A 62,708-nucleotide genomic window follows, 5' to 3' on the forward strand; every position below is an offset into this window, starting at 1 on the left:
TGGGTCGGAAGTGTTTTCACATAACCTCAGGAGTCCCGCAAGGTTCCATCCTGGGTCCGGTGTTATGGAATGTCATGTATGACGAGGTGTTGAGGTTAGAGTACCCAGTGGGAGTGGTGATTGTCGGATTTGCCGACGACATTACGCTCGAAGTCTACGGTGAAACGATCGAGGAGGTGAAGTTGACTACCGACCACTCGATCAAGGTTGTGGAGGCGTGGATGCGGTCCAGGAAACTGGAGCTGGCTCACCACAAGACAGAGGTGACGGTTGTTAACAACCGGAAGTCGGAGCAGCAGACGGAGATCAGTGTAGGAGAGTGCACTATCCTGTCAAAGCGCTCCGTCAAACACTTGGGCGTGATGATTGACGATAAGCTTACCTTCGGTAGCCACGTCGATTATGCCGGTAAAAGAGCCTCCACAGCTATTGCGGCACTGCCCCGGATGATGTCCAATAGCTCTGCGGTGTACGCCAGTAAGCGCAAGCTTCTGGCTAGTGTTGCTACGTCCATACTTAGGTATGGCGGCCCGGCGTGGGGCACCGCGCTAAGTACTGAATGCTACCGACGGAAGCTGAAAAGTACTTACAGGCTTAGTCACACGACGCTCTCTGCGTCATTACTGGTGTAGTGCCTATCAGCATTCTTATCAGTGAGGACATGGAGTGCTTCGAAATGCGCGGCACAAGAGGCATACGCAGGACTGCCAGGAAGGTGGACCCATAGGTTGATACCGAGGGTAGATAGTTGGATTAATAGGCGCCATGGGGGAGTTACATTCCACCTGACACAGGTCCTTACAGGTCATGGTTGCTTCCGATAGTATCTACACCGTTTCGAGCATGCGGATTCTCCCGAATGCCCAGTGTGCAATGGTTTAGAGGAAACGGCGGAACACGTTTTGTTCGTGTGCCCGCGTTTTCGCACAATGTGTGACCGCATGCTTGCCACATGCGGGAAGGACACAACTCCGGACAATTTGGTCCAGAGGATGTGTAGGGATGAGGTTAGCTGGAACCCATATCGTCTGGGAGCTACAGAGGAGGTGGCACGTGGAATCGGAGAATGGCTAGTTAGATGCAGTACAAGAGGTGGTCCAGGGGTTCGGAGTCGGCTTCGTAGGTCATACCGGTGCCCTGCGGTCGAGATCGACCCTTACAGCGATTAAGTGGCCGCGGAGAGGAAGTCCCGGCAGCGGTGCTGTCGTGGCGTCGGTCTACTGGGTTGGATCCGAGCCCGCGATTGGTAAGGGGTCCCCGGCAAGGGTCGGGGCAGGTGGAGACCCTGCTGTCAGCAACCTTCTGGTGCAGCTGATAGGGCCTGAAGGGTAGTGATACCTTTGGTTTTAGCAGGTCAGATCGAGTTGCACGTGGGCATCAGTTTTTGATGTCTGCAAAGCAGTTTGGCGCGGGCGGGGTTGACCCTGCCCGCCTTCCGAGGACAAAGGGAGTGGCGAGGACCACTCGGGAAACTGGCTAAGCGCCATCATGTTACCGTGATGGACTCTCCAGAGCGAGTCATCGATGTTCGTTGCTGCTAGGCTACGCAGCTAACCTTGAGGGTGCGATGTGCACTAGCCCCTCTCTGAAGCAATACCTTCTTGGTGGTTCCGGAGAGACGTAGGGTTTGGCGACCATAAGAATGTGTTCCAGTGGGTCGAGGAGAGATTAGTCCTGTCTTTTACTAGTGTTGCAGAAGACGGCCTTATCCCCACACTACCCTGACCTTCCTGTTAGGGTGTCTGTTGAGCAGATTTTTCTCCCTATGGTTTAGAAGGAAAAAAAAAGACTGACTGCATATATGTATTTATGGTTGTCAGTCCGCGATTGACCCAAACCAATGACAGTGGCACAATGAATCCACCAAATGGTTGACTGAGAGCAAGACTGAGAGTGATCATAATCATTCTGTGCAGTGTCCGTGCATAAATGTGGTCCACACTTACATGAAAAACAAAAATTTCGAAAAATGCCAAGTCTAACCTTCTCAATCAGTTATTTTGGACTCCCAGAAGCTACGTTCGAAATTTGAGCAAAATCGATTAAGCCTAAGGGGCACTCAACAAGGTTGAAGTTTTGTATGGGAAAACTTGGCCAAATGTATGCAGAAATAAAAAGACACACACACCGTCTTCAGCCAGAGGTTGTACAGACTGAACGAAATTTAACACTAGACAACGGACACGGCACACATTACGAGCACCAGTGGATACGAGGAAGAAACATTTCTCGCGAAAATTTCATCACTCGGAGCGGGATTCGAACCCTCACCCCGTGGCATGGTACGGTCGGTCATACGCTTGGTGACGCAACCGCACGGCCACGAGGCTCCACTCAAATATCAAGTTTTTGAATTTTGACGCTAGGTGTCGCTGTAAGCGTGCAATTATTGTAGGTGACTATATGCAAAACAACTTTGTCAAAGACCGCAATGTGATCCAAAGGCATTTGCGTAGCTAACTTTTTCTTTTTTCTTACTCATTCTCCTAAATAAACGCGAGAAAGAGCGGGATGCAAGAGAACGCCTGTGCCCCTTCTTTAGTCCTTCTCTTTCTCGTGTTTGTTTAGGAGAGTGAGCGAGAAAAAGAAAAAGCTAGCTACGCCAATGTCCAAAGGCTATGAAAAAATGTATGTATACCCTAGGCAAAGTGACGCGAAGTAGTGAGATTTCATTATTGATATTATTCCTTTACATGTACTGGAAAAACATAATGTTTCACCTCACTTTACCTAGGGTATAACTTTTTTCACAGACGTCGGATCACTTTGCGGTCTTCGACAAAGATGTTTGACAATAATATCACAATAATACCAAAATTATTGTTAAACGCTTACAGCGCCACCTTGCGGCAAAACTCGAAAACTTAAGATGTCTGCATACATTTGGCCAAGTTTTCCCATACAAACTTCAAGCCTGTTGAGCGCCCCCTTAGGCTTAATCGATTTTGCTTAAATTTTGAACGTAGCTTCTGAGAGTCCAACACGACTGACTGAAGAGGTAAGATTTGACATTTTTGGATTTTTTTTGTTTTTCATATAAGTGTGGGCAAGGATGTTTTCGATCACCTGGCAATCATTTAACTTATTTGTCTATAACTCAGTACAGAAGCCCAATATTACAATGTGATGTTTGACAAACTTGTAGATTAATGTTTTTCCTACAATTGGTAATGGACGCCATATTCTAACTCTGATATTCAGTAGGTGGTACTAGGGCTCTCACACCGTAAATATTAGAGTTAGAATATGGCGTCCTTGGGGATAATTGTAGGAAAAACATTAATCTACAAGTTTGCCAAACACATAATATTTGCTGAACATTGACTTATGGGTCCGGATGGAGACTACTCTTTGTCAAATGTCATATTCATGTCTGTGACTGTGGTCGAGCTTGAGTATCCTGTATCAATAGGTATTGTCGTATTGTTAAATATTAATAGGGAAGGTCAGTTTTGCCCTAATGTTCTTAATGTGGTTATAAAAAGTTAATATATTCCTTCTATAATCAGATTTATCGTCATCAGACTAACGAAATAATTATTCTTCTGTTTTCCAGGTAAACTTGGTACTTACAATCACAATGTCGGCAGACTAGGCAAGTAAAAATAGCGGAACAAATCTACAGCTGAACTAAAACAAAAAAAAAAAATGGGCAGAAGTGTTCATGTGTTAGGGTGCTATTACACTCTTGGCCCAGACGCCAAATATTTGACTACTTTTGACAGATAAATTTTGGCAGGTTGTTTGGCTCTGTTTGTCTCTATTCGTTTTCCGAGAGTGACAAATATTTTTGTTTGCCAGGTACACCTTGGTCAAAATTTAACTGTCAAAAGTGGTCAAATTTTTGGCATTGGTCAAAGAGTGTCATACTAGCTTTATTATTGCTAAATGAATAATTAAAAATTAGGGTGTCGAAAGATGCAAACTTCAACCATATTATCACAACATAAAATCATAAATAATATAAAAATAATAAAAAAAAATATTGGGGTTTATTCAGTTATTTTGCTGCCCACTTTAGTTAAAGCGTCGATTCTACTTATTTGTAGTAGAAGCATATTAATAGACGCTGTATCTTCGGTAGGCTGAAGCTGAACTTCACCACCAGAGGTGACTCAAATGGGTGACGATTGACAATATATCTAATTCTTCCAGACATAATTGCGGCATGACAAAACTTCTCACACAATTTTCTTCGATTTCAATTGCGCGCAATCATGGACCACAGCACCGTGAGTTGTCCAACTGAAATCGGTTCTCATGGCTTTTGACGTGCCCTTCTTTCGGTCCAGGGTGAACAAAAAATAAACGACCAATGACCGGTCGTTTTTCTTTTATTCTTGTTCGTCTTCCGCGGTGGGCACCCGATGGTCAATCCCGCCGAACCGACAGCCATCGCTAGCTGTGCTCTATCAATCCGACGTGATCTCTCTTCTGCCATTGCGCATGATAACTTTGTTTTGAATTAGCAAAACCTGCGAGTAATCAATCAAACGGGCTGATTGTTCGAAACCTGCTCCACCGTGGCGGCGTGGCGTTGTTGTTGGCAAGCTCCCATGACCGGGCCAGACCCGTAGGCTGCTAGCCCCAGGTCCCAAGCCTCACCGACCAGGAAGTATTTAGAGCTTAATGTACACACTTGATGTAATCTAACACTCTAAAGCTCAGATCTCGCTCAAGGGCCCCTCCGTCCACGTAGGAGTGCTCAGCGCGGTGCGGTGTGTACACGATCAACAATCCATCAGCCCCGAACATGTTAAGATAGATTTTGAATAGCTCTACGCGTTGCCGACTTGCCCCAAGTGACACATATGGGGGAGCCTTATAAATTATTCATCATCGATTAGGGAGAAGCTGGCGCGGGCTATGCGATGGAGCGATGGATGGCGGGTGGGATGGGGAGCAAAAATTAACTGTTCGCCAAAATCAAACCCAGCGGACCGACTCGACTTTACTGCCCCGTCCACTTATCAACGACGACGATGGCACTTGTTGGTTTTTGAGATCTCTCCAAAGTTTGTCGGAAACCGGTCCGAATCCACTCATGTACGGAGTTTTCGGTCTGCTGGAGCCCATTAGACTGGCTGGGCTTCAGAAAGATGATGATAAGATTGGCGTAGCGAGGACATTTTTCCTAGAGGGGGTTCAGAGCTTCAGAAACTATCCCTAAAAGGTATTTAGTACCTCTTTTTTTCTCTTCTTGGCGTGATGTCCTCCTGACAAAGCTTGCTTCTCAGTTTAGTATTCTATGAGCACTATCAGATAGATTCAGGCAGATTTTGAGAGGAGGCTTGCCCCCAACTCTAGCTACGTCCACGATGACGATGCCCGTTGGGTCAAATGAGCGTGGGGGCACAGAGTGGGTTCTAGGAGATTTTTAGCACTTGAGCTTGAAAACATAGCGTTCAGTGGATATTTGTTAGCATCCTGGTACGAAGCTGCGTAAAACTATGCCATCATACTCGACATCTTCAATGAGAAAGCAGTCTGTCTGTCTCGGTCTAGACCTGTAGCTACTTCCCAGCTCAGTTGTTGCGGCCCTGGTCTCCGTTTGTCACATTCTGTTTGTTCATTCATTTTGTTCGCATGTGGCAAAAAGCTTTCATTTATCAGTTGACAGTTTTTGCGCAGTTGGATTAGTACTAATCCTAGTATGAATAAATAGCGTCATCCGGTCTCACGATCCGCGGTGTGCCACGCGAGACACGGTGTCTCCGGCTTCAGTCCAGCAGTGTCCATTTGCGCAGAATCGCCCAACCATCATCGCGTTAGACAGAAAACCGATCCGATTGTGTAACGTTTCCACAAATGGTCCTCGCGTATCTCTTCGCAGGGCATGGGGCAACAGCCGTCGTAGATTAGTAATTAACTGGTTCTACTCCGGGGGATTGAATATATTTCTCAATCAAACGCTTGTAGCCCAGATGACAAATCTGTCAATGGGAATGAGATATGATGGTTCTCCTCTTGGCCCTGGTGGACCCAGCAACAGCAGAAGTGGGTTCCTACCCACACAAAAAGTGGAAAAATGGCGGAGAACTTGGGGCGATTGATTTCGCCAAAACGAGTTCTGAACCCGATGCAACAGCGCTCCATAGGTGCACTTCTGATATTGGTCTTTTTCTTATGAATTTTAATGTGTTGTTATTAAAGGACCCCTCGCCGATAAACGCGTAGTCGTTTCCGCCAACAAAGTGTTGCCTACCGAGTGTGCTAATGAAGTTTCGCTTTTTCATCGGCCGCGTTCCGATGACGTTAGAACATTTTGCAACAGGTTCTAACTAATTGTTTGCACTTATGCAAAGTCGCCACCGCGGCTGATCTAATCGATTTAGAATGGAACCGTCTCCCACTCCGAAGAAACTTGCGGTGACACCGTGTCTCGTAGGTACGGTTCACATCGAGATTGCCACAGTTGCTCTCGTTGAACGGATGACTTCATATTGCTAGAATGTAGATCAGTGGTTATCAAATGTGCGGTTCGAAGTGCAACTTATAAGTTGGATAATAAAGCGTCTTAAAATGAAACTTAATGCTCTTTTGAGTACTACTTTTACAAGTACTCCATAATAATGGGAGTAATTCAACCCGATGTGGTTCATTTGTAGGAATTGCGGATTTGGCTACCAAGATATTGGAAGCTACCAACATTATCTTGATAAGGCTATAAGGATGGTGTTTTGGGAGGCGCAACTTTCTCGAAAACGAAGAAACCTCTCGATAGCAGCTTACGATTACAGCAGCTTCGAGACTGCAACGAATTTCAATTTATTTCGCTGGTTCATTAGGATTATTCATGAAACTTACATCATAGTCTCATAACTAGGTTTTTCGAGACGCGACTCTCCTAACGGTTGAAATCGGTAATTACAATCACTAGCTACATCTGATCATGCAGCGGAAAAAATCTGACTGCTTACAAATTGAATGCTATTAAAAACTAAGGAGAACTCGGAATTCACCAGACTTTACACTGAAGGAAATTACACAAGCTTTAATTTCCAACATACCCCTACCCGTGTAGTTCCGATTTCTGCAGAGTATTTTTATATTCATATTAGAAATCCTTATCAATCATTTGTAGACTAACTTGTCGAAGTAAATCAATTGCCAAACTCATAATATGTGAATCCTCGCTCAATTTTCTTTGGAAATTCGATTCAATTTCTAGTATTCTAGTATTAGGGTAATTGATCCGATCATGGAGGAGTTAAGCGCTGGGTTCTTGTTTAAACCACAATTGTATCGCCCCAAGCAAACTTTTTACATGGATTGAATTGAAAATAATAAAATCCATCCTTAATCTACGGGAAAATAACGAAATATTGCCACTTTGATGTTGTTATGAGCATTTTATTCGTTTTTATCTGAAAGATCATTGTGTTCCTAATGTTGCGGTATGTGTTCCTAATGTTGCGGTATTTTGTTCCTATTGTTGCGGTATCCCATTGAAATCATATGGGATACCGCAACATTAGGAACACTACCGCAACAATAGGAACACAGCAGCAAACACATTTATGAAAATATTTTTTTAAAATAGGTTTTTGGGCAAATCTTAAGCAAACAAATGGTGCAATCTCATAATTTAAGCACCATACATCTATTAAAAATACCTTTTGGTAACATTTCAGTCGAAAAAGTGCTCAATTGCCATTACCGCAACAATAGGTACTACCGCAACGATGGGAACAATTACCCTATTCACTCCCTATCTAATTCAAACTCCCGAAAAATGTTCATCTCTGAACGCAGATTTTCAGGACAGATACATGCAAATAAAATCGATCATTCAATTTCGACGTGCAATACAATCACTTGTTGTTAATGCATCCATTGATACTTTGTCATTCAAGACAAACAATTGCGATATTCCTACAAAAACTACTGTTATGATGATCGGCGTATACACTCTGCACCGTGTTTCGATCTGGCGACGTTAAAGCGATGTGACTGTTTAGCAAATCGTTAACACTAATTCCTTTGCTGGTAATAACAATCCACGCAGACAACCAATACTCAGCTCCACCAGGATCAAACTCCGTATCATTCTTCCTGTTTTGTGGATGTGAATAATTGTTGAACGAAGCAAAGTCCACGGATGATTGGTCGATTGTATGTGCTATTCCAACTGCAGCATTTCTGGACGAACTACATGTCGGTGGGGCCGAAAGTGGGATAGAGACTACTTGGTTTGGTTCTTCCTTGTAGGTATAGGTATACGAAGTGGAGCACCCTTGCACATAGTGGTGCTGAGGGAGCTCTATCTGAGAGTAATCGTATTTCGATTTAGCTTCCGTATGAGTGACTGTTCGGGTATTGGTTTTGCAAATCACTTTTTCGACTTTCGCGAGTGAGTCGTGAGAATCTACTACATTCTCATCAGCTAATACTTTGATCTTTGAATACAAATCCAACTGAACAACATTTGTATTCGTTGTATCCAAAATTTCGATCGGGCCCATACTACGGGAACTGTTGAACTGAGACGAACGGCGAACTTCAGCAACTCCACCAACTTCATCATTCTGGACACTGGTAAAACTCGGTCTGAAGTTGGCTGCGCAGAACTGCGCTACCTGCAACGCTGGCTGTTCCGTACCATGGAAACTCTCGTCTAGTTCGCAAGTAACTATTTCCAGTTTTTCACCATCGACGACTGCTGATTTATAGTGAGATGGAATTGTTGACTGGGCCATTTGATGAGAAAGGCAATGGTGATCCTGGTATATGCCATCGAACTGCACAGGCAAACTGCAGGTGAACTCAATCGAATTTTGCTTGTCCGGTATTGAATCGTCGACTGCTTCCCGGTCACACTTGAGCACTTTCGCATCCATCTTTGTTTTATAACGTACGTCGATTTGCTCTCGATGCCGTTCATACTCCTGCCGTATCCGATGACTCTCCTCTTCATACTGTGCTATTCGAAGAAGATACTGTTCCTCCAATGTTTTAAGACGCTGTTGTAGCCTGTCCTTACGGGTATTACTTCTACCGGATGCCATATCTACCTCGACTCAGGTATGATATGATTCTCGAAGTTTGTTAGGGGGTGCAACCTTCTCGAAAACGAAGAAACCTCTCGATAGCAGCTTACGATTACAACAGCTTCGAGACTGCAACGAATTTCAATTTATTTCGCTGGTTCATTAGGATTATTCATGAAACTTACATCATAGTCTCATAACTAGGTTTTTCGAGACGCGACTCTCCTAACGGTTAAAATCGGTAATTACAATCACTAGCTACATCTGATCATGCAGCGGAAAAAATCTGACTGCTTACAAATTGAATGCTATTAAAAACTAAGGAGAACTCGGAACTCACCAGACTTTACACTGAAGGAAATTACACAAGTTTTAATTTCCAACAGATGGTAAGATCTGCCGCCGAGGAGCGATCGCCAAGATCATCCAACTTGCTCTGCCTATCACAGCGCCTTTGAACTACGAGAGCCGTGAGCAACGTTATCAGCCATGGCAATGGGTTTTCAAAGCATCGAAATTGCCTCGTACAGTGTATCAATGAGGCCGACGATTTTCTCAAGGACACTCTTGCGCGTGACTAAGTGCTACCCACATATTTTCTTGATTGAGAAAGTTTTTTTGTAATCAGTCAGAGAGGTTCTTGGAATTCATGGATTTGCTCCAAGATTATAGGAGCGCGATAATATGATCCACCCGGACAGCCCAGCCAGCAATTTGGTTGCTATATCGAAATTGCAACTAAAATAGTCACACATATATAGCACCAAAGAAATCGTATTCAATGCGCGAAACCGACATATACATATTAAAGGTGAGGCCATATCGAAACATATATACGATTACTGCGATTCCAGCCAACATAACTTACGATTTCTCGAAAAATTTCTACGATTTCGCCGATTTTATTCGTCTAAATATACGATTATGCATGATCTTATTACGATTGAGAGTACCAATATACGACTCAAGATTTTCAAATAAAAAAAAAACCAATTGGTGTTCAGTGGGAATCGAACTTAGGTCCTTTGATTGAGAACTGCGCGTTATCTCTATTGGCTATATTGCCAAGTTGAAAATAGAGAATTCAAAGTGAATGGCATGAAACGAATAACCGAGGCGAACCAGCCTAGGGCTGAAAGCCTCGTAAATAAAGCTAATAATAATAATAATGAAACGAATAAAAATTATCATGACGGTGCGAGACTTGTGGTGGGAGCGTTGTTGTTGTGCATTGAGTGGCACCAAAAGTGGTGCCCTGCAAGAGGCCCGGAATTCACATCGTTGTTGGAATCTATACATCACTTATTGTAAGTCATCTGCTTGTATGAAAACCTATATATTTGGTTGAAATTACTGCTGCCATGGTTGGAATGTGTCAACAACAACAAAAATACAAATTTACGACGCAAGTGTGACGCAAACGATCAATATACAACATTGTTATAGTTGTATACGATTTCATCGATTTTCATCATACCTTTAGGTAGCAAGCTCGATTTAGCAGATTCATATACGATGTGAAGCGACGATTTCCATGATTCAAAGAAATCATATATACGATGCTAACGAACTTGCAGTTTGACACTAAGAATGTATGTTTTTTCACGATTCTATCCGATTATGTGCGATCCTACCGATAGTATCTCACACCTTTTATGATCGGAGACGACTATATGAAACAAAATCGCAATTGAAATTTAATTTGGCATGAAATACGATTTTACGCAATCATTGTCAACAAATATGCATATTATTATACAATTCCGATTCAATATATAAAAATATACGATTTTTTCCACACAATAATTTACGATATATGGTTGGCTGGGAGGATTATCCGGCGTGGCACGCATTCCTGCCTGCTGCTGGTAGAGAGTTGGGACAATCTTCTCCTGTTTCCGGTTAAGAATCACATCCTCTGCTGTTAAGAACGATCCACAGTAATATGATGTCCCACCAATTACCGCATCCAGCTAGATCACCCTTTTTGGGCACCTAAGACACCTTGCATCCCGTCGACCGGAAAAGTTGTGGTTTCCTATGTGTTGCAGAATAACTGACGCAGCAGTTGTGCAGATACTACGGCGTAAACTTTGAGCATCTCGGCAGATATACGATCGTCGGGGCTCTGTCAGACTTCATACTACGGATGCCTGTTTCTACCTACTACAATGATGGAGTTTTGCTGTTGACACGGGTTATGCTTCGAATCCTTGACGGATCTTGCCGAGGTTTTGGTAGTGGGGCCGACACTTGAAAAAGGTTCCCAAAATACTCGAACTGAAACGCAGGTTCAGTAAATAACTGACGTGTCTTTCACGGACATTGTAGTATCCATCTTAGTCCCATTAAGACGACGTTGGATATCGTAGAAGAGACGAGTGTCGCCGGTATATGCAGCTTTCTTGCCTAGGTCAGCTAGAGCGTCTACCCACGCACTTTTGTCCCGTCTTCATGAGAGTTTGAATTCCTTTTCGAGAACTAAATAGCGCTCACGGGCTACGACTTTGGCTTCTCGTGTTTTTGCTCGCTCTATCGCTGCTTTGGCGTTTCTTCGCTCCTGTATCTCTCTGTGTGCACAGCACACCCACCAAATTAGTGATTCAGCTTGGATTTTTTCCCTTTTTTACCGAATTTTCAACAACAGATTTAACACGATACACCCGCAAATCGATATTTACCGTTTATCAGTAACTCTTGACAATTAATTTACTGAACTCGTTAACTCGTTTACATAATTTCGGCAATGGAGACAACCGACCGTATCGAGATAAATCTGCTGTTGAGAACTCAGTAAAAAGATGGAGAAAATACCAAATCAAGCTTAGTGTGTAGATTCCTAGTGCACAATAGAGTTTTAATTTAGGTTACGTGTTAAGAATATTAAGAAATTAAAGCTCCTTGCATTGTTTACATTGGGAAACGCTGCTAAACTTGTTGAATTCGAACTGTGATGACACCGTACTTATTAGCCAATGGGTAATGCTGATGTTTTTATGTTATTTCGTATAGGCCATATCCTATCCTATATTGTACACCCTCTAATCAACTCGATCAGACGAGTACGGTTAATGAAGCTGGTCTTTTCGATCCTGCAGCAGTTGATCGTCGTCGGATCTCTCAGCTCTAGTATAATGGCATTCCACCTGTACCTGTTCTGCCGCCGCGGCAGTAGAGATACCCGCACCGCACATATCACACCGCATACACTAATTTATTGTGTGTTTTTATCGTCTCTGCACTTCTCCGTGCGAAGATTTGTTCCAGTGTGCTGCACGGTTCGGTTGTTAGCTCGCGGTGTACATTTGATCCCGCGAGTCGAAAACACGTTAGCCTTGTTTGGAGAATTTTTCAAATAAATTATAATACGCTCATTACTGGCGAAGTGTGCTGTGTACGATTGGCACGTTTTCCCTGCTCGGTATGGAAACCACACCAACCAGCCAGCACCAAACAACCCCAATAGAGGCCAACCTTACTACTTGTACCTCCAGTCAGTGTCATGTATGCTTCAAAATGTAGATCAAATGGTAGGTATCGCTTGCGCGGGTGAACAACATGAGCCAATCCTACGTCTCACTTGGACAAAATATTAGTTCCGCTGCGGGAGGAACAATTACTGCGAATTATTTCGCCCTTTGTCCCAGCCGATTGCGATTGTCCCACTATTCACCTCTTTCCACTTGGCGCGGTTGATGCTGAACGTTTCGGATTACCAATAGCGAGGGTAACAACTGCTCTGAGACTCAGAACACAAGACCCTAAAAGTGAAACCGCCACCACCGCGCTGCGCCGCGCGTTCGAAAACATTAGCGTCCATTCCCGTCCAGTCCACCGACCACTCCGCGTGTCATGGACTCTGTGATGGGTGGCTTTTGCTCTCGATGTGGACCATTTTGCAGGTCATAAAAATTCTTCTTATTCCGCTATGTCTCCGCCTGGACCGTTTATCCACCAACCACCGTGTGGCTTGGCGGTACAAAATCAATTGACCAACGAGCTGCCGATGCTGAGAGTATGCACGTATTGGTTGGTAATTGTTAGATGAGATAAGTCAAGTGATTGAAGGCGTATACTTTCTGATTTATTCTTCTAGCTAGGTGTATGGTGCGCAATAGTCTTGCATATTGGGTCGCTGAAAGCCGGAGGGGTGCAATTGTGAAATTTACGGTGAAATGATCAAGAATAGCATTCCTCTCAATATTTCTATTAAATTGCTCTTGCAAACCCCTGACATTGCCAATCAAATGTGAACTGACAATAGTTTGTCCAAAGTTGGACAGATGATCAGGTCTGAGTTAAGGAGTGGGCGAATTGGACAAATGCCTTGGGCCCTCCGATCAGAGGATCTAAATGATATAGCATCGGCTCTGATGATCATTATCTGGTGATGGTCAAACTGCAGCAGAAGAAATGACTACATCAGCACGGCAGATGGTGGGAACTATCCAACTTCATCACCGAGTGATGTTTTAGATGCCTTTCGACCGCTCAAAAATGACAAGACTGCTGGTAACGATTTTATGGCAGCCGATCTTGTCAAGATAAGCCCGGATTTGTTGGTCATGTTAGTCTATACCGGCTGATCACCATATTTTTTTACAAATTATCAAAAAAATACTTTCTCAAGTCAGTTTTCCGTCCTTTATAAAGAATACGTTTGTGGGAAGTGATCATACCAGCTTTGTCGGTTGACAATGGACCAGATCTTTACCGTACCTGCAAACCATCCAGAAACACCGTATACATCAGATCACCGCGCATTACTTGTTATCACGATAGTTCCCATAGTATAGAGCTATACGTAATCATGGTCGACAACAGCCTTCCCGGGAAGAGACCACTAGAGGTTCCAACCCGGGATATCCCGGGACAGAAAATCCCAGGATCTTGAAAAGTTCGGGATTTCCCGAATCCCGGGATCAATTTTTTCACCGTCCCGAAAATCCCGGGATTCCTGGGGTACACATTTCTTACATATTTGTTCGCTTTGATTTAGATTTGGAGAGTCTCTGAAACGTATTCGTAAACGTATTGTCGTGAAAATTTTTCGAAACGCCTTCAATAAAAATCACGAAAATGTTACATAAACCACTTCAACTGTGTGTGGACGTCAAACTCGTTGGAATTCGACTGAAACGATGCTGGAGCACTTCAATAGGCCTTTTAGGTCTTATGCAGGACAGTGATTTCGAGGTAGCAATAAACCTTCAGGAAGCTCTTCAGCTAATCAAACCTGCTTCGGAAGTATTGGGAAGACGAGTTGCTACATTACTGTCTGCATTACTGAAGGCAGCTCGAGTTTCTTGAATTCGAAAATTCAAAAAAGTAACTCCAAAATTGGAAACAACCTCTTCGATGCAATCATGAAAAGAATCAACGAACGGCGCCAAAAATAAATAATAACAGCGCTGAAGCTCTCTCAAGGTTTTCCGTTGTCAACGCAAGTGCCAGCAGAACTGGAAAGCTTGTCAAAAAGGTAAATGATTAAGTTCATCAAGGAACTGGGAGTTCGATTGTTGCAAGACTGCCAAAGACAACCGATAATAGTGCTGCCGAGTTGAATGCTGGATTATCCTGTATGCATGACACCATCGAGCCTGCAAGAAGAACTGGAATCGGCTATAAAGGAATATGCCAACCGTCCCAGATTGATTCGGAAACAATTGATTTTTCAAAAGTAATTGCGAAAGAGCTGTCACTTTATGTGCTATATGGTGAGTTGGACCGACAATTAAACCAGCGAGCGCATATTTTCGAACTCCAGAAATACCTGTTCTAAAAAGTGAACCAAACTGACCGATGAAATCATAATTAACAATTGCTTCGTTCTTGAAGTCGTATTTCCAGAGAACGAATATAAATTGATAAAACCAGTTGGCAGTTAATTTGAACCATTGGTTATATTTTATTGATAAATAAAACATATTCCTATCCACAAAATTGCGTTTTTAAGCACGTTTAAAAATTTCCCGGGATCCCGGGATTTCCCGGGACAAGCAACAAATTTTATCCCGAATCCCGGGACAAGCAAATTGGTCGAGAAATGGAACCTCTAGAGACCACCCATTCTATGGCTTCTTCTCCTCAATGCTCTCGGTTATATCGGTATTGATTTCTTTGAATGTATTCTATGTATCCGCCTCCAAAGGGACCTAGCCCTGCTCGCCTTTGTACGGTAACACTTCCTCGAGATTCTGCACGTATGCAATGACTATCTGGGAGCTTCTGTCATAATAGGTTGTATCAAGGCGGCCATAGGTAACAACATAGCGTACGAACTGGTGTCGAATCATGGCCACCTGCATCGCTTATAGATACTTCCGCAGCCGAATGGCCGCTGTGGCCACCTGAACTTCGCACAGCTCTTGAAACCTTCAGGAACGCCTGTCTGGAGCCCGACTCACGGGCTTTGTAGCCCTTTTGTTGCTACACCGGGAAGCACCTGCAAACTGCTTCTGGTTTGCATTCGCATCCGGCGTCTTTGTCGGGCTGGCTGCGAATGTGAAGGTCTCCGTCTGGGCGAAGTTGGACAGATGGTCAGGTCTGCGTCAAGGAGTGGGCGAATTGGACAAATGCCTTGGGCCATCCGATCAGAGGATCGAAATTTTATAGCATCGACCCTGAAGATCATCATCTGGTGAAGGTCAAGCTGCAGCAGAAGAAATGACTACTACATCAGCACGGCAGATGGTGGTAACCACCCAACTCCATTACCGGGTGAAGTTATAGATGCCTTTTAGCCGTAAATGCCGCTTAGAAAATTTTCTCAGGTCAGTTTTTCGTTGTCAATTATCAATAAAGAATAAGTTTGTGGAAAGGCCAGCTGTGTCAACGGTCGGTTGACAATGAACCAGATCTTTACCGTACTTGCAAACCATCCAGATACATCGTATACATTAGAAACCCACACATCACCTGTTCATTGATTTCAAGGCGACGCACGAATCAGGATAATTCCGAAAGAGCTATGCACATGGATGACAACAGCCTTCCTGGGAAGTGACCAACTATGCTGGTTTCTGCTCCTCAATACTCTATGAAGTATGCGATAATGATTGCTTTGAATGTATTCTATCAACCTTCCCTACCCTGCTCGCCTATGTACGGTAACACTTCTTCGAGATTCTGCGCGTATGCAATGACCATCCGGTATCCGGTACAATGTGTAGGTCGTACCAAGGAGGTCATCGGCAGCGTACATAGTACGCAGTACACATTAGCCACATAGCATACGAATTATGACCATCTGCATCACTTATAGACAATTCCACAGCCGAATGGCTGCTGTGGCAAATTGAACTTCGCACAGCCCTTGGGACCTTCTGGGACACCTCGCGGGCTTTGTCGCCCTTCTTATGCCAAATCGGGAAGCACCTGCGAGCTGCTTCGTGTTTGCATTTGCATCCAACGTTTTTGTGGAGCTGCCCCTGAATGTGAAGGTGTCCTCCTCCTCTTCTTGGCGTAACGTCCTCACTGGGACAAAGCCTGCTTCTCAGCTTAGTGTTCTATGAGCACTTCCACAGTTATTAACTGAGAGCTTCCTCTGCCAATGACCATTTTGCATGCGTATATCGTGTGGCAGGCACGAAGATACTCTCTGCCCAAGGAAGTCAAGGAAATTTCCTTTACGAAAAGATCCTGGACCGACCGGGAATCGAACCCGTCACCATCAGCATGGTCATGCTGAATACCCGTGCGTTTACAGACTCGGCTATATGGGCCCTATGTGAAGGTGTTTGTCTGGGTATACTTAGGGATCCTTCGGTTGTCACGAGCTGATCATAATCTTATCGCGCCTCTGTCCTCGACTTCCAGTAGGCATTACTTAAGGTCTTTGCTGATGCTGCATTTTGAGGACGTGAAATCAACGACCACGTCCATCTGTTAAACCCCTTTAATAGTAGGGAGCCCTTCTCCCCTCTTGTTGACAGACCTCGCCAACCAAACCAACATTACTTTACCCGGCGTGACGGCGAGGGTTCCTCTAGTATCTGCTCTACCTACTACTACTACCCCACTACTTTCCAAACTATTAGTTGAACTTAAGTTTAAACTCCCTCGACAATGCATCCCTCGTCACGGGTCTCATGATACTTTGAATTAGGGCTCCCTGTTTGATGAACTTTTACCCCCAGAACAGGTGATTCAGTTCCGTAGTGGTATTCCAAGCGGACAATTACGCCGTCGAACTTTCGAGATCCTACATACGTCGATCTGATAAGCCAAGCAGAGATGCCACGTCTCGACACTCAAATGAACTTCTTCGCAGTTGTTGCAAAACTTTTCCTAATACATTTAGGGCGCCTCGCCTGTAAGGGGCGTAAAGCCACATAAACCTACCAGGTTGCAAATTCAGAAGCGAGCATTTCCGCGTGAATTTGAAAAATTGATCTGAGCAAAGTTTGTGCTGGCACATGCTGTTCTGAAAAAGTTCTGAATAGTGACCTCAATGGCTGCTTAAGGGTTCCCAAACACTTAACTTGTAGTTAATGGGCACAAACGTGATTGTGTTGTGGATTGGCATCTAAGCCGGAAGAGAGATGGTTTGTGAAAAAAGGAATGTTCACGATGTGGGCTTAGTTTAGCTTTTTATTCCGCAGAATCATTACCTGTTGCTCGGTTGATTAAAGCGCCAGTCTAGCGAATGCGGGGTCGTGTGTTCAAATCCCATTAAAACGTGATTTTTTCACAAATTTTTCTCTCAATTTTTCAATTAGTAACATTATGTGTCTTCTAATTAAAAAACTCCCTTGAAAATAGGTCTTCGAATTTAGCAGCGTAACGAATCATTGAAGTCTACTTTTCTAGCAGTTGCTGCATCAAAACAAAGGATCCACCGTATATGAGTTTTAGCATTGTGACCGTAGTCGAGCTTTGTCAAACACACAAGGCTATGGTGGCGCTATCTGTTTATTTCATAGCGACCGTATCTGTTATTCAAGAGATCCCCTGTAATGAATGCTCACATTATAAACAAAATTATCACCCTAGACACCCTGAAACGTCTTTGCAACCCCGTCAAAACCCCTCTGAATCTCTCAGAAATTCCCTGAAACCCCCTTGAAATTTCAATTGAGTAATAAATTGTTTCCATTTATCTACAATACATGTACTACATATATTCCGGGTATAAATCCATCAACCTAGAGTGAGTGTGGTCAAATGTCGCGTAGGCGAATGATAAGACGCTTCGATATAGGCAGTTTTTTATAGCTTGTAGTTTCCACTGGCTATTTACGATAAAACGTCAAGTATCAGTAATGTATTTAAGTCAAACCCGTGCACAAGGGAGGGGTTTTGGGGGTTAAACCTCTCACATTGCCGATGTTCTATACACTAGGCGCCCCTCCGCCCTGTACCAAATTAGGAAAACCCTCTTCCTTGACGCCTTTTCTATGCACGGGCCTGACCTAAGTGAATCATGCTTCTCTTTGCCGAATGCTGAACAGTTAGTATATACTGGAATCTTCCTTTTTATTTGTTTTTCCACGCATAATTCCCCGGTAGTAGAAAAATATTCAGTGATCACCTATATCGACTCATTTCTGACACTCCATTAATTTTATTTCCCTTACATTCCGTTTTCTATAAGAGATGAAAAAAGTCGGGAAGTCGGGAACCCAACTGTTGAACGCATTCTTATGCTAGCTCATGTCAATGTAGACCGATTTTCGCTAATTGTTGAACAGTTCACACTGGTAGTTGAAAATCTAATTAATCTACATATCTCAAATATGTCAAATTTTCATTTCTAAGTTTTGGAGGCGTTCCCGGGGGTCTACGAGCTTACTAGGGAGCTACCAAGGGCTGTTCAGGTATGTTTTTGAAGCGTATCAGAGCTTTTTAAGCCATTTCAGGACGTTCCAATGGGATTTTCGTTGATTTGAGAGGAAGCATCCCAAGTATCCATGACGCTGCATATAGAGCATTAATTTCGCTTTATAGTGTATTATATGACATGCGATGTAAAGTTGTTTTGTCATATAGGTACCATTAAAGTAGGTTTAAAGTCGAAAGTGGCGCGACTATTGTTGATTTAAAGCAAGCTTTACTGTGGTGATTGCTAAAGCATATAAAATGCTTGCACCATATAGCTAATGCAATGAAATAGTATGGAATGTATAATTATGGCATCATGTCAACAAAAGAAAAAAAGATTTTTTTCATTTTTCTGTCTATTTTTATCTTCTCATACCTCCGATACTCTCACTCTGATGTTTTTTTATTCTAATTCGGGAATTGAACCTAGACTGCTGAAACTGGACTGCGATGAAACTCGGACGTGCTAACGCTGTACTACGACTACCATGCATTTTGCACCCGGAAAAATGTGCAACATAAGTAACGTTTACTTAGCTCGTGCTTTATTGATTTGTGTTTTCAGCAGCTCTAAAAAGTTGTGCTAGGGTCTGAATGCCATCAGTTATCATACTCTCCCAAATTCATTCGAAAACAAGCGATTTCAGAATCAATGGATTCCCCAAACGAAGATAATATAAAGATATAAATTAGTCTGTGTTGATTCTGCTCTTATTGTTTTCATACGTGCTCACTTCTACCATTTATTTTATGAAATCGGGGCACTATATGTTAAATAGGGAATCCAATACCTCAACCCCACATAATTTTTGTTCCCTCAGCATCTGATTGTCTTTATGTCCCAAGCAGAATAAAAAAAACCATGCACAATATAAATTTTCAGCAACATCTGAGCATGATAATCCAAGTTCTACGCAGCAATCCATGAAAATTTGAGTTTGTTTTTCTTTTCTTTTAAATGGTTGTGTTTCTAAAAAGGTTGTACAGATTTTTTTTCGAACTGATGTTTTTTTCTGTTTACAACTATGAAAGCATTAGTAAAGGCATGTATAAAGTAATAAATGCTTGCATTATTGATTGCCATAAAGCTTTAAACATGGTAATGCAATGAAGCATTAAACAACGTCCCTATAGAACTATACCGAACTGTCAAAATCCCATAATGCTTCAATGCTTTCATAATGTAGATTAAACGCTTTATTACTTGACAGGTGTAGAATAAAAGTTATCTCGCATTAGCTAAACTATAATACGATTGAATAAATGTTATAATATAATGCTTGTGGTTACTTGGGATATCTCCTATTCAAGGAAGTTTCGGGATGTTTTCAGATGAGTTCCATAGCGTTCCAGTTGGTTTAAGGGGTTTCAGAAGTCAACGGAGTTTCAGGGCCTTTCAGGTGGTTTTAGTGGATTTGGGCGTTTTTTAACGATTTTCTGTCGAATGCAGGGTGATTCTGATGGATTTGAAAGACGTTAACCATTGTTCCATGAGGTCATGAAGTTCTTGAGGAAGTCCAAAGTTTGTTTCAGGATTGTTTTGAAGCGGTTTCCGATGGTTCGAGTAAGCTTTTAAGGAGTTTAAGGGATGTATCATCACAATTTGAAGATGAATCGGGGGATTTCAGGAAACTCTCAAGAGAGTTTTATCTCCAGAGGGATTTCAAAGCTTTTCAAGGCAATTCAGGTGGTTTCAGGGGTTTTCTGATTGAACCTAATACCTGTAAACCCCTGAAACCCCATGAAGCCCTCTGTAGTAGCTCCTAAAGGCACACGAAACCCTCGAAAACCAACAGGAGCCTGTTAGAATCCCCCTGAAGCGTACCTGAAACGTCTATTCCCGGAGGCTTCAGGGCTCCTGGAACCCCCTGAAAAAACATTGAAACACCCTAAAATCTGAAATCCCCTAAAATCCTCTGAAATGCCCTTGAATTTATCTGGCTCGTCCATAAAACGTCTTTGAAACTCCTTGGAAAGCCCTTAAACCCTTCTGAATCGTTCAGAGACCATCTGAAATCCCCTGTAGTGCCCATGAAGCCACCTAGGAACGCCCATAAAAATCCTCTGGAACGTTCCTGAAAGCTCTCCCCCCGGAATTCTCCTGGAACATACCTGGAACGGCCCAACCCCTTGAAAACCCGTAGAACGTCTCTGAAACCTCCTGGAACGTTCCACAAAGCCCGAAGCAGGTGCAGGCCTCATATTCTTCTGTGTGCTATCTTTAGGATATGTTGACCATGCTCACTTCCTGAGGACAAAGGGGACAAAGGGAGTGTTAACGTCACCCGAGAAGCTGACAATGGGCAGGGCATGTACATTACATTGATATCTTCCTAAAAGAGCGTATCATGATGCTCGTTGCTGTAAGGCTGCGCCGCTGGAGGATGCAATATACACAGCTTCTTTCTCCTGCCTTTTGGAGATAGCGGAAAGACATAGGGCTTGGCGGCAATGGGAACGGTTAAGTGGGTTGGCGATGTAGCTCTCCCACGTTGACTGTTGGAGGTGGCCCCTAACCTAACCGTAGGCTTACCTTAACCTGTACTGAAGCACCCTGAAATACTCGGAACCCTTTGAAACGTCTTGAAATCTCTCAAAAAACCCCTTTGAGACCCTGTCATAGTATTCCTTAACCTCCCTGAAATTCACCGAAACGCATTGACAGCCTTTGGAAATCCCTTTGAAGCTCTCATGAAAGCCCGTGAAGCACCATGGAACCCCCGAACCCCTCCTGTAATCCTCTAACATTCTTGAAACGCTATGAAACCCTTCTGAAACCCAACTGAAGCCCTCCCGACTGTCACTGAAGCTTCCTGAAACCCTCTAACAACAGGTCGCATTGATTTAGATACCCAACAAAAATCACTCTGAAACCTTCATGAGGTTTCTTGGAAACCCCTGAACACTGATGTGCTCATAGACTTATTAACTGAGAGTTTCCTCCGACATTGACTATTTTGCGTCGTGTGGCAGGCACAAAGATACTCTACGCCCAATAAAGACAAGGAAACCAAGGAGGTTGCGAAACGTTCCTGGACCAACCAGGAATTAAACCCGTCACCCTCAGAATTATCTTGCTGAATACTCGTGCGCTTGCAGCATCGGATACTTACATGGAACGGTAATCAAACGTTAACTGTAATACAAAATTTAGAGATGACATTTTATGTTCAAGCATTAGTGGTAGTCTTTCATGCAATAAAGACAAAAAAAAAAACTTTTACCTTCTATGCTTTGCAATGTGAAAATGTGGGTGAACTTTTTTTTATTCATTTTATGTGTATGCCCAGTCCTTCTCTCACACACATGGCACACTCTTTTATCCAAAAAGCAGCCCTACACCTTCGTAAATGTAAACTGCCTGAATGTCAAAAGGAGAAATGAGAGAGATAAAGTAAGTGTACAGCTGAACAAAAGAAAAACTGGAAGACATGAAAACGAAAGATGTTGAAAAAAGACGCTTCATTTGGACACCTGAGTTGTTCCTAACTGGGATTTGTACTTATGCCTCTCTGGTTCTTAACCGTTCAACGTGTTTGCGATTTAGCCGATCTTGAATATTTATTCCAAACTGTGCTTTGCGAAAACCCATATTCGAAGAGTGCGAGAGTGTGCTGCTCACAAGAAACCGCCACCTTCGCCACCTGCAGCACCGCGATCGCATCGCATTGGGGATTTATTTTAAATTCTCTGTTTTTATTACGCTTCGCATGGGTCGGGTACGGGACGGGACGGGTACCTGCCTACCTATACCTACTTACGTACACATGGGACTGGCTGGCTGGTGTGTGAGGCAAAGACGGCAGAGAGAACCCGTCGTCGTTTATTTTATGCCCAAGCCAAAGCAGGTTTTCGACCAACTCGTTCAACTTCGCCTTGACTGCTGCCAGCCAACCGACCGAAGCGACCCGACCGACCGACACGAGCAGCACGAACTGCGTCAGCTCCTCCAGTCAGTGCTAGTTTAGCCGTGGTGACAATAGACAGCACGGTGTTGTCTTTTCCCGCGATCGAGAAGCGCGCGCGCGAGATCCGAGATATTCTGAATCGTTTGTTGGTCAAGAAAAGTGAAGCGTTGATTGATTCGGACGTGAAGGTCTCCCCAAACAACCGAAAAATTGCCGTGAGATTGATCGATGCGTGTGCCTACGCGCATACATTGTGGTCAGTGCCGCGTTTGGTCACACTGTGGTGATGGTGGGTGCCTCTATAACCCCTTGGAGATTTGTGCAATAATCTACGACGACGGCCGTCAGTGACCTTAGGTTTGAACCGCGCGATTACACTTGCCGCGCCACACTGGCTGGTATGGCGAATCTGAAAAGGCGGCAACCATGACAACGACGTTCCATCGTGATAAATCTGTTTAAGCCATTTGGCCTAGTGCGACCAGCATCAGCAGCCAGAGCCTTTTACTCTCCTAATGGGATGTACGCGAGTGCGAAAGTGATTTTTATATTAAGAAGGTGCTTATTGAGTGCGTGTACTGTGAGTGATCAACACCAAAGCAAGAGCCAAGAGTCGCTACTGGTGATAATGGGAGTTTAATCCAATTTGTGATAATAAATCAGTTCGTTTACATCGCACCGTGCTGCGTTGCGTGAGCTGCAGTAGTGTCTTGATACAATCACGATCCGCCACCTTAACGGAAGAATAGCGGATTTGAACGAGCTTGTAAACGAAATAATAGCAGTCGTCTTAATTTGGAGCTACACGCATGGCGTACACATTGGAGTAGCGGGATTGCCGACAAGAGAGCATTTGTCAAGTGAGTTGTGTGTAGATGATAAGAAGAGCCATCCTCATTCATCTTTGTCCACGGCGTGTTTGTTTTCGATGTGCGTACGCACTATTTGGCAATCTCTTGCACAGTGCTATGTGAGGGGAATAAGGGAGGTGGTAAACTTAAATAAAATCACTGTCGCCATGGATAAGAGTAACTTCCCAGTGATTAAAGAATTCCGTGGAGCATTAGTGAAGTGTTTAAGAGGATACAAAGATCAAACTGTGTTAAGGTGCTGATGGTTGTACACAAGATGGAATATGAAACTTAAGCTATTATAATCTGGCATCTTGTGTGGAGCACGCAACCTTTACGCTTGTGGTATGAATCATAAGGGAATTGACTCAACATAAGCATGAATCATCGAATCGGTATCATCGTTACAGCAAGCTCATGTTGTTTTGTGAATCACTACCGTTTTTTCAGGATAGCATACGCTTGGCAGGTAGGACAATGCTATGCAACATGAATCCGGGGCAATGGTCTCCATTGCGCAAAGGCGAATGATAAGACGCTTCGATATTTTTGTTCTAGTGGCAGCATTTGCTGTCAAAAGAGCTTCTATCTTTCACTTGTATTTTCTGATAAGGCGTCAAGTATCACAGAATAATGGATTTCCCTAAAATAATCATATATCTCTTTGTGCTACTTTCTTCATTACAATCAACTTATGACACATTTGGGAGTATAAAGAAGTTCCTTATAAAAATAGTGTTTATAGATTGATGTTGAATCACCAGTTTGCGATTATTGTTTGAATAAAAAAATGTGTATGAATAGACGCGTCCACACATCAACATTGAATCCTTTTCTATATACTATTTCGATCTTAGTTCTTATAAAAAAGCTGTCATGAATATCGACCATAGATTCAATGGTAGTTGCGACTATACCACACAAGATCATAAAAAAATCTAATTTAGGGTATGGGAACCCTTCTTCAGCCTATGCACCCTACGATTTAAGCATTTAAGCATCAATTGTTCCCGTTCTTTTTGATATCATGCATGCTCACTTCTAACAAAAAATACAAAAAAAAACACAAATAGCGTTTATTAGTTTTGTTTTCGATAGGATGAAAATAGGAGCATTGTGCTAAAGATGGGTTCTGTCCCCTTACGACGAGACATGAAAAACGGTTGATTGAGCTACCGTACTGCATTTGCTTCAGACTAATAAGCATACTTAGTTTGTGAAAGTTGGTGACATTCTATTTTAAGGTTAAATGGTGTCTGCTACGTCAAAATGCAAGTCAACAAAGGCATGCAAAGCGACCCGATGCTTGTAAATAAAGGTATATTGCGAATGCCGAATGCCGTTTGGCCGAATGGGTCGTTTGGCCGAATGCCGTTTGGCCGAATGCCGTTTAGCCGAATTGTGATCAACAAGAATTCAAAGAAGTTTTTGACATTCTATTTGCCAATGTGCTTCTCAGAAATATTTCCTTCTTTCAATCATAGGCTATTCTTTCTAGTTTTGCCATTCAGGGCTTAGCTGGTATTGAAACTGCAAATTTGTTATCAAAGATTTTTCCTTCTTTGAATTATTGGCTGTTCTTTCGAGTTACACTGATACGGAAAATAGTGATTGCAGCTGAGAAATGATAAAGGTTTAATATGCAAAGGATAAAAAATAATAACAAAATCATGCTGTTCAGTTTCAGCAATGTCTACGCAATAACTGGCTTCTTAAGCATTAGTTCATTTTGTGGTTTTCGTCAAAACGCTAGGCCCTCGGGTATACTATTTCATCAACAGTTTTAGCAAAGCATGGGGGAAAATACAGTACAATTAATGCTGATCACTTGGGATTCTTAAACAAGGAAACTGTGGCATTTACCAAATGTGATTTTTTATTTTGAGATTTTTTGAAGTACATAACCGATTTTTTTTATCTTTCTTCTTCGTTTGTACTAAAGCACGACTTGCTTCTTCCAGTCGGTTAGTATTCATGAGTTTTTCCACAGTTATCAAATAAAAGGGGATTGCAGAAGTCACATTAATCACAGTATGATGTTAGTTAAGTGAGCTTGTTGGAGGAGGTCGCAGTAGGCTGTGAGCACTAGCGCCTGCATTTCCATATCGTGTCACATTTTTATTTTCGCAGTCACTGTCACTAGACAGAGTTTCCCGTTTGTCAAAGTGTTCCAAATCTGACTAGAAATTGTGTTTGATGTTTATGCACGTTTTCAGTGGTTGGCATAGTCCAAGGCATAGTCATTGTTTGTTGGGATTGTTGTGAAAAGCTTATAAAAAGAGTTTTTAGGGTTCAGTTTTAGTGTGTGCGTTTTAGTTAATAATGTTCTTGGTGAGTTCATTCCTGCCCAAATTATTGTGCTCTCAATTTCACGAAATATTTTAATTTCCACATAATTATTATATCATTTTTAGGTTTTATAGCAGCTTTTGCATCAATGCTTCGATAATGCATGGTTTTGGAACAAGAATTATTGCTCATGAATACAGATTTATCATACTATTGTAGCCATTTCCAAATACAGTGCGAGAAATAAGTATAAAGACAGAGCCGTTTTTCATACAAAATAATCATGTTTAGGGATCAAAATCTCTTTTTCTAGTGATTCGATTGTTATGGAATTTTGGCTGCAACCTTAAATTAACTAGAATTTTGGCTAGAAATATAAATCATCATCCATGAAAACGTTTTTATCGACTTTTCAGATTCAAATAAACATAAAGACACATTTTTATATGGAAATTGTGTCTTTATATTTATTTGAATCTAAAAAGTCGATAAAAACGTTTTCATGGATGATGATTTACATTTCTAGCAAAAATTCTGATTATTTAAAGGTTGCAACCAAAATTCCATAACAATCGAGTCGTTATAAAAAGAGATTTTGATCCCTAAACATGATTATTTTGTATGGGAAACAGCTCTGTCTTTATACTTATTTCTCGCACTGTACCAACATTCCTGCCCACTCGTGCATAGGTTGCATAGGTAAATAAACAACACCAGTTCCACACTGGGACTATGATAATTGACACTGAGCAAGATTACAAGTGGTAGTCGAAATACGCGTATCTGTCAAAGGATAAACAAAATAGAGCAGAATTTAAAGGTACAACACTTTTTTATTTTATTTTTATTTAAATTTGATACCAAAATGTACCAAAGCATATAAAAACTGCATGACAACTGAGTTTTCGATCAAAAACTCGGAGTTTTTGGCATTGGCATATATTAGTAATTCTTGCCTAATAACGAATAATTCACTATCCTGCTAGCTTGTTACCATCGAATTCTTTCAACACCAAAAATATATATGGCTGGTTCAAAAGACAATATTTTGAGCAATGGACATTAAACTTCTTCTGAGATTCCTTCAATAAAACTTTTAGCAATGCCTTCAGAACCTATTCCAGAGTTTTTTTTTTTCAGAAACTGTTTCGAAAGTTCCATACTGGGGTTACTTTAAAATTCTTCCAAGAATTTCACCAGAAATTCTACTAGGGATTTCTCCAGAACGTTTACGAAGAGCTGTGTACAAGTTTTTGCAGAAATTCCTCCAGGGATTTCTTCAGAAAATCCTTTAGAGATGTACCCTATTTTTTCGTGACTTTTATATATTTTTTCCAAAAAATCCTTCGAAAATTCCTTTAAGCATTCTCTTCAATGATCTTCCAAGAATTTATTCCAAAACATTCTCTGCGGTTTGCTTTAAAAATTTGTCCAGGGATTTTTTATTTTTATTTTTGAAGAACTGTTTTATTCTGTCAGAAAATCCTCCTGGGATTTTTTTTAAATTCTTCCAGGGACTCTTTGAAAAAACATTAGATCCATTCGGGAATTTTCTGCAAGGATTCCTATGGAAACTGCCCTCAGGGTTCCTTCGCAAATTTTCGATGAATTCATTCTGGAAATCTCGCTTGGCTTATACAGTAAATTCGACTAATAATTTCTTCAGAAATATCTCCAGATGTTCCTTCAATGTTTTTTTTTTACAAATTTTTCCAACGATTACGTTGAAAATACTTCCCCAGATTTTTCGATAAATCTTTCATAGACCCTTGCTGATATCCATCCTAGGAATCATTTAAAAAATCTCCCAGGTATTCTTAAAGTCATTCTTTCAAGGACTCCTTAGGAAACTCCTCGTAGATTTACTTTATCATACAGGAAATTCTAAAGAAATGTAGTCAGAAATTCTTTCACCAAATCTTCTAGGGATTTCTTTATGCTTTAGAATTTTCTCCTGAAATTACTCTAAGAACTCCTTAAGAAAGTCTTGCGCGGATAGCATCCAAAAATATTGCATGGTTTCCTTTAGAAAATACTTTAAGAATTCCTTTCAAAAAATCATGCATATATAGTTCCTGAAATACATCTACGAATTTCTTCAGATTTTTTTCATAGAGATTTTTCTATGAACTTTTCAAAGAATTCATCTAGAAAACCTTCCATGAATTTTCTCAGTAATATTTCATTGTTTTTTTTTTATAGTAAGTGATTTACGGATACATTGAGAGTTTTCTCCTGGAATTTCTTCAGAAAATCCATCTATGGATTCTTAAAATACTCCTGTTTTGTTTAGAAATTCTTTCAAGAATTCGATAAGAATTTTCTTCAGATTTTTTTTTCAAAATTTCTTCTGAAATTTCTTTAGCGATACATACTTTTGGAAATATCTTTAGAGACTTCTTCAATAATCCTAGAATAATTTCAAAAATATCAGCAGAGATTTCTTCAAAAGTTGTTCCATGGATTATGTCAGAAGTTGTTCCAGCAGTTCCTTCAGGAATTGCTCAAGCGTTTGCTTCAGAGGTTCCTCCAGAAATTTATTCATGGAAATGGAACCAGGGAATCTTGACCTTGACTAACTAGCTCTGATTTTACCATAACAGCACTAGATATAATTTATCACACATCTTGTCAGTAATCTGCACACTCAATCCTGAATCACCAGTTCGGTTCTTTTTTGACGAAAATAGAACGGCCAAACTATTTCGGTAGTCGATTTTACTGAGGCTCAGTACACTGTCAAAAACTAGTGCAAAAATTAAACAATCCATTATTTCTGTATTCAGCTGTTCTATTTCCGTCAAAAAGTTACCGAACACGGTTATCAAAATAAAGTGCGTGCCAAAGCATTACAATGAACTTTTTATGAAATTTGCAACAAATTTTGGAATTCAATCAGCTGAGTACACGTCAAGATAGTATAAGGCATTTAAAAAAATATATCAAGAATATATTACAATTTTCCGTGAGGAAGTCTAAAGAAATGTTGAAAGAAGTTTGTTAGAAAGCTTTGATGAAAAGTCTGGTGAATGATCAGTTTGCATGCATCCGTCAAAAAGGTTGTCACTGCTGTGTATCGCCTGGGAATCACCCCATCTACTCCGCTCATTGTGATCATCGACAAAGTGAGAGAACTTCAAAAAAAACGAAGTCAGAAAGGGAAGTATGAGATTAAGGTAAATATATTAAACTAAGTATGTCATGAGATGAGCTTTGGAGCTAATATGGGTGCTCTACAACACAATTTACACCCGATTTTTTTTACACTGTCGGATTTTTGCTATAACTTAATCAATTTTGAACCAATTCTCATGAAATTTTGTTCACATGTAGGCACTATTAGTACTATGAGCAAGCAATGGCGCTTGATCCTAGGATTTCAGGCCAGGACATAAGGGGTTAATACCATAAATACCTTTGTCCCATCCCAGGAAGAAGAGAAGCCCCAACGGAGTGACATTACCTTTCTTAGCAACGTCACTCCCAACGTTTTCGCTTCACATTTATTACACATGCGATATGGAGCGACTGACGAGATGTCGCCGTTTCATAGTTCTGTTCAATTGTATTCAATAACGCTGCATAGTAGGCCTGGTCGCTTCAATACTTGTAATACATCTCCGATGCCTTGCAAGTATTGATAATGACAAGAAAAATGGTAGAAGTAGTCGATTCTATCATTTTCCAGGATTCTTTCAATGAATAGCTGTGTATGTGTAGACTAGACTAGACTAGACTAGACATGTAGGCACTATTAGTACTATCCGTGTACAGAAAATTAGGTTAATTGGTTCAAAATTGAATGAGTTACAACAAAAAACGACCCATGCAAAAAAATGAAGTGCTTCGCGTGTCCATAGGCTGAAAACCCCTACATCATAAGTCATCATAATATGTACAAAACAAGTACTGGCCCTCTTAGTAAGAGTTGAAGTAACTAAACTATTGAAACTTTTTAATGTGTTTAAACAAGTTTGAAAATTATTTTTCATCAGGGCCTTACTGACTTGATCGATTATAAGCGAAAAAGAAGATTGACGAAGAAATATCATGGTTGTCATTTGTTTGTTTTCGAATTAGATAAATTTGGATGTGTAGATACTGTGACGCTAATTGAAAGATTGATCAACAAGTTTCAACAATTTCAGAAGTTGACACGATAGCAAAAAGTTTGGAAACCTCTGCCCTAAGGGATAAAAATAATACTCCGAATTACGTTAACTCTAATAATTTTTGAGCTATACAATGAAAAATGTATACTTAAACGAGCTTGGTGGTCCGGGAAGAATGTTCTGGGTTCAATGCCTAGCCCGTCCCTTTCCTCCTTCTTCGTATCTTTTTATATACTTTCTCTCTCTTCTCTACATGTACAACTCAAGTATACATAAGTGACCCGATTTTGTCAGCCCCTTTTCGGAATACATGTTTTGCTCTCCTCAGAAGCCTAAACAATTTTCTATACTTTTTATTCCTGTATGTTATGCACCTTAGCTGTAGTTTGATGGTACACATTAATGAATTGATTAAAGTTTGACCGTAGGGTAACGAGAGCCAATACTTTGTCGCAAAATGGGGCTGACAAAATCGGGTCCTTACTGTATTCATATCGTCGGTTTCTTGCGATAAGGGTACAACTCAAAATTTGTCATTTTTGAGATTTTGATGGCAAATGATGAAAAACTATGCAAGCTTTCGTCTCTCAAAGACCCGTTACGAAATTCATTGAGAAACGCGAGATTTTTGCATTTTCATCAATTTTCCGCAATAAAGGCACAACTCACAATCTGTCAACTTTTTCAATAGTCGATGAAAAAAAGTAATTCAAAATTCATGAATCAGATAGCCCTTCAGTCCCTCTCCGTGATACAACATTCAAAATTCGTTTACTTTTGTCGAACAATGAGAGAAATAAGTGAACTTGTAGGAGGTGCTTTTAGATTACCAATTTTCAAACATTCATTCACATTTTTTTAGTTGTGCCCTATTGCAGGAAACCGATTATATGTTCATAGCCATTGCTAGAACCCGAAACGAATTGACAAAGTAGTTTCCAAGTAGTTTCCCTTCCTTCCGACTTCGACAGCACAGTGGATATAACTCCTACAAGTTATGCAACCGAAAGCAAATTGTGCCGCTGGACCTTCATAGTGATTACTTACTACATAATGTCTACATTACCACACAATATATCACCTTACGAACACTATAAATATCCTCTATCCATCACCGACCGCGACCCAACAACGGTATATCTCAGATCTCCCATCCTTTTAATTTTACAAACAGTCCGTACGGGTTGTGGGAACGCAGAGTGCTCTTGGTCTCTAGTAGCAACAATCATCACATTATAACATTCCTTTCCCTTCCCTTCCTAACTGACTGTAAGGACTTGGCCGACGCAGTTATTGATCAAAAATGTATAAACTGCTCAAATTGCACTTTAAGAATAAGTGGAGCGTTCCAGCTCTGATTCATAACGATTGATGAGCCCAGATGAACCATGGATAAGCCAGATTTAACCTTTTTTTTTGATCGTATGAAATGAAAAATGAGCACTTTATTTTGTCACAAAGAGTTTCAAAAAATAATGGAGACGGAGCACAATTTTAACCCTACATTGTTTTTTCACAAAGATACTCTATTTTAAAGGAAATCAAGGAAATTTCAATTAAGAAAAGATCTTGGGGCAACCAAGCATCAAACTCGTCACCCTCAGCGTGGTTTTACTCAATACTAGCGCTTTTACAACTTTAGTTATTCATAGCTTGTTGGTGTAAATCATAAAATTTCACCAGAATCCAGATGAAAGTTATGTAGACGGCAAAGGGCTGTTTAATGACACGTGAGCCTTCCTTTTGGAAAGCGCAAAGGTGCGTTTTTGCCTTGTATCCAAACTAATAGTCCATACTGAGAAGCATTTAATGATGCACTTTTACCCCAGCACATATTATTAAGATTCTATGGTCACACCACGTTTACTACATATGTAGTGCCGAATGCGTGTTCTGTTCTAAAAAGCACCTGGCGGAGCGTGGCACACGCCAAGAATCGCCGAAATTGGCTTGCATTTTTGCTCGCGAGTTCAGGCGTCCGTTGTTGAGTGCTTGACATCTGCATCGAAGGCAAGCTGCACCCATTCCATCCATCATCATCACCACTAGGTACTGTTATGGCACGATCGCTTGCACTTGGGGGAAGTTTAGAGAGGGTCGGGTGACTTGATGTATTGATTATCTTCTTTGCCGTCGTGGACCTTGAAGTGTGTGCTAGGAAGGTGCCACATATGGACGCAATCGATAGGTGCGGCAAAGCAAACGCACAGGCGCAGCTTCCACTGAATGCGTAATTTGATATTCTGGTCGCGTGCACGCACTTATCTGATCGTTGATTTCGGAGGAGCATTGTTATTCATTGCGGCCCTGTTGTAATCGTTTGCTTTAGTGCCATATTGCACGACGGTCGCGCCATCCCAGAGACATCAGTATTCATTGTGCCTGCGAGAGGAGATTTTGAGTGACTTAACTTCTCACATCTCCGAAGGGCTATCAACCTTCCAAGTGCGCGTCAGATCGCATCTGTGCTATATCTTGACTCATGACAACACTACTGGGCACTTGAGTGAGGCCATCTAATTAGACACTCGTCGATGTTTCTGCACACGCAATCAAACAGAATTCTTCAAATGCCAACCCAACCGCTGGCGCTGGCTGACGTTGGTTAAGGCTGATGTTGCGGAGTGCACTAGGGCAGGGCAATTACGAATTTGATGGTGGCAATTGGGGCGCACTTAATTCGACATAAGAAGCCGCAGCAAATCCCCTGCATGCCACAATTGCAACAACTTAATCATTCAATTAATACCTTTCTCGCAATCGACTGCAATCAGCCAGAAGGGGGAGGGATGAAAAAGTAAGAGAAGTGTTTTAGCTAAACGAAGCGCGACGAAGCGCACTAAATGAACTCTGACGGATCTGCGCGGTTTGCGAATTGCGTGGTAAAACTAGACTTACTGGATTCTCATCGACTTCCATCAAGGGGCAGGGCTGGGTGATCAGCGAAGAGTTGTCGCATGTTTTTGTTCCATTCACTCTCTCTTGCGCGAGCGCGAGCGCTAACTACCCTAGTTGTTGGCCCAGAAACACATAAAAAGTCGAACGCCAACATCCGGAAATTGCTACTTTGGCGCAAAAGATGAATTAAACGTTCGCTTTCCACAACAACCAGCCAGCAGGCAATCCGAATGCTCGCGGTGATGGATGCCGCCGAGCTGATGCATGGGAAGCAGTTGTTTCAATAATTCATGCGACAAACAAGCGCGCGACGTTTTACACCTCCGCCTTGCGCAGAGGGCCAAGTGTGTTTAAAGTGTGTCAAAACGCATGTTTGTTTTGACGCACAGCCAAAGCCGGTTGATCGCGTGCTGCGAAGTGCAACGGAGGTTTTTTTTCTTCTCGTTGAGAGATTTTCACCTACTGGGAAATCTGAAGTTGGTAGAGCGACGCCATGGGCTTATAAGGGTGTCTATACACATTTTTTTTTTCAGCTGTAAAACCCACTAAGCTTAGTAGGTAAGGACGTTGGATAGCCAAACCGAGTGCGACATGTTCTCGACATCTTAGTTCAGGGTAAGCCTGTGCGCAAGAGAGATAGTGTGATAGGCCATTTTCGTTCGTCATCTAGTGAGCGCTAAACTTTGTTATTGTTGGTCTGGATAACTCCTTCTGGTCAAGCTACTGGCCTATCTAAGCATTCGAGGACCTAATCCTTGAAGATGTTCTTACCGTCGTGGTTAGGGCAGCAGTCGGAATCGCGTTGAAGCTGCGCGTAGAAAGAGTCTTTGTTATAGTCAATGTGCTTTCGAAGCAATGGCTTAGCGTGGTTCAAAAAATCGTTTATGCTCCACACCGATTATTCGATTTGTAACCAGATTCTATGCCTTCTCCCAAAATTTGAGCTCATTTGGTTGAAAATTGAGAGTGCACAAGCCCTTCAAAGTTTGTATGAGAATTACTATGAGAAAATGATGTTTTTGATTCAATCGACCATAGCATTTCCCCAAGTGCCCTAGAGGATTAGTTGACCCTTGGTACTTCTAGGCTACTCTATCAGCTACAATTTTGTCGAAGATCGCATTCAAATCGGATGCCTCATTAATTAGTTATCGATTTGTATCCAACTGGACAAACTTTAGCAATGATCCTCCAGCTTCCCAGCAGGCAACATTGCTGCACATGGCTCCAAAGATAGCACACTGAAATCATGGCTACTATGTTTCACTGCAAAATGCAGTGATGCCCGACGATTAGTTTAACCATCATGAGTAAAGATTTCGATTCTGGATAAAAATCGATAACTAATTAATGAGGCATGCGATTTGTATGCGGTCTTCGGCAAAGTTGTAGCTGATAGAGTAGCCTAGAAGTACCAAGGGTCAAGGCTATGCACGTTGATTATGCTAATGCTGAAAAAATGGCGCTCGATTCTTATCCTGCATATTCTTTCGTTACTCGGCCACCAACCGATCACGCTTCTCTGCTATCGCCCAATACGATAATAGCTGTTTCCAGCGCACGTGTGTTGCGCAGATCTTTAGATGAAGGGCGACGATACCCGTATACTTGATTTCGAACCAGCAAGGGTTACACGAACGAGCCTAATCAGTTTCGTCGGAAAACCGTGTTCTACCATTATCGGCTATCCCTCATTTCGTCTCACAGGGAATACTGATCGTTATAATTCTAAAATACATCTTCATGTAAAAACTTCAAACGTTTATTACATAGTCAGTATTTGCGGTGGGTTATAATTTTGGCATTTTATATCTATAGCTAAAGGTTACAAATTTTAATCTTCTTGAAACAAAAGGAACCCAACCAAATCCAGATTGAGTTTAAAAAGGGCGAAAGTAACATGAGCGAATTCTCTCCATCGACTCTCTCTTCTTCAAATTAAAGTATGGTTGCACTTTTTGGTCATAAATCGCTAGGTTGCGATGCAATCTAACATCTATGTGTTAAAAAGTTCGATTGAATTTGCATCTTGTCACTTTAACTTGCAGAAGAGAGAGTCGATGAAGAAAAATATATCGTGTTACTGTCGGCCTTATTTAAACTCAATCTAGAAATAACGAACTAATGAAGATGTCTGCACCATGTTTGCTGGCCCTCAAGTTCGACCACGATCGAATCAAATAATAAACCTCCACCTGCCCATCCCTACACATGTCCAGGTGCTAAAAGAATGAGAAACGCCGATCCGCGTCGTCATCGTTGTGCTGTGTTGTCCTAAGAACCGGTGAAGAAAACCATGAAAAAAATAACAGCTCCATAGTTTCGGTTGTCGCTCGCTCGATGGCCCAGAAGCCACCATATCGAAAGTGTAAACGAAGAAAAGAAACCGAATGCATATAATTTGGTACAACAAATCATTAGAAACGATGTTGTCCCTCGTTGCCTTCCAGCCTGCCAGCCGGCCGGTGTCAGCAGCAGCAGCAGCCGGCTGCTCGCTCCTGTAGTGGTGGATTAGGTTTCATGTCGTTTTAGTTACTGCGGGCTGTCCCGAACTAATCCGCCACCGCTATTCGTAGACAAATATTTGAAATAGTTTTCGTCGTCATCGTCTGCCTAATCAAATACCTACATAACTAACGTTTTGATATCGTTTCTTCTCTTTCAGACCTACCAGCACCGTTCTAATCAGCCGTTACGGTAAGTGTTATGGACCTTGAGAGAAATATTAGAATTATGCAAATGCTTTGTCCATTTGGGTCATGTTAGACCGGGTCAGCCAAAGATTAAGATGTTCGAAGACTATCCGGGACGGTTCGTCCTAGGATTCCTCCCTTATGAATTACTCTTGATTCTACCTGGGATTTCCTATCGTATTTTTCTAAGAATTTCTCCAGGAATTCCAACCGGGATTCTTTGCAGGTTCCTCCAGAATGCTTTCAGTTATCCTGGAATATCTTTAGAAATGGAGCGGATCTGGTGTGGTGGTTAGAACACTTGACTATCACGCCGAGGACCTGGGATCGAATCCCACTCCCGACATACTCACAAAATGTGGGTTCTTCCTTCGGAAGGGAAGTAAAACGTGGGTCCCGAGATGAACTAGCCTAGGGTTAAAAATCTCGTTAATACAGACAAAAAAAAAAAAATCTTTAGAAATGTCACCTAGATTTACGTCAAAGATGCCTCCAGGGATTCTTTCGCAGATTCCTCCCTGGATTCCATAACTGATTCTACCTGGGATTGTTTTGGGGATTTCCGAGTTTTTCCGGCATTCTTCCTTCGGGGATTTCTTCCGGCATTCTTCCCGGGATTCTTTAATTGTTTTTTCCTGGGTTTCTTCTTCGTATTTCTCCTGGGATTCTTCCTCTCGGAATTCCTTTAGGTACCTTTCGGAATTCCTCCAATGACTTATGGGGCTTCCTCACTGGATTTATTCTGAGATTCTTTCATTGATTCCTTTAGACATTTCTCTCCGGGTTTCTTCCAGATTTTTTTGTGACTCCTCTCGAAGGGCTTTTGAGAAATTCTGTCATGTAATTCTTATGGATTTTACAAGCGATTACTACTGGAATTGCTTGAGAAAATAAACTTAGCATTGCTTCAGGCATCCTTAGGGAATTCTTTCAGAGATTTTCTTAGAAATTTCTTCCGAGATTCTTTCCAGGACTCCTTCCAAATATGTGTCGGGATACCCCCAGGATTTTTTTTTTCGAGATACCTCCAGGGATTCATCCTAGGATTCTTCCAGAGATTCCTTCCCATGTTTTAGAGGTTCCTTTCTGAATTTCTTCCGGTATTCCTTGATTGTTCTTCCCATAGTTCCTTTAAGTACTCTTCCGGGAATCTTTCGGGGATTCCTCACGAGATTCTTTGTGGGTTTTTTTTAGCCGTTTCTATTAAAATTTCGTATTCTTTCAGAATTCTTTTAAAGATTTCTTCCGAGTGTTTTCATGGGATTCTAACTGGATATCTCCCGAAACATCTCTAAGGATTTCTCCCGGGACTTCTTCTGGGTTTGTTCCTGAAACTATTTGAAGGATTCCTCAAAACATTCTTCCTAGGATTACTCCCACGAGTTTTCTTAGGACTTGGTTCTTCCAGATAACTTGACCAGGATTCCTCTGTGAGGATTACTCAATAATGGGGAAGGGGATTCTTTGCCAGTTTAACGAGCCATGTATTAGGTATGGGAAAACAAGCTGCATGAGCCAGAAGAATGTCAAAAATTGCCAAACAAATAGAACGTCATGTATGGATTCTCTCTTACGAAGACATACCGGCCCAACTAGAACTCGAATCCAATATACGTATTAGTTCCTGGCGTAATGCCTAAATCGGTTCTTGAAAAAGCAATTAGAACTCAACACTGCTAATGGGTATCGAATAGCAGGTAAACTGCTAACAATTCATTGAGCATTGCTTCAGCTAAGAAAGCTCCAATTAACACTAATGATAATCCGATCGTCTACTGAAATGGTGCGATCCACAAGTATCGAATTACTGACTCCTTCCAGGTGGTGAGTGATACTTAGCAGCTCCTCATAAGCGTTAACAACATGCGAACGCTGAAACCTTACATGACGTGCATTTTACTGTTTCTATGTGTAGACGAATGAGGAAATAAACGTAGGTTCAGGCTTTAAACTTTTTGAAAAATTAGTCCCTGCTTTTTAAAAAAGAGCAATACTATTTCTTCTTTGTTTTGTAATTTCACCATTTTCATTTGACTTATTGTCACAGATTTCCTTGCCTCAAATTCTTATAAAAATACTCATAATAAGATGCCATTGCATATTTTTTCTCTTAAAATTTCTTTCCTAAACTTTCTACTCATTTGTGAAGCGAACCTGGTGTTATTCTATCAGAAGTTTTCTATAACTACAAAAAGACAGGCATACATTTGAACGTGATAACCTCTATAAGCCTGACGGTGTTATAAGCCACTGTGTTCACTAGGTGTACTTCTCCACCTTTCTTTACTCTTCCTGAATTGTGAACTTTCAACTGTAAACCGTAAATCACGTTGGTGTAAACGAGTGTAGGCTTCTACTTTGGGAGTCACATTACCGTATCGTAAGTATTAGAGCTGTGCGCTATTTTTCATGGCCTACCTACTGCCAGCGTCGCCATGAGCTTCAACCGATCGTCGTCGTGGTCGCCGTCGCCAGGGAACAAAGGAGCTTATGCCGGGGCAAAGCCTACTTTACCTGTCAAGTTGATGTCAACTGGCGATGTGCGGCTGACTCCGAGTCCGAAGACAGAAGTTAGCCCGCGCAATTTATGACATTTTACATCTTATTTTATTTCTCTTTGGGAGTGTTGGCATCCGCGAGTTTCATTATTAAATTATGATGCGATTGGCATTGCCGCTGCACACGTCGTTTGCATGCAAATGTGACAGTTTTTGCGAGTCTCGCGTGTGCGCGGGATGGTATGAAGACCAAGAGAGAGAACCAAATGCAAAACTACCACGAGTGCCGCATCGCGCTTTTGTTTTTAGCGCTAATAGTCACTTTTTCGTATTCTATTTTCCGTATACACATTGGTTTTTGGATACCCCATTAGCATAAGGGTAGGGCAATGATTGTTTATGTTTATTTTTCTAACTGCGAGCTGAACTGAAAATTTCAATGCAAATCCGATGTCGTCGTCACATCAGCACTTCATACATTGCGCTTCGACAGTCACAACTTTGAAGCAGCAGCGCGGTAGATTTGTTGCAGCTTGTACCTAAGCCTCTCGCCTGCTGTGTGTATCTTCCGCACCCGCCAGAAGCGATATCTATGTCCAACCATCTATCTATCTATGCTAGGTGCCCAGGTATTGTGCGCGCATAGCTAATGCAGTTCCAAATTCAAGGTGAGGCGGCTTATTGTGCCGAACTATTTGTGTGTTTGGTGGAAGCTATAAAACCGCTAATGAGACACCAGAAAATTGTGAATGGGTGCCCACTACCGTTCCTCCGGTGACCGACCAGTAGTGTGACGGGGCTCGTCTAACTATATATCTAGTCAGTGTCATTGTCAAGTCCAAAAGCTGAACGGTGGCGCGGCGACGGCGGCGGTGATGGCCATAGCCGGTGCGTGTGAAAAACGAAGCTCATCGATGTGACTTGTTGTGACTACTGATGTTATTTTCCAATTGTGTTTGATGGCACAATTAACACAATGTATTGGGCTTAATTTGCGTATAATTGTGCCACACGGTAGTTTCGATTACCGGCTTTGAAGTTTGTTCCGCTTATTTTCTATAGAAAATGGATCAAATTAGGAATCTGGAACACGATTATAATAAGGGAATAGCGGTAGTGATATTCAAAGCCGAAGGTTGTAAAGTGGGTTTGTTCTATAGGTACAGTGGACTTGCTTCCATCTGTAGAAACTAGTATCGAGGACTGATACCGTGTACACAGCAATTTGTTATAAAACTCTATCAGCTTGCCCACAGAAGAACTTGTCGACCAGGGGACTCCACCTGCCCTGGACCTTGCCGAAGGGCCCTTTCCATCCACGGAGTAGGATTCACCCCTGTATATCGACACCACGGCAGCGATGCTATCAGGATATTCTCCGCGCGGCCACTTATTCGACAAATGGGACGAGTTCGACCGCAGGGCACCGGTGTGACCTACGTAGCTGACTCCAAACCCTTGTGCGATAGCCGATATAACGGCATTCTACAGAGCTCGTTTCTACGCATCCTCAGAACAAGATTGTCTGGAGTCGTGTGAACAGAACGTGTTCCACCGTTCCTCTAAAGCTGCACAAACCAGGCACTCGGAAGATCCCGCATGAACGAAACGGTGTAGATATTGTGAAAAGCAATCATAAAAAGCAATTTATGGCACAAATTTCCCAAATGGAGGAGAACGTGCCTCTGGAGCTGACCTACTGATACCTGATACTTCTCTATGACGCCTCTGGATCGAACAAACTACTCTCGGAATCAACCTGTGGGTTCACATCCAGTGATGATACAGAGCGCAACGTGTGACACGGTAGTGTCAACGTCTACACAAATCATCGCTTGCTGGTCCAACTTTCGGTTATAAACTATCATCACCTCAGTTTTGTGGTGAGCCAATTCCTCATTCTCTCTTCTTCAACTGTGAACGACTGTCAATTCCACTACTCCGATTGATTCATCGTAGACCCTCAGCGAAATGCCACGCCTACCGGGAACTCTAACCTCAATATCTCGTCCTTAATGACATCCCATACCACAGGGGTAGGATGCAACCTTACGGGACTCTTGAGGTTGTTGAAGCACTTCCGGCCCACCTCTGTGTCGTAAACTAGTACTCAAATCTGTAAATAACTTCCGAGAATCTTGTACAAGTACCCGGGTATCTCCAGATCCAACATCCAGAGCCACAGCGAATGCCCTACTCTTACATTAGAAAACGCTATGTTGGAGGTCTGTGTAGCTGGCAAGATAACGTCTACGGTCGACTTCCCTTTCCGGAAGCCGAACTGGTTACTCGAGGGCCATTTATACACTCGGTGTACTTCATTGAGGATGATCATCTCCAGCACATTCTCCATCGTGTCTATCAAGCATATTAGTCTACGTCTACATGTATGACGACAGGTTTACGGGTGGTTTTTCCGCCTTTGACAATAGTGACAGGCTCTGGCGATTCCAAACTCCCTTATGCAGGCATTTCAGCATAGCAAATCTAAACATCCCAGAAGCCTCTGCAATTGGCACGTTTCAGGACAGATTTGGAACTTCGTATGGACCTGGGGTTTCACCTACGCTAAAGGATTTTGCATTCTTCGCAAGTTCCTCATCGGTGACCATCCTCTCGTCATCAGTCCCAGTCTTCAGTGGTCCCACGAAAGAAAACCAAGGACTCGGGTCATGATGCGAGAAGTACCCCTCAATGATTCGCTCTACTATCTCTGGAGACTGCTTGACGGGAGCCATTACACCTCGTTTCTTGGCCATCTCGATCCTGTAGGTACCACCCCATAGTTTCATACTGGTACTCTGCTAGAAGTCTTCAGAGCAAGCCTTTTTGATTGCACTTATCTTGGTCTTAAGTGCGACCTCGATAGCTGGAAACTGCACCCGTCGATTATCTCTGTTTTTACGTACTCGCTGCATACATCGCCGCATATCACGTAGACAGACAAGGCTCAGGTTTACAAAACCTTAAGTCCAACAGTACGCTGATGTTCTAATATTCTTAAGGTGGACGTCCCTACACATGGTGGCATCATATGCATGCATGCTATAGCACTGCTGGCAGCTGGTCACCGCTAAGACCGAGTAAGTCTCGCTCACGGCGGTGCGCTCCTCTCAATATCTCGTCAACGAAACGATGGCTTGTCTGCAGCCTGGTCACCTCAGCCAGCTGGCTGCAGTTAACCTTTCAGGACGCGCGCCTGTGTTAATGTAGTTGATACTGTAGTGAAGCACTAGGTGGTCGCTGTTGGTACAAGCTTTGTCTTCGCTCCAGTTCGAACTACTTGCTGGGCCAGAATTACTAATTGTTACGTCGTACTTTTGGTGCGACGTTGCCAGTAGAAATATACAATGCTCGAATCTACATCGTGCATTGGCACTGTCCTCCTTTGACACCGTTCACCTTGGCGTCCACAACGTCCTCGTAGGATGTGACCACGGATTTCCCGGAACAAATCAAACACTGGGGCGTTCGTGCAGCCTTGTGCCTTATGACCGTCATCTCCACTTCGTCCACATCTCCGCATGTCTACAAATAATAAGTTGGGGTCAATATGACTCAGAAAGGCACGCTGGACGTGCACTACACCAGCGCGGGGCGCCAATCCTAACATCCTAGGAGGGTTAAAGGTTTTCAACTTACAATTTACCTCGCCGATAAAACCAAGGACGTTGCATTGTTTCTCCAAAAAGACTTCCAATGTTCAAGGCACAACATACGCATCGGCACATTGTTTGGGCGCAGCAGTGCACCTAAGACTGCTGCATCCAAAATGTGTTTCATGTAAATTAAATCGATCTAGCTTCCCATCGGGCGACTAACAACGTACAGAGGCTCGGTGTGGAACAACCCGTGCATGTCCGGAAAGTATTTACTGTAATTTAATTCGATGCATGATGACATGTTTTCACGGTCGAGCTGCACGTGTTTGACACGAAGGAGGGGACATTGCCAAAGGTGAAGAAAGTATAATGGGTATATATTTATGATGGAATATAGAAATTGTTCCGGCCAAAGAAGTGAAATTCTTGACATGTGTACATAGCGGTCACCTGATAGGGCACATGGCCCAACAGGTCCATAGGTCATTCGTTCGACTCGTAACATCGGAACCTGTGGCTGAGAAAGCAAAGGTTTGGCCTGCCGTATGCCGAAGGGCCGTGATTTTTCAACTCATACCATTTACGGTTGCGGTCAGGGTGAGTGATCTGTTAGACATGTGACTATCTCTGTACCTACCTGTACGCCATTTCCTAGTCCAGTTCCATGTGCTTCCGAATGCACGGTAAGCTCATATGGAAACGTGGGCTGCAACTGGTTGGTAGGTAAATGTGGGCAGGTCGGCACAACTTAGCTAAGGGCTTGAGCTTTTGCCACCTACGAAGCTACAGCGCGTCGTTGGTCGGTCGGCAGCAACGAACCGGTAAAACACCATGAACGCTCTGTTCTCTTCCGCAAAAGATCCGTATCGTGGCAGGTGAAAACCTACTATTAGGGTATTAATCTCCACACTACATCATCGCGCTTAGGTTCGGTTCGCTCTGTTCATTGTTCTGTGGGCGAGATTTAATCAAAACTGCACTTGAGCGAACCCTGAACGGCGACCACCACGGACGGTGGGCTCTGACCAGACCGGACCACGGCTTCTTATGTTTTCGTTTGCGTAAGGCCTAGTCCGAAAGAGGCAAAAATTGCATACGCAGACAGATGCTTCCATTAGCAATAATTACCATATTTTGGGGTCAGCACGAATTAAAAGGCTTTGGGAAGACTTCGCAGATATGGTCACGATCGCGATTGGACGTTTGTTAAATGGTAGTTACTGCTAGCTGTTTCTTCCGAGATTGACGTTGTGATTTCATGCTTACCCTAGTAGCAAGTTTATTTCTGCTCAATTAGTTCAACAGATATGGCTATTTGGCGAGTGACATTTAGACCTTTTACAGTAATTGAAAAAGTCTTGGATATTTCTTGACTGAAGTAAGTAAGACCTAATGGGATCTTACGGAATAAGAATTTGTAAATAAGTGCAAGCAAGTTTTATGAAAGCAAGTTATTTATTTTGTGCTCGGTAAATGCACATTTATGAACCAAGAAAGCACCTTTTCAACCTTTTTTGTATCACGCTAACTATCACCTTTGGGTGAGTGGTAAAAAATCAAACGGAAGGCATGAACACATCAATTGCTCGCCTCAAAGCTACCTCCATCAGATAGTGCGCACCATGAATGACGACGACGACGAGCGAGCGAGCAATAATAATGATGAATGTATAAACTAGACGCGGTCGTAAAAAAGCGAAAAATTGAAGGTAATGATTAGCGGCGTCGGTGGTGTAGTGGTAAGCGTGGTTGCCTCTCACCCCAGTCGGTCTAGGTTCAATCCTAGTCGACGCCGTCGGTATTTCTGAGACAAAAATATCTGATCACGCCTTCCCTCGGATAGGAAGTAAAGCCGTAGGTCCCGGCCCATGTGTTGATGGGTTCGATATGTAGGGTGTCGGGTGTGTGTGGATGTCTCCCTGACCGTCCGTGTTTAGGCTTAGTACCAGAAATAGGCGGACGTTAAACTAGAGCTGATGCCGAACGGTGTCGGCTCGCCAGAAATAAGAAGAAGAAGGTAATGATTTATATTTAAGCTTCGTGATGTTTTTGTATACCTTTCCGCACACGCGCCTTTACCCGGCTTCCTCTTGTGTGGTGCAGCACTAGCTCCACTAAAGCCAAAGTAAACTTTAAACACCTTATCTTAATTAAACTTCCTCGAAGCAGCGACGGACGCGGACACACGAAACAAATGGCTTCATGGCATGGCGAGGTTTGTGTTATGTTATGATGAGGTTTGGTGTACGTTTGTTTAATAAACGCAACGTTCAACACAAAACGAACGGATTGCCACATTATGAATTCAATTGCACCTCGGCAGTCGGCAGTCGACCACAGAAGAGGTTTTTATTTCGGCGGACTAATTGAAAATTAGTGCCGGATCATTTATTGTCGAATGGCCAGACATTAGGGATTCAATTGCGTTGCGGTCAAAAGTAGAGCAATAACCATGAATCAGCGACGCTGTATGCTTGGGGTCTTATGCGTACTACTGTTAGATAGACTGGCAGACATCTACGCTTAGGAACATTCAACGTATGGCATTCAGTTCTTTGTGGTTATTCTATAGATTTAATGTTCAATTATACCAGCTTGACAATTTCTAGATCGTTGGCTTGAAGTCTAAGTATCAGGTTAGCCACAGTAGGGTCTCAAACATCTCCACTGGAGGTCAGGGAGTGCTCTACATGAGGAAACTTCGGTTGTGCGGAAACTGTTCCACACTCAACAGATCAGAGCGCTTCTCCTGAACGAGCAAGCTCTGATGCCTTCGATGTTGCATTGGACTATGTGGCAATTATAAACTGATACATTGTCTCCACTTCGAACGGCCTGCTGTACTCCTCTCAAGTAACACACATGTCTCAGAAAAGTTATGACAGCACAGGTTTCCGTTGCACAGAAATTATTTCTAACAAGTAAGTATTTATTTGTGCAACAAAAACCTGCACTGCCGTGACTCTTTTTTGTTATTTCTTCTAAAAGTTGGCTAGTGCACTGCATATCGCATTCTCAAGGTTAGCTGCGTAGCCTGCAGCAACAACAACATCGACGACTCGCTTTGACGAGTGCACAAAGGTAGCATGCTGGCGCTTCACCAGTTTCCCGAGTGGTCCCAGGCAGGTTCAACCACCACGACCGCACCCAACTGTTTTGCAAGCCCCAAAGAACTGACACTTACGTGCAACGCGGTTTGACCTGCTGAAGGTTCAGGCCCTATCAGCTAGCACCAGAAGGACCGGTCAATCGAAGATATCACCAAACCACTTTTACATGTTTTACGAAAGTGACCCCAAACTTTTGGCCGATACATCATATTGAGGGGTGACCCCAAACTTTTGGTCGATGACATCAAGGATTAATTTACTTAATAACTTTTTTTCTAGATTTTTTAGCTAAGTTCTGTTAAAAAACAGATGAAAGCTAATAGAAAATGGGTCATATTACCGCTCTCATCTTAAAATTTGGTCGACCCAACTTCCAGCGACACTGCCGTAAGTTTATATTCATTTTTTAGAAAATTTGGCAACTTTGGGTTAAGTTTATATACAATTTTTTTTGAAAAAGTTTCTTTTAAATCATGTTCAAAGTTTCTTTGACTTATTTTCTTTTGAATGAAACCTAGGGTTTTGAAATCGGACGCAAATTGGCGGAGATATGGGCCTAAAAAATGACATGGTTTTGAGGGGGTGACCCCAAACTTTTGAACGGGAGTGTAGATATCGTAAAACACACAATTCCACGCAATTTCATATATTCATTCATTCATTCATTCATTCATTTATTTATTATTACATCAAATTCAAGATAAAACTGAATCAACAATATTTCTCCATAATACACGGTTCGTGGCTGCCGCTCTCCATCCTCGGTCGCGCCCGATGCTCGCCAAGTTACGTTCCACCTGGTCCACCCATCGTGCTCTCTGCGCTCCACGCCTTCTTGTGCCAACCGAATCAGTTGCAAACACCAGCTTTGCAGGGTTGTTTTCCGGCATTCTTGCAACATGCCCTGCCCACCGTATCCTTCCGGCTTTGGCCACCTTCTGGATGCTGGGTTCGCCGTTAAGTGCAGCGAGCTCGTGGTTCATCCTTCTCCGCCACACACCGTTCTCCTGCACACCGCCGAAGATCGTCCTTAGCACGCGTCGCTCGAAAACTCCGAGTGCTTGCAGGTCCTCCTCGAGCATGGTCCATGTCTCGTGCCCGTAGAGGACTACCGGTCTTATTAGCGTAATTTCATATATTGTTCTTTTCAAAGATCATCTCGACCAGATTAAAGGCGGTATTGACCGTGAATGAACCTCGGACTGTGAGGTTATCAGGTGTGATTTGGAAAGCCGGAAAACTCATTCAGGGAAGGCTCAGAGTGGCCGTTGCTGCGGATACTCACTGTTTTGTAGTGTGCTCAACTCAAGCGGTCTTCGGCTCGTTGGAAAGACTAGCGTGTTTCTAAACGGGTTTCGATTGGTTGTTAGATGTGTCAGTGATTGTCCGTGGGTCTGCGTTTGACGAGTCGAAAAGTTTCTCTAATGTGGACTCCACCTGATGCCGTTTATGGACACTTCCAAAAAATCGGCACTTGACTGGTGATGACACAGTTTGATTTGATGACTTCAAACTGAACGGCCTGCAGTATTACTCCGATGCAGGAACCCGATTTAATATCACTTGGTACAGGTCAGTGAACTCCTGGTAGGTCCATTGCATAAGTTCTGATAGCCAGCTAGAAATACCTATTGTTGAGGTGCCGCAGTGCCTAAAACGAAGCACTAGGATCTAGTGTTATATAAATTGTCGCAACTCTCACTAGCGAATCGTTATAACCGATTACCCATGGTACCCTTTCCCGAGTGATCATTTCACTCTTGACCTTCTGCTGGATCAAATGGTGCTGTATGATGGCTCCTGGATGATGCCCTACTTTTACACCATCCAGGAAGGAAACTTGAACATTCCACAATATTCACGGGATATTCTGGAATGCTCAAAGATTGGTCAAACTGATAGCACTCTCCTTCTGCCATGGACAGTGCTGCCAGTTTGATCGATCGTAGAACAGACACTCTTGCCTAATAATCCCATATGGATTATAGCAGCGGAAGCCGCTTTTGGATCCATAACCTGCTTCAACTACAACGACAAAATGCAATACATGGAAACAACCCGATAGTATAGAACCTGTCCAGTTAATATAGGCTTGGCGCACGCAGCTTTTATGTTGGGTGGGTTCAACTCGCTTTAAGGTATTTTCGATCCTTCTTGTACAAGTATTTTGGCATTCAACTTGCTTATAACGAATTAACCCTCTAATACCCAAATTTTTGATTTTGATCCGAATATCATTTTTCGTCATCTAAAATCGATTTAAGCATGTTTTGGAAGATGATTCTTCTTAATTCTCGATTTTGTAAATTTCGGTTTTTGATTTTTCTAATTTTTATTTTTGAACATCCCCCCACTTTTATATTTTTCCTTGAAGCCTTTTCGGGATGCGGATTTTATGAGATGAAAATATTTTAAGATTTTATGACTATTGTTGAAATATTAATATTTTAATTATTTTTCATGGAAAATTTTATTTTCCGTATAATTTTATGGAAAATAATTTTAGAGTGTATTGGACTCCCTTAAACTATTTTACTATGATAGAATGATTCGGGAAAAATTTAAAATATGTGATTTGTAACGATTCAATACAAAATAAACAATGACTTCTAAAAGGTGACTAAAACATCAATTTTTCAATGATTTTTGAAAAATGTAAATACGCTTTAAAAGACACCAAAAACCATTTTGAGATATACAGAGCAGTCCTAAATGTCAGCCAAAAATATAAAAAAAATGATTGTCCACGAAACAAAAATTACAAAAATGCTCAAACTATACCCCGTCTAAAGGCGGGGTTGGGTATTAGAGGGTTAAACTCTTGAAGCGAGAGTCGGCCTGTTATTTTTATGACACTCATAGTACGACATTCACAAATAAGTGTAGGGTCGAGCTTAAGAACAACGACATGTGTCTTAGGCAGCATCCATTTATTACGTAACGCTAAAATTTACATTTTTCAACCCCCCCCTCCCCCCTCCGTAACGCTTTTTTGTATGAAAACATGAAATTTTTTGTATGGACCGTAACGCTCGGCCATACTCCCCCCCTTCCCCTAGAGCGTAACGTAATTTGTGGATGGCGCCTTATTTCCAAATATACCGTTTTTTTTTTCTTCTCGCTTGTCTTATCCTTTATGTTGAATCAATTTCTTTTTCTGCTGACGTCGCTATCCGAAACCCCTCGCGTACTTAAGAAATAATTTTCCTAGAACAATGTTTTCCATTTTTGTGGGTTCCTTGTTGACAAATTTCAACCAACAGCTAATTAAGCACTTTAAACCGAATTATTCTTGTGACATTCGTAAACCTTCAAGGGCCTGTCCTCAATCAAACTCTGAAGAGTAAAATGAGGCACACATTTTCCTACATGCACAATGAAGTGAAACGTAGCATAGTACCCCTCTTTGTTAGGGTTAATCCTTCTTGGCCCGTGAGGGCGAAATGTTAGAACCCAACCGACGGCGACGTGACGCCGAGTTCAAGTGAATTAAAAGGGGAAAATGAAAGACAAAAAAATTGAGACAAACTATCGTCGTATGTAAAACTGTATGTCAAATCATTAGATTATGCATTGGAAAGAAGGGAACCGAGGAAGAAACGTAAATAACACTGGGAAAAGGGGTGAATAGCAAATGAAGTGGCTGCTCCTATAGGGTCTTCTTCACACGTTACGGGCAATGGCGACGCCACTTGGCCGGTGCAACTCTATACACACTCCGTACCTATGCAATGCATGTTCTTGATCATCGAGGGTAAAACAATCGAGCCAACGTGCATTTTAATTAGAATGTTAAATTCGATATTAAAGTTCATTACGAGGGGGATTAGTTTCACTTGCGCTTGCACCTACTTACTCGGGTCGGGTCGTCCCAATGCAATGCAAAGCAATGGGAACTGGGTTCATGAATAGGATGGATTGGGATCAGGTCATAACATGGCGGCGCCGCGTTGCTGGCGTATGTAAAAGACACTTCGATAAGTTGATATGGAAATATTTATTAGTTAGACTGAAATTAACCTTGTTTGTTCAGTGGTATAGATAAACGACCGACTTAAAAAGAGAATGGCGTATTGAGTTCTCTCAATCGAATGACAATCCATAAAAAGTTTATGCGATTTTTTCTTCCATACAAATTCCATTTGCTAAAATCATGAACAACATCAACACTATCACAATCCTGGCATCGCAAGCGATATGGCTGGTTTTATTGTTGTGAAAATGGAAGATTTAAGTGCTACAACATCAACTCGATCGCTAGCAATTAATCGTTGCGACGTCGTCGCGAGCAATTTGCGATCATTTTACGATTCCAGAACATTATTTGAAGCAAAGAAAAAATAGTCGATCTTCATGGCAGTTGAACTTGGGTATTTATTATTATTCCAAGTGCTCCAGTGACTGACGGCAATAAACGTCGAATCAACTGGTCTTAAAAACTGAACAAAAGCGTGTCTATAGTTTTGAAAGCCTTAGGCGGGCTAGCTCTAGGGTCTTTTACCATTTGGGAAGGTGTAGCTCTTTTGGACATTATAAAAACCAAGTTACTTTTGTACCTATTTACTTAAATTTTGGTACATGGTGAGAAACTTACAGTATCTAACCCTGTACAAAAATTCAAATCAATTGATATGAAATATGAAATGTACAAAAATTCAAATCAATTGATATGAAACCCGGACAGAAAAGAATTACAAAAGCAAGAATTATTGAATGGTAAAATTTGCCATTGGTTTGTTTGAAATAAGTGACAAAAGGGCAAAAATAATAACTGACATTGTTCTATGAAATAACTGAAGAATGTCAAATTTTGACATTACAATGGCAAACCAAGAACAAAAAAATTACGATTGAGAATTGCAAAATATACCATTACTGAGTTATTGAAAACTGTACAATATCAAAATTAGTTATTTGCCTGTCAACTAAAAAAACTATCAAAAGTTACCATTAGAATAACCAAAATTCAAATTTTGTCATTATGTTGTTCTTGATAAGTGCCAAACTGCGATGGTTATTCAAACTCGTAAGAGGTCATCAATATCACACCAATTGCAAAATTTGTTATGATAGCAAAATAAGACATTCAGTAGTTATTCTTCCAAATTTGATAAACGACAAGCGAATGGCATATTTTGATATGATATCATATTATGCTATTTACATGTTGTTTTAAGCTCTTCATGAAGAACTCAAGAATGACAAAATTAGTTAAGACAATAAAATTTGTTATTCTTTTGTTTTTGGTTTGCCATTCACCTCTACCCGGGAATTGAAGCGGCAAATGCCCAAATAGGTACACCTGCCCAAATGGTGCAAAACCCTAGTTAGACGCCAAATAAGCTATCAAATAAAACATTTTTTTGTTGTAAACTTGTATTATGTATGGAGAAGGCCAGCTCCTTTTGAGACATTAGTGCAGTAAATTACTGTCTTGTACGTAGTTTGATCTAGTTTGTCAAAAAATGTTAAATAATTGCAGATATAAAACGTTTGCAGATATAAAATATAAAAAAAAAATATAATTTTGATTGATTCAATAACCGTTCGAAGCAATAATTAGAAAATAACAGTGAAACTACATAAAAACAGTAATTCCAATTTTTCACCTCTCCACAGTATTCTGCCCTTACTGCGCTAACCGGAGCAATGGTGCAGTTGACCTTGTGTTTCTCCGAGGTAATCTGCTATCCTTCTTAAGCCTCAACTGCGAGGCACAATAAGGGTGGTATTATTAGTATATTGTTTATTAACTTTAATTATAACCTTCTAGCTGTCCCCACAAACGTTATCTTGCCAAGCTCCAGTGGTTTGACAACTGTTGAGCTTAAAACATCACCGCACTCTAGATTGGTTTCATTTCGATCGTCTTGATTTTCTTCCCAGTTCATAAAAAAATCAGGTTTTCATCAATTTTCTTACTTTTTCGGATGATTTTTACATTTTTTACTACTTATAAACACTGCCGCCATGAATACGAATCGAACCATGCAAGGGTAATTCTGATCGGTCCATCCATTCGTGAGTTTTGTTGCGTCAAAGGGACTTCAAACTCATTTTTATATATACTAGTTGTTCCCGGCAAACTTTGTCTTGCCTACTGCATTTTTTTTGACGTTTCAAGTCCCTATTCAAGTCCAAGTCCCCGTTCAAAATGCATGAAAACCCGATTTTCAAAAAATACTTTCAATTTTTCCATGTTTTTTGTCTCATAAACCTTCCTTGGGTGAAAACTAACAGAACGAAACTTAGACGACCCAAATCGGACCATCCGTTCGCAAGTTATGTACGGTCCCACGTATGCCACTGCATTTTTATATATATAGATTTATACGCGTTTAACCCTCTAATACCCAACCCCGCCTTTAGACGGGGTATAGTTTGAGTATTTTTGTAGTTTTTGTTTAGTGGGCAATCAAATTTTTTATATTTTTGGCTGATATTTGGGACTGTTCTGTATATCTCCAAACGATTTTTGGTGTCTTTTAAACCGAATTTACATTTTTTTAAAATCATTGAAAAATTGATGTTTTAGTCACCTTTTAGATGTCATTGATTATTTAGTATTGAGTAGCTACAATTAACATATTTTAAAATTTTCCCAAATCATTCTATCATAGTAAAATAGTTTAAGGGAGTCGAATACACTCTAAAATTATTTTCCTTAAAATTACACGAAAAATAAAATTTTCAGTGAAAAAAAATAAAAATTAAAATATTTCAACAATAATCGTAAAATTTCAAAATGTTTACGTCTCAAAAAATCCGCCACCCAAATAGGCATCCAGGAAAAATATAAAAGTATAGGGATGTTTGAAAATAAAAATTAGAAAAATCAAAAACCGAAATTGACAAAATCAAGAATTAAAAAGAATCATCTTCCAAAACATGTTTAAATCGATTTTAGATGTCGAAAAATGATATTAAGATCAAAATCAAAAATTTGGGTATTAGAGGGTTAAAACATTTCTCATGCTGCTAAACGCTCCTCCAACATACATTTTTAGGGAAAGGAAGGAGATTTACAGTAAAACGTAACAGGAGGTTGTGAGTCCTTTCCCAAAAAGACAAACCTCTGAATGTCTTTTCCTGGAATCATATTCCCCGGATTGGGACATTCCCAAGAATTGAAATCCCCAGAATGACACATTTTCCTGAAAGTCGTTCTCTAGACTAGGACTTGACCGGCCCACATTAGTATGGCGAGAAAAAAATCAAAATCTACGGGGCATCCCCTAGCATTTTGCCTTTGGGAAGTGGAACAACCAGTTCAATCGGCTAAAAACTGAACTGGCGCAAACAAGTTGAATTTTGTATGGGGTTTTCAGCACAAAATCACAATCTTTAGGGGTGCCCCGTGGAACAGTCCGACATTTGTGTACTTAATTTGGCTTGTCCCCAAAATCGTTTTCGATTTACTTTTCTTCAATTGTGGAAAAGGGGTTTAGAAATTTACAACTAAACTTACAACTACAAACTTCAGGAATAATTCGAAGCAGTTTTAAAAGATATTAATAAACATATGCCAAAAAACTAACAAAGTTTTTATTTTCAGTAAGGTATGTTCGACAAAATTTATTTAATGCAATTTATCATGTGAAAATGTAACACTTATGAAAAAAACCGTAGCTGGCAAAGAAATTGTGTGGGAAGGCAAAATTGGCAGAAATGTGGCAAAATATGTTTATTTCTTAATTTTCCAAACATTTATTTTATTTTGTTTCTCAATGCGTTTTTTTTGTTTTTTTTTATTCTTTCCGGAGATTCTTTCGGATTCCTACTGGCATTTTATGATCCCAGATTTTTTCCAGAATTTCTTCCAGAGGTTTTTTTCGGTATTGCTGCCAGAGTCCCTCGAGGAATTTTCCCTGGGAGAGCGACGCTAGTTTAGCCAAGCCGAAATATAAGAAAAACGATAAAAGACAAAGAAAAGAAACTGGTGAAATCAGCAAAACTTTTGCGGGTTTTTTCGTCTTTTTTTTTTGGGCTTTTTCTGAGATATTTTGGCTTGGCAAAACTAGTGTTGCCCCCTGGATTTTCCCTAAGTTTTTCCCAAATAAAATTTCGCGGGATTTCTTCCTTGCTTAATTCAGAGATCTCCACAAGAGTTTTTCTCTAGATATATCGCGGGTGTTTTCTCAGAATGTCTCCTAAAGTCACTCTCCTGAAGATTTTCTGCTGTTTCTTCCAGTGTTTGTCATGAAAATTCTTCAGAACATTTCCCCAAGATTTCTGCTAGAGTTGCTGCAGGAGTTATTGCTGGGATTCCAGAGATTTCTTCCGAAGTCTATCCTGTAACTTCTTCAAGAAATTTCCATGAGCTTGCTAGTCCTGGATTTCTGCAAGAGTTTCAGCTGGAATATTTCCTAAAGGTGCCTGCAGGATTTTTTTTTAAGTTACACCTGAGATTTCTCTCGGAGCTTCCCTGCCCAGCTAACACGAAATCGTATATGATGTTGAATAGGATGCTAAAGTGGAGGCCATATGCGTACCTGCTCCCATTTAACCGCGTGTAAAGTGTACGCATATCGCCTCCACTTTAGCATCCTATTGAACATCATATACGATCGTGAGTTGACTGGGTGTACTCCTCTCAGAAGATTCCTTCCAACGTTGCCCCTGGGATGTCTTACAGAGTTTTTCAGGATTTATACTGGACTTTCTTTTAAATTTTATTAGTGCCCTTTGAGATTTCTGCATGAGCTCTTGATGATATTTCTCATGGAGTTCTTCCCGTGATTTCTTTCGGAGGTTTTCCAGACATTTTTCTAGTAGTTGTTAACCGCATTTCTTGAAGTGATCCACATGAGACTATTTTTTACAGCTTTTATCGGAATTATTCCTAGAGATTTTCTTGAAACCTCTACCGGAAATCGTTCCAAAATGTGTTCATAGTGGCTGCAGGAGATTTTGCAGTGATTTTTCCGGGAATTTTTCTCGGAATGTCTACTAAGATAACTTACAAAATTATTTCTAAGATATTCCCGGAGAAATATCGAAAGAATTTAGTTGAAATCTTGCGAAAAATCCCTCAAAGGTCTATGTATTAGAAAAACTCGAGAGGTAGTTTGGAACCAATCCTGAGAAAAACTGGTTCATCTCGGCAAATAAATTGTGGGAGTAATCCCGGCAAGAAATATTGAGGATATTCAAGCAGAAACCCTGAAAACATCTAAATAAAATCCCAGGAGAAACTGCGGGCGATCCCACGAGGATATCAAAGAAAAAGCATCAGAATGTTCCTTAGAAGAAATCCCTGGAAGAAATTCCTGGAAGAACGTCATAAAAATCCCGAGAGAAATTGTAGGAATGCTACCCGGAAAATCATTTAGAGTAATTTCTCAAGTAACTTTGCATATTTTTCTGAACGTTCTTCGGGAAAAACCTGAAAACAAGTAGACCCCGTGATAGTATCTGTATAGTCTTTAAAAAAATATAAAAATTTAACTAATATTTTGGATTATTATTTTTTAATATAAATTTTCAAAATTCCCTCTGGAAAAAACTTGGATAACTCAGGGAATTCAACTTCTCTAATGAGTAGAAACTCTATGGCGGCAGTTGTGTTGTCTTCATCACGGAGGGTTTTGTAAAACTGAGTGAACTCTAAATTGACTTCAAAATTGTTTCAATCGAACTGAATTTAACGGCGAAGTTAAATGTATGTTTTTGTGAAATTGCCTCCAAGAAGAGGAGAGCAAAAACTGTCGACACCCCCAACTCACTATACTTTTGTTGATCTACCACAGTTATTTTTGTCTAAAATATTGCTCAACCAATCATTTTATTTAGGAGAATATCAATTATGTTCGATGGGCCCGGGTCATTTTGCCGAACGCCATTTGGCCGAAAGGGTTATTTGTCCGTACGCTTCTTGGCCAAATGCCGTTTTAGCCGAAAAATGAGCGTTGAACTTTAGTGATTATGCCACTGTTCTCCGATTCAGTATATTTTGAAAGATCTATCATAAAATATTGCCAGTTCCAGCGCCAATCAATCCCTGAATAGTAAAACTAGAATGAATAGCCTATGATTAAAGGAAAGGAAATATTTAGATTGGTCATATTAACAGCTAGAATGTCCAAAAGCTCCTCTGAACTCGTTTGATCATAATTCGGTTAAACGATATTCGGCCAAAGGACCCATTAGGCCAAATGGCATATGTCCAAGTGGCGTTCGGCCAAATGACGTTCGGTCAAACGACATTTGGCCAAATGACCAGACAGCATCTTAGATTAGGCATTCAGAGGCATCTGAGAAAACAAATAGAGAAGCGAAGAGTGAACAACCGTCTGAACGGCAACACTTTTTTTGTTTTGATTTCATCAGTCGGATTTTGGCAACTGCCACAAAACAGATAAATCCACCTATCGGGGACAGTGTCTTTCTCGTATACTGCATAAGAAAATGATTTATGCTGTTGATTCATTAACAAGGAATCATGTAAATTGTATCCCAAAATGAAACAATTTTATAAAAAAAAATTATAAATTATAAATTTAGTGTAGAATTAGCATCTAAGTTAAAATACACATAAATAAAAACTAAAAAAAAATGAAACAATTTTCATCATCATTAAGAGTTAAAGTTATTTACAGTAATATCCTTGATATTTGAAAATTTTGGTGAAAAAATGGTTGAAATGATTGCAATACTTGTCTTTAATTATGCGGAAATCGTCAATGTTTGTTGATTTTGTTCGATAGGAACCAATTTGACGGTTCGATGAGGTATTTTTGGCTTCACTCTTCGCTTCTCTACCTATTTTCTCTGGCATGTACAGGTCGGACTCGATTATCCGGGGGTTCAATTAACCGGGGGCCCGATTATCCGGGGCTCGATTATCCGGGAAAAATGGCTCGATTATCCGGGGTAAAGTTTGTTTTTGCTTTGTTTACTAATTTTTAGATTACAATATGACAAAAAATGTGATAAACATCAAATACAACACCTGTAAGTAGGATTTAGACTATTTGAAAGTTGTTTTTATTTTTTCACATTTTTCAGCTAAAATTTCATTTTCAAAAAACATGGTTTTAATAATACCAGACATTGAGTTTAAGCACTACACCGTTATGTATGTTAGCTTCTATGTTTAACGAACAGTTTTTGATTGCAGAACATCAAAAATAAAAGAAAAGAAGCATGGCTCGATTATCCGGGTGATTCGATTATCCGGGGTGAAATAATTTTGGAGTCACCCGGATAATCGAGTCCGACCTGTATACACAAAAAAAACTTCAGAACGAATGTCTGTGGGAATTTTCTTTAGCTACTACAGAGAACGCATTTCTTAATGCAATTCTCCAGAAATACGTTTGAAATCCAGTTTGAAATTTCATCAGGAATATATCATTCAGTGTCTCAAAGAAGTCTTTCGATAATAATTCGTGAATTCAAGATATCTGTATAAAAAGCAATAAGAGATTCATGAACTTCTGACGGTTCCAAAATCTATCAAAAACTACCAAAATCCTGAAAAAGTTTTAGCAACTTCAAAGAAAAAGTGAGACAGGCTTTGAGGAGTTTCCAAAAATTTCAGTTGCAATCCTAAAGAAACCCCGGGTAATGCTAGCTGCAAAAATCTATGGAGATGTTTGTTGGAACAGCACACGAAGCACCTGGAAGTGTTATAAGAAGACCTCTCAGATAAATTGAGAATCCAGAAATTTAAATGGAAATTCTTGAAAAGTCAATATTTTTTCTAGGAAAAAAATTCGACCAAACTTCTAAAAATAAAAAAAAACTAAAAAAGAGGTCAAAACAATCTCCTGGAGATTTTATTCAATAAATTCCACGATGGATTCATAAAAAAAATATTAAAGATATGAATTTTTAATGAATTTAACTCATTTTATACATGAGCTTCTTGAGTGAAAAATTTGATACAATTTATGCCACAATTTCATGGTACTGATATACTAGCTGGAGTAACAATTCTTTGAAATGAAGTGAAAACTTTGGCGCAACTCCTCGAATGTTTGTAATTGGAAAATTGCAATGTATGTAAAACAGTTTCTAACCAGATTTCTTTAAAAAAAAAATCTATTTAATAAATCCAACAAGAAACTCTGGTAGAGTCCGTGCAAAACTCATGGGGGCATCCAAAAATAAAAAATGAAGACTTTTTGAGATTATTAATGATTAAAAATATTATCTGTTGAAACCTTTGAAAGAAATCGTTCTGGATATTCTTCTTATAATTACCGTCAAATGGGGTAACTTGCAACACTTTTCGACTTTGAAGCAATATCATTGGAAATCTAAACATTTCAAACATCCTGTAAAGCATCGTGTCCGCCAATTACCTCGAGTAGTATACAATGCAGCACTTGGTTTACCAAAATACGTTACCACCAAATCAGGAGGTGCGAAAAACATGCTTGTTGCAAGTTTCCCCATCTGTGGGGTAACTTGCAACACAGTACATGAAGCTAAGTTAGCTGTCATTAAACAGCACTAACATTCTAGTGTTTAGTCGTATTGTAAATTTTTGATGTAATGCATGAAAAATGCATTAAAAAGATGTACACTTACCAATTGACATATAATTGTTCATGAAAGGGTTAATAGTTATTGCAAGCGAAAGTATATCGTTTAACAACAGGTCTCCCGTCCCTCAAATATAAAATATATATTGATCTCGTGACTTAGTACTCATTACATAATGTCAACAATGATTATTGTCGTTTCTTGAAAAGGAAAAGTGGGTCATCTTTAAGTAGTTTTCAGATTGAAGTAGTGTTCGGCAATTTCAGCTAAAACAACATGATTGAAACAAACTTTATTCAACATTGTAAATATCAAAGTGGCTAATTTGAGTATTCAGCTGAAATAATTTACTCCATCTAGGTTTAGAATTGATGTAGGTAATTGCTTTGAAGCGTCCATAAACTAAATTAAACTTTTAACAAAATGAAACATGAATAAAACTTCAAAATGTGGTATTTCGTAACAATGTTTGAAGGACACGTGACAAAAAATGTAAAAAATGAGTTTTTATGTGAAAATGAACGCGTTAGGTAATCAATAAATGATCATTTCGGTTATTTCTGTCAAATATATCGTGAAATGAAGATAAATAATTGTTTCGTCAAATTCAACTGTTGCAAGTTACCCCATAGTGGTTGTCGAGTATAATAATGATTTGTTGCATTACTTAGTCGATAAGTTTATCAAACTTTTATCGTTTAGCTAAGCTTACTATTAGGTACCCTAACTGCAAGCAAAGTCATCAGACTTATCGCACTTACCATAGGGGAGAGGTTAAGCACGATTTTCATACTTGTTTTTATGGCATAAAATGAACAAACCGTTTTAACAGTGTAGCCCAAGAATAAACAAAGAAACAAAACTATTTTTTCCACTAAACCTATCTTTAAAACACATAATCTCTATGACAAAAATAGTAGGGCAAACTAGTTTTCATCATTATTAGAAAATACTTCACATTTAGTGTATGTCATCGTGTTGCAAGTTACACCGCTGTTGCAAGTAATTCCGTTTGACGGTAATGATATTTGTATACCATGAGCAATTATTAAAGTATAAGAACCATAAAATCCTCAATAAGTTATTGTCATTAATCCTATTAATACAATTTCTATATGAGCTACAGAGGAATAAGCAATTAAAGTCTTTAAATCTATTTAATTAGCAATAGAACTAATGCAGCAATCGCTACAGTCACTTGTTGAAGATCTTCTGAAATATTTATCGGAACAATTTTGTAAACAGATTCAAGTGGAGCTGTTAAAGACAAGATTCAAACAAAATATGTGTATGTTGCTCTTTACAGGCATGTATCAATTTGCTGGTGCTACTTAACGAAAAAATCGCTTTCTGATGGGATTCGAACCCGCGACTCCGTATTCGTTAGACTGGCGCGTGTTGGAGCTTGGCATCTAAGCCGAAAGAGAGAAGGATTTGTGAAAATGGGAATGTTCATGATTTGGACTCGGAGTCAGCTTGGCTTTCTATTTTGCAGAATCGTTACCTGTTCTGTGGCTTGGTTGGTTAAAGTGCCGTTCTAGCGAATACGAATTTGTGGGTTCGAATCCTAACAGAACTCAATTTTTCACAAGTTCATCTCTAAATTTGCCAATTTATCAACATTCTGTGTCCTATAATTTTCATGTTTTTCAACACTAAAAATCCCAATTTAAGTAAGCTTCGTTGGATAAAGGTACGATTCGTGCTGAAAAAAATCGATTTTTTGCGGCTCGTTCTATTAATTAATTAGATCGAATGTAGTAAATAATAATTGTTAGGGTTACATATTTTGCAAAATTGAATTCTACACCAATAAACCTGCAAGAAAAGTAGCTTTGTCCCCTGTATATTTACAACTTCAAATTGTACCCCTCAATAGCCATGAAAAATGTCTCCAAACTACTAATTTCGTTCATTTTGCTTCTTTTTTTCTTGTTACAGATCATAGCATATGAGTGAAATGAACACGCGGCGCCACCAGCGAGGCAACATTAACCTTCTAAGGTGTCCAAGAAAATTACAAACGTTGCAGCAACAAGGCTCCCAATAATTAATAAGCGAACATGCTCTACCACTACTGACTGACGGACACCAGAACGGACACCGATCAATGACACACCGATGCCCACGTTGACCAATAACCGGAGGCCCGTCGTAACGACCAGAGCATATTTAAGGACCATATTAGCCAATAAATGCAATCGCTAATTAGCTAGATAATCAAACACCGCACAGCAGCGGCGCTACTGAAAATGTGCCGAGTGTAAAGCGCAGACTACCGCCGGAGAGCCCCCAGAAGGGAAGGTGTGCTCAGGTGCCCGAAAGGCCCCCAGAGGCTTTTAGACAGAGAATATAGTGTGTAATTAAACCGGCATAGAGCTGCCGGAGGAAACCCACAAAATATCGCAGAAAAAGCACAAGCCATGACGACGACGACGAAACCCGGCAGCAGATCGGCAGCGATGCTGAGCAGGCACCTGCATTCATACCTGATCGCCCTCATAGTGTTAGTTAGCTGCTGCTTAGATAGGATTGACAGTTGGACGCCAGATGTCCTGACCAAGTCATACATTACATACGGTAAGTGACAACCAACCTTTTTTTTCGATGCATCCATGCGGGAGATTACGCTGCATCATTTTACGATCGATCGCATTTACCCCTATGAGAAGCGTCCGTCGCCGCCTAATTAGGAAGTGGTCGTGTGGCTTGCCCCTTATTCAGACATTCGATATCTTTTTCATCGAAATTTTATTATCCCACATGATCAGCAGCGCAATGACTTCCGATTCGTGTATCTTTTTTTCGCTGACGGCTGTTGCTCATACAAGATCCCCAGTAGCATTGTGTTTTATGATCTTGCTCGTTTCGTTGCGTTCCGTTAGTTGATCGCTTCCGGCGACTTTCGTACGGCTTCTGTCTCGATATCGGTGTAGCTTTGCATGTTTGCAGTTTCGTAGATGCTGCAGTTCATTTTCATAAAGCCAGGGGGACAAATGGGCATGCAAACAATGCGTTACTTGAGGATCGTAAACACGTTTTAATGACAGCCATAAGGAATTTGAACAGCAAGTGCAGTATTAGGCGTAGATACACGAGACAGTCATTTTCCATATCTTTTGCAAAGTGCTAATCGCTGGCTCTATGGATCGTTATAAGTTGTATGGAACAATATGTTTCTGGTTCGATCATATGAGAAAATGACAAGCTAGCATTATATTTGAATTCACTACAATTTTAACATTTATAGTCAAAATACATATCATCATTAAAACGAACAAGTGCCCTCAGAAACTTCGCCATTCCAGTAATTTATTCTAGAATATCTCCAGGTATTTCTTCGAGAATTTCTCTTGTCATTGTTTGAGAAATTCCAAAAGTATTTTTTTTACCTGAATTCAAGTTAATTGTTGCACATCTCATAAGAATAACATGGAGTGTGTAACAATGGGCGAGTTTTTAGCCGTGCAACAATTGGAAAGTTACCCTATGCGTAATTGAGTAGGTCGTGTAGATGTGTTGCTGTGAGTATGAATGTCTATTGCATATTAAACAACAGTCGTTGGGAGTGACTTAGCTAAGAGATTAATTGTCACTCCATGAGCCTTTTTACTCCAGGGATGGGGCACAGGCATTTTAACTGTGTCCTGGCTAAAAAGCCTTGGCTTAAGCGCCAATGCATTGATCGCTCTCTGAAACGTAAAGAAACATAATTTGGCCAACCGGAACTGATCTGCCTATAGCGTTGCGTCTCCTATGTTACGAGAAGGGGAAGGGATAAAAGGGAAAGGATTACAGGTCGGACTCGATTATCCGGGTGACTCCAAAATTATTTCACCCCGGATAATCGAATCACCCGGATAATCGAGCCATGCTTCTTTTCTTTTATTTTTGATGTTCTGCAATCAAAAACTGTTCGTTAAACATAGAAGCTAACATACATAACGGTGTAGTGCTTAAACTCAATGTCTGGTATTATTAAAACCATGTTTTTTGAAAATGAAATTTTAGCTGAAAAATGTGAAAAAATAAAAACAACTTTCAAATAGTCTAAATCCTACTTACAGGTGTTGTATTTGATGTTTATCACATTTTTTGTCATATTGTAATCTAAAAATTAGTAAACAAAGCAAAAACAAACTTTACCCCGGATAATCGAGCCATTTTTCCCGGATAATCGAGCCCCGGATAATCGGGCCCCCGGTTAATTGAACCCCCGGATAATCGAGTCCGACCTGTATATCTATTTATCGAGAGGTCAGCGACTCACCGACGCACTCGTAAATAGTAAGGAGTTGGGAGTTTGATTAGGGAATAGTTTAATGTTTAGCTTTGGCAGACTACTGACAAGATGTGTGATAAATTATTTCCAGTACTGTCATGGTAAAATCAAAGGTAGTTAGTCAAGGTTTCCCGTTTTCGTCGCCCCTTTACTGGTATTTACGTTCCCATGAATGAATTCCTGGAGAAATTTCTGAAGAAACCACTTGAGCCATTCCTGCAGAAACTGATGGCACAACTTCTGAAAGAATCCATGGAACAACTTTAAAATGAATCCTTGCGAAAATTTCTGAAGTAATTTAAAAAATCTGAAGAAAATTCTTAAAGAATTTCTCAAAAAAAGGAATATATCTAGAATCCAGAGATGGATTACATAAAGAACTTTCAGGACTTACTAGGAAACCCCTGGTGGAAAACCTAGTAAAACCTCTTGAAATATTTTTGGAAAAAAATCCTGGAGAAATCCCTCAACAAAAATCCTAAACAATTTGTTTAACGAATTCCTGGAGGAGTCCATAGATAAATTCCTAGCGGTACGCTTGAAGGAAATTCTGAGAAAATACATAGAGTAATACCCGGGGGAATTTGTGCTGAAATTTTTATGTGAATTTCTGCAGCAATCTCTACAAGAACGTCTTCCAGCTTTTCCGTAAGAATCCTTCTAAGAATCTCTGCAATACTCTGTAAAATAAAATCTGAAGGAATGCTTGGAACAATTTCTGAAGGAATATCTAAAGGAATGTGTAGAAACCTTAATGATTTTCTTAATAATCTCTTGTAGAATTTCTAAAGCAATCCTTTGAGAAAATTCTTTAGAAAGTTTCTGAGAAAATTTTGAAGAAGTGTTGAATTTCTGAATCTTAATGTATCCGTGAATCATTTTCTAAAAGAAATCCATGGAGTATTTTTGGGTATTGATTCTTTGAAAAATTTCCTTTTTCCTCAAAAAAAAATCTGAAGAAATTCGTAGAAAAGTTTCTGAAAAAACCCTTTGCAAGAATTTTTGAAAGGATTTCTTGAAGTATTTTCTAATGCAACATTTTTGAAAGCTATCCGTGCAAGACTTTTTTAAGGAGTTCTTGGAGAAATTTCTGGAGGACATTCTAAAGTCTAAAGTCTAATCATCGAAAAATCTTTGAAAGGTTTTTCAAATTAATCCTTG

General features: G+C 40.8%; 1 long non-coding RNA gene across 1 annotated transcript; it reads left to right on the forward strand.

Annotated features, from left to right (window-relative positions):
- Positions 1 to 22,236: 22,236 nt before the first annotated feature.
- On the forward strand, positions 22,237 to 60,307 carry LOC134284396 (uncharacterized). Its single transcript, XR_009995771.1, has 3 exons — positions 22,237 to 23,580; positions 35,536 to 35,567; positions 59,207 to 60,307. It is a non-coding gene; the product is annotated as an uncharacterized LOC134284396 (long non-coding RNA).
- Positions 60,308 to 62,708: the final 2,401 nt, after the last annotated feature.

This window comes from Aedes albopictus, unplaced genomic scaffold (assembly GCF_035046485.1).
Source record: "Aedes albopictus strain Foshan unplaced genomic scaffold, AalbF5 HiC_scaffold_100, whole genome shotgun sequence".
NCBI lineage: Eukaryota > Metazoa > Arthropoda > Insecta > Diptera > Culicidae > Aedes > Aedes albopictus.